The 65,547-nt window shown below is 43.7% G+C and overlaps 1 protein-coding gene across 1 annotated transcript; it reads left to right on the top strand.

Moving 5' to 3' along the window:
• The first annotated feature begins 9,501 nt into the window (after nt 1-9,501).
• On the top strand, nt 9,502-38,730 carry LOC140905105 (interleukin-5 receptor subunit alpha-like). The gene is made up of 13 exons (XM_073327766.1): nt 9,502-9,541; nt 9,626-9,779; nt 10,979-11,107; nt 17,456-17,604; nt 17,762-17,909; nt 18,914-19,022; nt 19,104-19,291; nt 20,630-20,766; nt 26,534-26,678; nt 32,869-32,968; nt 33,745-33,835; nt 36,787-36,856; nt 37,413-38,730. Exons 3-13 carry the CDS (start codon nt 11,035-11,037, stop codon nt 37,502-37,504), a joined length of 1,302 nt encoding a protein of 433 aa, XP_073183867.1. The 5' UTR covers nt 9,502-9,541; nt 9,626-9,779; nt 10,979-11,034; the 3' UTR covers nt 37,505-38,730.
• The last annotated feature ends 26,817 nt before the right edge of the window (nt 38,731-65,547 follow it).

The raw sequence follows: 65,547 nt of genomic DNA, 5'->3' as shown, positions 1-65,547 counted from the left end.
GTGGATTCAATTACATGGCACAGAGAAGACAGCATAAACAGCACCACTCCTTATATTGCCTGAGTCAGGAGAAAAATGTCCCCAGTGATGATCCATAGTCAGGTGATTGGCCAAAAAGATCTGTCTGCCCCCCAACCTTTGACGCCACCTGGGGAAGCTAATTCCCCACTCATGGACCCTCCATCAAAAGGGTTCTTCCCTCAGTCTCCAAGAGTTCAAGTCTAGGAGTAAGAGGCTGCCTCAGCCATCACAGTGATGCATGCAGGAAAAAACTCTCTCTTACCAGATGTCTGTCCTGCAGCCATGGAGTGTGATTGCATCTCATGCAGACATGCCCGAGAGAGATTAGTCTAGCTCAGTGGTTCCCAGAGATTTGTACTGGTGACCCCTTTCACACAGCAAGCCTCTGAGTGTATAAATTAAAAACACTTTTTAAATTAAATAAATTAATATAAATTAAAAACACACATCAATTAAAAACACTTTTTTATATATTTAACACTATTATAAATACTGAAGGCAAAGCAGGGTTTGGAGTGGAGGCTGACAATTCGTGACCCCCATGTAATCACCTCGTGACCCCCTGAGGGGTCCTGACCCCCAGTTTGAGAACCCCTGGTCTAGCTCACTCGGGTACCAAAACAGTGAAGCTGAAGCAGCAAGCGCTTCAGCATGGGTCTTACAATTACTGGGTAATAACTGAGGTGGCCAGCCTGCACTGAACTACCCGCTGTCATGGCGTCATTCCTTCGGTACTCAAGCCAGCTATGTCTGCATGCACTGCAATATAGACCTACCCTTCGGTAGTCAGGTCTGAGACAACGTAGATGAAGTCCAAGTTGATAGCTACTGGAAACGGAGAAGCCATGAAGTGCGCAGAGCACCAGTGAATAATACCTAGCTCTTAATTTTTCATCCATAGACCTTTAAGCACTTTGCAAAAGAGGTCAGAATCATTATTTCCTTTTTACAGATGGGGAAACTGACGCAAAGAGAGATTAAATGAGTTGCCTGAGGTCACCCAGCAGGCCAGTAGCGGAGCTGAGAATGGAACCCAGCTTTTCTGAGTCTCACCCCAGTGCCCTATTGACTAGGCTGGGGTGGACAAACTATGGCCCACAGGCCAGATCCGGCCCTTCAGGGCTTTGGATTTGGCCCATGGGATTGCCACCCCTGTGGCGCCATGGCCCCACATGACTCCCGGAAGTGGCCAGCACCACATCCCTGTGGCCCCTGTGGACGGGGGTGGGGGCAGCAGAGGGCTCCATGAGCTGCCCTCGCCTGCAGGCACCGCCCCCCGCAGCTCCCATTTCCCGGGAAGGGGGAACTGCAGCCAATGGGAACTTCTGGGGTGGTACCCACAGGTGAGGGCAGCGTGTGGCAGAGCTTCCTGCTTCACCCCACTCCCATGAGTCACTGCTGCACATGCTTGCCACTTCTGGGAGTGGCACGGGGCCAGGGAAGGCAGGGAGCCTGCCTTAGCCCTGCTGCGCACCGCTGCCATCCCAGCGCCGCTCGAGGTAAGTGGTGCCGAGTCGGAGCCCACACCCCAAACCCCTGCCTTGAGCCCCCTGCCACACCCCAACACCCTTCCCTGAGCCACTAACCCCCTACCCTGAGCCCCCTGCCACACCCTGCACCCCAACCCCCTGCCCTGAGCCCCCTCCTCCACCCCGCACCCCTCCTCTGCCCCAACCCCCTGCCCTGAGCCCCTTCCTGCACACCGCACCCCCTCCCACACCCTGTACTCCAACCCCCTGCCCCAGCCCTGCATGCAATTTCCCCACCCAGATGTGCCCTCGGGCCAAAAAGTTTGCCCACCCCTGGACTAGGCCACACTGTAATAGGCGCTCACCCACCCAATTCACTGGGAAGGTGGATTGCTGCTTTCCTCACTAGCAGCAGCTTCTGAGTTGTCTTTAAGGGTAGCCCCAACCTGAACATGTTGCAGCAGTCCAACCTAGAAGAGCTAGTATAGTATCTACCTAGCTGAATTCACACTAGGGATTTACTAAATGCTATCAATCTAATGGCTGCCAGGAACTCCCTGTCTATGGAAAGCTGTCAATGCAGCTTAGTAGTAAATGTGTTTATTTTTTAAAAAGTCAGAATTAATATTTCCCAAATAAGTTTTGAAAATTAAGTTGAGGATCCAAATTCAACACGTTGTTGAGATAGACACAGAGAGCATTTCTCCTAAAAGCAGATGCTGTGTCGGTTTCTGTAAAACACTTCAAATCTGGGGTGTAGTGGAAAGGTTAAGTTAGGCCGTAATTTAGATTCCATGCATACAGCAGTACAGCGAGCAATCAGTATCCACTTCCTCTCCTGCCTTTCCTGCACTGCTGTCTTTAGAACTCGACTAGCTGTGCCGCAGCAGTGAAACATTTCATTTTCAACCGTTTGGACCGTTGTAATTTCATTTTCACTCCAATAAAACTTTAAGGATGTGATTTTCCCATCTTACTCTGCTGATGTAAACAGAAGCGAAACAAAGAAAGACACCCCTTCTCCCACAAATTTACATTAGGACAAGAAACAGATCCAGGAGAAAATGGAATGTCAGAAACATCATACCCGGTTTCTCTTTCTCCTACTGGAAGTGATGTGAACTGGAACTTTGCAGTGCTTAGGGTTTGTCTGCACTGCAGCTACGTTACTGTAGTGTAGACGACTTGCTACAGTGACAGAAAGGGGTTTTCCATCGCTGTAATAAATCCACCCCTTTGAGAGGAGGTGTCTATACTTGACCTTCGGTTGCCTTAACTACGTCTCTTAAGGTGTGAATTTTTCACACCCCTGAGCAACATAGCTCAGTCAACCTAAATTTTAGGTTTAGAGCAGGCCTTAGTTTCCTACCGCTGTTCATTGAATTACAACTTATGAACTGCACAGTACCAGTAAGTGCCTCATTAGCTCACTGGGTATCATTAGTTATACAAGTCCTGAATCAGCAAGGTACTTATGTGTCAACCTGAAGCGCACGAGTAGTTCCACTGAAGTACCTTGCTGAACTGGATACGTATTTCTGTTCAAAATGATGGTATATTAAGGATGGAAGACAGAACAATTTCAAATTACTATGGCTCTTGTGTTGCTGGAAAAGTTGTCACTTTGTGAACTCCTGGTCAAATACATAAGTATCTCCAGTAAACATAAGTTTCATTTCCTTATTTTGAAAATATTTGAAGAAAAAGAAACTCCCTGAGAGAAAAATTGTTTGAAATGGCTGTCTGGGTGATCAGCAATGATAACACTGAGCGGTTGCAGAGAAGACAGAAAGGAAAGTAATACAAACATTCATACACAGCTTTTAATTCAATGTACAATTAATGTTTTGTGATGTATTGAAAAATATATAACAATCATAGGATGTCATTTTAAATTTCACACATTTTTCTTGGTCCAGCTTCCAGGCTAGGCACGGTCTGTGGTGATGCATGCGATGTGGACCTAGAAGCAGTCAGTCTGCACCCAGATAGCCTAGAGTAAAGTTAGTTGTGTCTTGCTGTTTTTAAGGAGAAGACTGTTTTCTCTCTCTCTAATTTTGTATTCTTGTGTGTTATCATTCTAAGAAATAGTGTTAAGTTGCAACCTTCCTGCAAGAGTATTTCATGTTTTTATCAACTTTCCATCTTTGTGCTGTGAACATAACATGTTTAAATCCTACAAAACGGTTCATTTTTCTAATAAATGAAAGAGACTTATAAGAAAATTTTGCCGTGTGTCTAACAGAGAAAACACTGAACCTATGCTTAAATTTACATTATTAGTACTTGATCTACGATTATGGGCCATATTCTCAGTTAAACACATGCAGCTCTATTGACCTAAATGGGGCTGCACAGCTGTAATCGAATTTACCCTTATGAGTCTGTTCCACTGAATATAACTGTTAAATGATGCACACTAGAAAGAAATTATTTTTGAGTGTCTGGATCCATGCATCCTGCCTAAGTCCATGGCCTGCACTGGAAACAAAATTCTTTAGTGAAGCAATTAGAATCACGGTGCCATGAGAAAAAGACCTCAATGTTAACCTCAGCCCCACACATTTAATTGTACTCTGTGCATGTGACCATAAATACATTTAGCTCAGGGTACTTTCTTTTTTGGAGACTATGGTAAAGTATTGAATCATATACATTACAATAGTGGGTGTTACTCAGCCATTGTAGCACCCATCAGCAGAAAAATCGAAATATGGTATTGTTCTTTTAAAAGTAAGTCTGAAATACAGACAAAGTAGCACTAGGTGCATAGAACAAAACTGCTTCTGATCCTACATTCTTGTTAAGGTTGCAAAGTCAAGCACTTGAAAGATAGGAAATGCCAGTATTAAGCTTAATTTTGACCTTTTGTGCATATACATTGTGTCACTATAATTTATTATGTGATCACATAATGTGTTTTTAACAAGCCTCTCTGCTTCATTCAGTGCACCATGTGGACAGCGTTCACTGAGCAGGTAGGATATGTTCTATCCTCATCATTCAATCTGTAGCCTCATGTACTATTTATTTGACATCATCCACACCATGCACTGAATACAAAATTACTAAATTCCTCACAAGATTTTCCATGGGTCTCTTATCGTCATCACTTATTTTTTTACATACATAAATGAATTTATTACACAACACCCCTGTCAGGGGAGGAGACATTATCCCCATTTTACAGGTGGGGAACTGAGGCACAGAGAGATTAAGATAAAAAAGTATACACTCATTTTGGGTGCCCAATTTGCGACACAGATCACGTGATTTTTCAGAGTACTTTGCATTCCGGAGCACTTTATATGTTCAAGCATGGCTCCCACTGACTTCAGTTACAGCTGCGAGTGCTCAGCACTTCTGCATATTAGACCCCCCACATTATTAAGCTGGGCACCCAGAAAAATGAGGAAGACACAGTTCGTGTCCACCATTGAAAAGTTGGTTTAAGTGACTTGCTCAGCATCACACAGGGACTGTGGCAAAGACAGGGAAAGAATCCAACTCTCCAGGGCAGCATTCAACTGCTTCAACCAGGCATCTTTTCTCTTCCTCCATGTCTCTGCTGCATTCACTACACAAATGTCTTCAGCAAATGAAGCAGGGGGTACTACAGACAACAGCATCCTTCTCTGCACAATCCAGATTCATCCTCAGGGGAGCTGCAGCATATGTACTGAATGAGGCAGGGGTCCTGTGGGAAAATACAATGTGATCATGTAATTAAAGACTGTGTCATAAGGAATGTGCACAAGGTGGTGAATCAAGAATACACAGGCAACCTTAATTCTGGCATTTCCTAACTTTTCAGTACTTGACTTCGCAACCTAACATTCTGTAATGTAGATTTTAAATATAGTTTCCTACATTTTCAAAAAGCTAAAAAGAAAAAAAACTCAAAAATTTCCTCATGTGGAACTGTACAGACCTCTGACATGGTTCCTCAGCAGGGTTGAGATCTTTAGCTCCATAGCACAGTCCTCTACCATTTCCGCTAATGAAGTAACTAGCTGCAAGAGAAGGCTGTATTTGTGTATGTGGCCCTGCCACTAGAGGGGAATGGAGACACATACTTTGCCAGTAGTTTTCACAGCTATTTACTAGACAACACAGGAATGTTGAGACCAGGTGAAAATGCCCTTCCCCTCCTTGCTCCTATCTTCCCCCAGTCCCTGGCTCCTGTCATCTTAAACTGCCCTTTGTTCCTATCCCCACGCCTGTATTTTTGGCACCCACCTACCCCTGCTCCTATGCCCACTCCCAGCTCCTGCTCCTAACCTCGCTCCCCCACATGCTTCTATTTCCTCTTCCCCACCCTGCGTCTCTTCATGCAATCCCCCCACCCCCATTACTTACCCCTCTACCTTTGAGTTGGACACCTTCCTCCTTTCCCTGCACCCTGGGCTCCGGCAGGGGGAGCATTGCAAACACAGGCAGGCAGGCTCCCTGCTCTCATTTGTGGCACTTGGCACCACAGTTGCTCCCTAGCAGCCAGGAGCTGCAATTGCAGAGAAAGCTGGCTTGGCCCTTGTAGCACTGTGAATCTTTGGCGAATTTAGCTGCCAAACTCGGACAAGTCTCCACTGAGCATGTGTAAACTGAGATTTTGCAGACGCTTATAATTTACCAAAATTGGGAAATTTTTCACAGAAGTGGCAAAAGGCACATTCCTGATATCAGGTCAACCCCCGTCTCCCCCAATCAAATTTTAAATCCCTACTCCAAAACATGGAGGTGTTAGAGATTCTCATGAAACAGATAAGGAGTACTTGCAGCACCTTAGAGAGTAACCAATTTATTTGAGCATAAGCTTTCGTGAGCTACAGCTCACTTCATTGGAGGCATACTGTGGAAAGTGTAGAAGATCTTTTTAGACACACAAAGCATGAAAAAATACCTCCCCCCACCCCACTCTCCTGCTGGTAATAGCTTATCTAAAGTGATCACTCTCCTTACAATGTGTATGATAATCAAGTTGGGCCATTTCCAGCACAAATCCAGGTTCCCCCCCCCACACACACACACAAACCCACTCTCCTGCTGGTAAATGGACACAAATCAGATGTCAAGAATTATAACATTCATAAACCAGTCAGAGAACACTTCAATCTCTCTGGTCATGTGATTACAGACATGAAAGTTGCGATATTACAACAAAAAAACTTCAAATCCAGACTCCAGCGAGAGACTGTTGAATTGGAATTCATTTGCAAATTGGATACAATTAACTTAGGCTTGAATAGAGACTGGGAGTGGCTAAGTCATTATGCAAGGTAACCTATTTCCCCTTGTTTTTTCCTACCCCTACCCCCCTCTTCAGACGTTCTTGTTAAACCCTGGATTTGTGCTGGAAATGGCCCACCTTGATTATCATACACATTGTAAGGAGAGGTTTCAGAGTAACAGCCGTGTTAGTCTGTATTCGCAAAAAGAAAAGGAGTACTTGTGGCACCTTAGAGACTAACCAATTTATTTGAGCATAAGCTTTCGTGAGCTACAGCTCACTTCATCGGATGCATCTGATCCCTCTGATCCCACTGAGAGTTACCAAAAGAAACTACAGAATTTCCTCAAGAAACTCCCTGAAAAAGCACAAGATCAAATCTGCACAGACACACCCCTGGAACCCTGACCTGGGATATTCTATCTACTACCCAAGATCCATAAACCTGGAAATCCTGGGCACCCCATCATCTCAGGCATTGGCACCCTGACAGCAGGACTGTCTGGCTATGTAGACTCCCTCCTCAGGCCCTACGCTACCAGCACTCCCAGCTACCTTCGAGACACCACTGAGTTCCTGAGGAAACTACAATCCATGGGTGATCTTCCTGATAACACCATCCTGGCCACTATGGATGTAGAAGCCCTCTACACCAACATTCCACACAAAGATGGACTACAAGCCATCAAGAACACTATCCCCGATAATGTCACGGCTAACCTGGTGGCTGAACTTTGTGACTTTGTCCTTACCCATAACTATTTTACATTTGGGGACAATGTATACCTTCAGATCAGCGGCACTGCTATGGGTACCTGCATGGCCCCACAGTATGCCAACATTTTTATGGCTGACTTAGAACAACGCTTCCTCAGCTCTCGTCCCCTAACGCCCCTACTGTACTTGCGCTATATTGATGACATCTTCATCATCTGGACCCATGGAAAAGAAGCCCTTGAGGAATTCCACCATGATTTCAACAATTTCCATCCCACCATCAACCTCAGCCTGGTCCAGTCCACACAAGAAATCCACTTCCTGGACACTACAGTGCTAATAAACAATGGTCACATAAACACCACCCTATACCGGAAACCTACTGACCGCTATTCCTACCTACATACCTCCAGCTTTCACCCTGACCACACCACACGATCCATTGTCTACAGCCAAGCTCTGCGATACAACCGCATTTGCTCCAACCCCTCAGACAGAGACAAACACCTACAAGATCTCTATCAAGCATTCTTACAACTACAATACCCACCTGCGGAAGTGAAGAAACAGATTGATAGAGCCAGAAGAGTTCCCAGAAGTCACCTACAGGACAGGCCTAACAAAGAAAATAACAGAATGCCACTAGCCGTCACCTTCAGCCCCCAACTAAAACCCCTCCAATGCATTATTAAGGATCTACAACCTATCCTGAAGGATGACCCAACATTCTCACAAATCTTGGGAGACAGGCCAGTCCTTGCCTACAGACAGCCCCCCAACCTGAAGCAAATACTCATCAGCAACCACATACCACACAACAGAACTACTAACTCAGGAACCTATCCTTGCAACAAAGCCCATTGCCAACTGTGCCCACATATCTATTCAGGGGACACCATCACAGGGCCTAATAGCACTATCAGAGGCTCGTTCACCTGCTCATCCACCAATGTGATATATGCCATCATGTGCCAGCAATGCCCCTCTGCCATGTACATTGGTCAAACTAGACAGTCTCTACATAAAAGAATAAATGGACACAAATCAGATGTCAAGAGTTATAACATTCATAAACCAGTCAGAGAACATGTCAATCTCTCTGGTCATGCGATTACAGACATGAAAGTTGCGATATTACAACAAAAAAACTTCAAATCCAGACTCCAGCAAGAGATTGTTGAACTGGAATCCATTTGCAAATTGGATACAATTAACTTAGGCTTGAATAGAGACTGGGAGTGGCTAAGTCATTATGCAAGGTAACCTATTTCCCCTTGTTTTTTCCTACCCCTCCTACCCCGCCCCCTGACCTTCTTGTTAAACCCTGGATTTGTGCTGGAAAAGGCCCAACTTGATTATCATACACATTGTAAGGAGAGTGATCACTTTAGATAAGCTATTACCAGCAGGAGAGTGGGGTGGGGGGAGGTATTTTTTCATGCTTTGTGTGTATAAAAAGATCTTCTACACTTTCCACAGTATACATCCGATGAAGTGAGCTGTAGCTCACGAAAGCTTATGCTCAAATAAATTGGTTAGTCTCTAAGGTGCCACAAGTACTCCTTTTCTTTTTGCGAATACAGACTAACACGACTGTTACTCTGAAACCTGTCATGAAACAGATGTAAGCACTTTTTAAATATGGGAAAAACAATCTATTTTCCCTTAATCTGATATTCAGACACATGCAAACCATTTTAGCTGAACCTTTTCCCCAATATACCAGACACTCAGGATGGAAAGTATCAGCTTGAACAGTTAAAGTTTGACAATATTATAAACCACTACCCACGCAGCCAGTAACCAGGCCTCTGGAGAGGAAGTCCTGAACAATCACTAATCAGAGGTCAGTATTCTCACACAATTTAATTACAATTTTAAAAATATTTTTAAAAATATAATTAACAGAATAAACAAGATGAAAGCTGGATAATTCCAGGAACTAAGTTAGGTAGATCTGATATCAAAAGTGAAATTGGTAGGAAAAGTCAAGTTCCTTTTGTCAAGATGAGGCGGGTCATTCTTTCCCCATCCGGTAGGGCTGGAGCTCTTTTGCTGATCTGTTTCCTTGTTATTTGTTGCATACAGCAAGACGCATGAGGCTGTAGTAAGTGCTGTACAATCTTTCCTAGGATTAGAGTTTTTATTTTTGAAACTACAGTTGGTGTTGATTAATTTAATTTCATTTAAGGCCTGGACGTTTCTTTAAAGACAAGAGCTGATAGCAAGATACAGAGTGGTTTGAAAACTTTCTCTTCCAATGAAGTCAAGGGAAGAGATGGTAACGACTGTGACTATTGGGGTCTCAAAGAAGATGAATCTCAAAGCAGTCTGATAAAGTTCTGGTATGTATCCACACTCCCAAGTCTTTAGGGATTGGTTTTGAATTTGATCCTATGCAAGTAGTGACAGGTTGTAATCATTGACATCTGCAGTTTTGTCTTGAGAAGAGGGGAGTCTCTTACATTAATTCCTCAGGCTGTCAATACATAGCCTCAAAACATGACCTCTCTAGGACTGCGGTATCTTATGGAGGTGCTTGGGCCAAATCCCAAGTGATGAGCAGGCTCCCAGGCTGGAAAATGTCCTGCCACAATGTCAAGTATAACTTTGAAAATACACGTGACTAAGAGTTGCTATTTTAAATCGTATGAGCCCACATCTTAAAACTGTAACGTTATCTATGTTGGTTATTTAATTGTTCCTAAATATTTCAGAACATTACATAGCATAATATGATATCACTGCAAGTAGTGTTAGAAAAACCTTTGTCCTCAACCTTAAATACAGTGCAAGTTCTAGTCATGTTCTAATTCTGCAGATGTTGGTAGTGACGCCGCAATTTAAATGGCTTTGAGCTTTGCCTTTAAAGAAGTAATAAAATCTCCATGTTTCACCTTTTAAGGATTGAATTTAGTTCCCAGATTTGGCACTTGACATGTCCAGGTTATTTCTGTAGTGAAATACTCACTTTTTCAGAGAAAACATTTAAAAATGCTGCTGTTTAAAATGTTATCCTCTTTTCCTAATTTCTGTGTGTCCTCCAGCAAAATAATCAGAGTTCCCACACAGAGTAAACTGTCTCTCTCACACACACATAGTTTAAGAGACTATCTTAATATTGTCTCTTGAATAACTGCTTTAAACCATATAGCTGTCAGAACTCCTGAGATCCGTTACTTTCATATTCCGACACAGAGTGCCTGCTTCCTTGTTTCACCAGATGTGCTCTGCACGAACCCAGAAAACCTCAGAGCTGCTCTAACTTGCGCTGGGCACTGGTTCAGCCCTTGGTAGCCCTGAGGATCAGCAGGTGTTGAACACGGGTGGCATACAATGGCTTGCCTCTCCCCACTACCACCACCACTTGCACTAAATAGAGCTCAAACAGACCTGAGAATTGGGAGTGTTATTTCTTTTACAACAAAGTTCAGAATGACATTTTGTATTAGTGGTTTATGTCTATTTAAGAAACCACTTAAAGTGTTAAAAGTCTTTTTTCCACAGCTTGAAAAGAACGGTCATGTCCTAACTGTCTTTTCAGCCTCAAACAGAACTGAAGCATTTCTAAGGGCACATGCTACAATTACTCCTTCAATCATGCTTCTGCTTAGCCTTACCTGGTATGAGATGATTTCTGTTAGCCTGGCAAATGGAGAACCAGCAATAACTGGTAAGTTTTGTGACATTTAAAATGATACAAAGAAGATGAAATTGAAAGCAGTCTGATAAAGTTCTGGTATGTATCCACACTCCCAAGTCTTTAGGGATTGGTTTTGAATTTGATCCCATGCAAGTAGTGACAGGTTGCAATCACTGACATCTGCAGTTTTGTTTTGAGAAGAGGGGAGTCTCTTACATTAATGTTTCACCTTTTAAGGATTGAATTTAGTTCCCAAATTTGGCACTTTACATGTCCAGGTTATTTCTGTAGTGAAATGCTCACTTTTTCAGAGAAAACATTTTAAAATGCTGTTGTCGGATAGGATGTGGTTGGATAGGAAAGGTGCACTGAAAGTGGCAGGGGTCCTATGGGAAAAATAATATGTGATCATATAATTAAAGGTTGTATCACAATGCATACACACAATGGGTCTTAATCTAGGTGTGATAAATGAAGGGGGCGGAGGGATCTCCTTTTTATGGACACCCAGCCAGCCAGTTAGCTATAAAATCCCTGTTAGTATTTGTTCTCTACTTGCTTTACCTGTAAAGGATTAAAAAAAAGTCCACAGGTAAAGGAAGGAAGTGGGCACCTGACCAAAAGAGCCAATGGGAAGGCTAGAACTTTTTAAAATTGGGGAAAAACTTTCCCTTTGTGTCTGTTGTTCTCTGGGGAAGAGGGGAACAGGGCAGCGGTTATGCTGTGAGAAGCTGAAGGCCAGGTATGAAAATCATCAGAATCATACCTAGAAATTGCATATTTGGAAACCCAGATATGTAAGTAGATCAGAAATGTCTAGAAAGATGCAATTAGGTTAATTTCTTTTATTTTGTAAAGCTTGTGGGTTCCTCTGTGCTAGCCCCAAATGCTTCTGTTTTGCTTGTAATCTTTAAGCTGGACCTCAAGAAGGTTATTTTTGATGTTTAATTTTTGTAAGTGGGATTTTTAAATATAGTAAAAGCCTAAGACCCAGATGTATTTTCTTTCTTTTTGTTTTTAATACAATTTAAATTTTTAAATTTTTAAAAAACAGGATTGGATTTTTGGTGTCCTAAAAGGTTTGTGCCCATGTTTTTTTAATTAGCTGGTGGCAACAGCTGGTTTCTTTCTCAGCTCTTCCCTGGGTTGGGGGTGTGTGTGAAAGGACTTGAGGGTACCCCAAACAAAGGAATTCTCAAGTGCGCCTTCCTGGATTCCAATGGGTTTTGCATTTAGGTGGTGGCAGCATCTACACAGCCAAGGTCAGAGAAAAACTGTAACCTTGGGAGTTTAATACAAGCCTGGAGTGGCAAATATTAGTTTTTAGAGTACTTGCAGGCCCCCACCTTCTGCACTTGAAATGCCAGAGTGGGGAATCAGCCTTGACAATAGGCAGCCTCAATTGTGCCATTTCCTAATTTCCCCTGTGGGTCCGGGGACAGAATAGGTCTTCTGCATGTCCTCCTGCATGTCCTGAAACTAAAAGGGGGCTGCCTGGAGAGGGATGGACTCTGCCAGGTTAGAAATTTGCCCAAGACACACCATATGATGAGCAAGTCAACCATGTCTATACCAGATTGATCACAGACCGGGTTAATAATGACCGCGCCATCCACCAGAGTGGACGCAACAAGTATACTACTGGTGTAACCCCAACAAAGAGAATCCCTGGAAGAGATAACATCACCATAGCCACATGAAATGTAAGGACATTGAGACAAATAGTGAAGTTGGAAGAACTTATGTATGAAATGGAATAATACACCTGGCACCTCCTAGGAATCTCTGAGGTCAGATGGAAGAACTTTGGAGAGGTACTAATGGAAGAAGGCCATGTACTCTATTAGAGTGGAGAGGACAAACATGTAAGCGGCATAGGATTTCTTGTGCATAAAGATATCAAGAATTCAGTATTAGGATTCTGTCCAGTGTCCAGCAGGTTTATTTCCATCCTTCTAAAGGCAGTACCATTTAATATCACAGTGGTACGAGTCTACAGCCCGACAACAGACTATGATGATGAGCAAATTGAAGATTTTTACGATCAGCTCCAAGCATCACTGATAAGGTAGACAAGAAAGATATCCTGATTGTATAGGGAGATTGGAATGGTAAAGTGGGTATCATAGGCGCCGACTCCCTGGCTGCTGCCGGGCTGGAGCACCCAAGGGAGAAAAATTAGTAGCCGCTCCGCACCCACTGGGAGCCAAGTTCCCCCTGCCCCCACCTCCTCCTCCCCCAAGCCCGCTGTGTGCCTGCTCCTCCCCCTCCCAGCACTTCCAGCCCGCTGCCTAACAGCTATTTGGCGGTGCTTAGGACTTTCCAGGAGGGAGGGGGAGGAGTGGGGACGTGGTGCTCTCCAGGGAGGAGGCGGTAAAGGGGAGGGGCAGGGGCAGGAACTTGGGGAAAGGGGGTGGAATTGGGGCAGGGTGAGGGGGGGAAGGGGCGGGGCCAGGGGTGGGGGAGTGTCAAGCACCCCCATGGCAGAGGGGAAGTTGGCGCCTATGGTGGGTTCTGACGCACAGGCAAATTAGCGAGATTATTGTGGCCCTTTCTGTAATGCAGTAACCAATGAGAGAGGATTGAGACTTTTGCAGTTTACCAGCTATAACAATCTGGTTCTTGCAAACACATTAGGAGCACATAAAGCAGCCAGACGATCAACGTGGTACACACCTAATGGTCTACATCACAGCCAGTTTGACTACATCATGGTGCAAAACCGATTTAGTTCTGGGATTAACAGTGCTAAAACAAGGAGTTTCCCCGGTACTGATATTGGAAGTGATCATGACCTTGTGATGCTAAATTTTTGGCTGCGGCTAAGGAAAATCGTCAGGCCAAAGTTCACCAGAACCAAGTTTGACTTAGCAAGACTCAGAGACCAGAACATTGCAGAGTCATTCCAAGCAATGGTCAGTGGAAAATTTGCCCCACTGCTTGCTTTAGAGGAAGACATAGAAACAATCACCAACAATTTCAATGCTGTAATGCAGTGATTCCCAAACTTGTTCCGCCGCTTGTGCAGGGAAAGCCCCTGGCAGGCCGGGCCAGTTTGTTTACCTGCCATGTTTGCAGGTTCGGCCGTTTGTGGCTCCCACTGGCCACGGTTCGCTGCTCCAGGCCAATGGGGGCTGCGGGAAGCGGCGGCTGGTACGTCCCTCAGCCCGCAGCCCCCATTGGCCTGCAGTGGCGAACCGCGGCCAGTGGGAGCCGCCATCAGCCGAACCTGCGGGCGCAGCAGGTAAACACACCGGCCCGGTCCGCCAGGGGCTTTCCCTGAGTAAGCGGCATCCCAAGTTTGGGAACCACTGCTCTAATGAATGAAGCAGCAATGGACATCCTTGGGAAACATTGTAAGACGACAAAACCATGGGTCACAAATGAAATATTATAAATGTGCAACATTAGAAGAGAACTTAAGAGAAACAAGAACAGCACTAAGGGAGCTGATAAATACAGAGCAATTGGCAGAAAGATCAAGAAAGGAATGAAGGTGGCCAAGGAGATATGGATTGAAAAAGAATGCTCTAAAATTGAAGAGCGTATCAATAATAAAAATAGCAAACGAGCCTTCCAGATTGTAAAAGATCTGATGAAGGAAAGAGGGACCAAAGCTAACGCAATTCAAGACAAAGAATGAAACAGTCTTACAGAAGAAAGGGACATCATCAATAGGTGGACAAAGTACCACTCTGATCTATGCAACTGCCAGACAAATGGAAATCCTATTGTCTTAGACAGCCCAGATTCTTACCATTAAACAACTGTAGGCCAAGGCCAGCAGTGCAGTTCTCGTCAACAGGAGAGTGATTTTGCACCACTGTTGGAGTCTAGGAAGGCTGCCTTTTTTTACCCACACTATTCAACATCTTCTTGGAGTGCATAATGACTGATGCCGTAGAAGATCACATATGCACATTCAGAATTGGGTGGTGGTCAATCTCAAATCTTCAGTTTGCTGATGACACTGACGGCCTGGCAGGCAGTAAGGATGAACTTACCAACCTTGTGAAACGATTGGATGAAACCTCTGCAAAATATGGCATGGAAATCAGTGCAGATGAAATCAAGCTGCTGACAAACAAACGTGACAGGATCAGCTCACATATCACTGTCAGTGGACAAGAGAGGGAGACAGTGAAACAGTTCAGGTATTTGGGAGCAATCATCATTGATGAAGGATCCAAGACAGAAATTCTGTCAAGAACTGTGCAAACAACAGCAGCAGTGGCAAAGCTAAAGCCAATTTGGAGGAATAAGAACATCTCCCTGGAATCCAAACTGAAACTGCTGCACACATTGGTCATCTCCATTTTTCTGTATGCGTGGGAGACATGGACCCTTATGTCAGAACTTGAACAGAAAATACAGGAAGTAGAGGTAAGACACGTCCGTAAAATCCTGGGCATCTCCTACTTCGACCATGTCACTAATGAAGAGGTCTGCAACATCATCACCCAATGCGCTGGGTCATATGAAGACCTCCTGACGACTGTGAAAAAGCACAAGCTGAAGTGGTATGGCCATGTAACAAGATCATCTGGCTTATCCAAGATCATCCTCCAAGGGACAGTACAGGGGAAGAGAAGAAGAGGTAGACAGAAGAAGAGATGGATTGACAGCATAGAAGAGTGGACAGGAATGGACTTTGCGGAGACTCAAGCACTGACACACTATCGTTAGGGGTGGAGACAATCGATTGATTGCTCATCAGTGATGGTGGCCCAACAACCAATGTGGTTATGGGAGTGATGATGATGATGTTGATGATGAATTTTGGAGTGCTTTTCCTTGCATCCTTAATAATGTTCTTTTAATGTAGGTTTTTGTCTGTTATTAATATTGGTGGGGTTTATAGCATTGCCTATGATTAAGTTTGCCGCCTGCACATCCACTTCCAATTTCCTCTCCCAACAGCTCCAAGAGTTAGTCTTCTAGCTCAGGAATCCCAGTCACCCCTCAACTCTAACTTCCAGTCCCAGTTTTCCTCTTCCCCACCACGAGCCTTTAGTCCAAGTCTGCTGCCCCCTTACAAGATCCTTGTCCAAATCTATTCTGCCGTGCTACCTCCCACCCAGAGGTTTGGCTCTCATCCAGGAGCATAGCCCTGGGTGGGCCTGAGTGGCTGCAGATCACACACTTAGCATCCAGGCCTTCCCAAATTGGGACCAGAGCCCCCCAAATCTACAGGCTGGGACTCCCGACCCTGGCTCAGTGTCTGTGAGCCTGGCCGCTTCTCCATCCTGCCGGCACTGCACACTGCTGCCCTGGTTTCTGGCCCCAGCGCTAGCCCCACGGGCGTTGTGCTTCATGGGGGCGGGTCTGGGCAGGGCTAGCATTGAGCACTGGGGCCGGAGACCAGGGCAGCTGTGCACGCACAGGCAGGAGGGGCACAAGGCTGGGCTGACAGATACTGAGCCGGGGTTGGGAGGGGTTGGCAGACTCAAGCCCCAGTGGGACCCTCCTCTACCCTATGGGCATGCTCTGCAGCCTGTCTGCCCTGGGTGCCTGCTGAGCAGTAAGCGGGGGTGGGGGGAAGCGGGCCTCCCATCCCTCCTTCCTTCCTTGCCCCATTCCCCAGGGCACCTGTGCCCCTGATCCTTCCTGACCCCCCCTACCAGGGCCCCCATCCCTCCTGTCCCTCTCCCCTCACCCCCCATCGTTGCTTGCCCACCCGAAAGCTGGGGCCCACCCAGTTTTCCTATCTTAGCTATACCACTGCTCTCATCCCATCTGAATTTGATTCAGACAGCTTTCTCCTCCAGGCTGCTTGGGCCCAGCAGATGGGGCACTGAGAGCACAGGAGAGACAAGCTCTCTTCTCTCAGTTCTAGTGTCCAGACCTTGCACAGCCTGCAGCAGTTTAGCGCCGAAATTGCACAGGGCTGGAGCTTGCTCAGTGTGGAAAGAATCTTTGGGTACTTTAGCAGCTAAAATCTAAGAACGCTCAACTGAACCTTTGCAAACTGCAGTTTTTCAAAAGGCTTATAAATTGTCTAGATTTGGATGGATTTTCATGAGGACAGCAAAAGGCAAATCTGTCACAAAGGCCACCCCGCCTGCCAAATGTCAGGTCCCTGTTCCAAAGCATTAGCACTCAATAGTATTTCAAATAAAAGTTCTCAAGACTGTTTAATGCAGATCATACAATGAATTCTTTGCTAGGCTTTTTCTCAGAAATGGCAGAACACTTCAGCTTTAGGCAAACACTGGACATGAAAAATTTCAACGTACACAGTTCAATTCTGGTAAAGTTAGAAGCAACTGAAAACAGGGTCTTAGAATAAGAAGTGTTGGGCAACCGCAAGAATGGGCTGTACCATCAGCCCCACCTATTATACAGTAATAATTATCATTCATCTTACTGTATTTACAGCTTCTATTATGGCACCCAGTGATCTGCACATTGTTAAACATGAGTTTGGAGTTATTCTCTCCTGGAACAGTAACATTACAGAAGAAATGGAGACATATTATGTGAAATATATTTTGATTTATAAGTTCAATACAGCTAAGGAAATAACAGTAAGTCACAACACACTTTACACATAGTTTTGGTAAAATAAGATAATGCCCCTTATTTATTGGCTGTCATTTGCAGACCTTTCCTCTAATACTACTACTAATTGGCTATTGCATAGAACTCTTCATTATAATGCAGTTCCATGTTTTCTTCTTCCAGGAAAGACTTCAAGAAAAGGAAAAGATGATAAGACTTGGGTTACACTCTGGTTTCCATGCTAAAGTTAAAACACAGCTTCTTTCAAAAGAAACAGAAGACATTATAAAGGAGAGTAACTGGACTGAATTTACTTACAACGCACCTCCAGGTCAGCCAGTTTTCTGCATAGTGTTAGGATATTAAAAATGTCTGATAAAAAAGTTAGAGATCCACCAGTTCTGAAGTCCTGGCTAATAGCTCTTTCTTGTGCTGGCTATTTTTTGGTATGCATTTCTAAGGAAGGATAATGACAGAGGTCTATAAAATCATGATTGGTGTAAATAGGGAAGTGTTATTCACCCCTTCACATAACATAAGAATCAGCAGTCACCCAATAAAATGAATAGGCAGCAGGTTTAAAACAAACAAAAGGAAGCACTTCTTCACACGATGCACAGTCAACCTGTGGAATTCGTGAAGGCCGAAAATATAACTGGGTTAATAAAAAAGTTAGAAAAGTTCATAGAATATCAGGGTTGGAAGGAACCTCAGGAGATCATCTAGTCCAACCCCCTGCTCAAAGCAGGACCAATCCCTAATTTTTGCCTCAGATCCCTAAATGGCCCCCTTAAGGATTGAACTCATAACCCTGGGTTTCGCTGGCCAATGCTCAAACTGCTGAGATATCCCTCCCCTCCATCAATAGCTCATAGCCAAGATAGTCAGGGATACAACCCCATGCTATAGGCATTATGGGAGAGATGGGTGGAAGCAAACTACAGTTACAAAATGACCACCTCTACTCTATTGACTCAGACATAGAAGCAGCCCTCGATCCTCTTGGACTTCCCTAGCAACTGAATGGATTATGGAAGTCCCATAGCACATGGTTGCTGGGGAATCCCAGGTGGGCTCCTTAAGCGACTGCAATAGGAATTTTTGAGTGTTTCTGCAAATGCCTCCAAAGGGACCTCTGGCAATAGGAATAGAAATGTTCCCAATGCCCTATAAGGCAAAGGCAGACACATCCTTTAACTCAGTTCTAAAAACGTGGATCCCTCTCTGTCTCTCTCCTGGATTTGTACTGGCACCAGTCATTTCAAGGATCAATGTAAAGTAAGCAACATGCTAATATCCTTCTCTTTTCTTTCTTGCTTTCTTTTTTGGTTGCAGTATATATCCAAAATTTCTCATGCATCATATATAACATTTCCCATTTAAATTGTACCTGGGACATTAAAACAGAAGCTCCTGAGGATGCTCAGTATTTTCTTTCCTACAGGTAAGGATCCTGTTAAAACAAGCACAAAATAATATTAAAAAATCACCCGAGCTTTACATTACTTCTGTTTGCTTCCTACAGGCACAGCAGAGAAGAGTTTCAATGCCAACTCTATTTAACAAACGCAAAGAACAAAAACATTGGATGTCACATGAAAGAAGTGTATTTTAATCAAGCTAATAAAATCAGATTTAATATCACGGTAAAGGAACTCGGCAACAGTTCAGAAAACCGTTCCTATTACAAAAAATTTACACCTCAAAGTCTAGGTAGGTGTTTTCATTATTGCCTAGCATTGTGAAATGTTCAATTGCTTGTGATTTCCTGCAGGGGAGAGGGGGAAAAAAGCACGACTCACTGCATTCAAAGGGGTATATTCTGTTTCTATAATGCATTGACATTTGTAGGAGTTTGACATAAAGCTCACAAACCAAAGAATCTCTTATACAAATCACTTTGTAATTCGGGCTGTTCGAAAAATGGTAATGATTGTTTTGTGAAAAAAAAAAATCAAATGTTTCAAAATCGTTTGTGTCCTGCACAATTTGAAAAGTAATGATTTTTAGTTTATTTAGAACATTTCATGAAGATTTTTATAGAACATTTGTGTTTTTGAAGTTTTCATTTCTCCTAATTTCTTCCCCTATCCCCGCTTTCCCCCCATTTTAATCCTTTTTATTTCTTTCCCCGCTTTTTTGCCACCACAAAAGGGGAAATAAAAACAAAAACTAAAAACCAAATCCTCAAAATTTTCATGTTGGTGTTTAGTTAAAAAAGGAAGATTTTAAACTATACTTATTGGCAATATTCATTTTTTAAAATGAATTTTCATTGAAACCTTTTATGCAAAATGTTTTAGTTGAAGAGTTTCAGTGAGTGCTATTTGTAACTCTGATGATAATTATGGCTGATCCGATAAATTTCTTATTCATTTACTTCTATGGATTAAACCTGGGGAGGAGGGGGGAAAGCTTCTCATAAAAAGTCTGGGTATTTTCCTGGTTGGTTCTAGTTCACATCTCAGTTACAATAAATACGTAGCCACCCTTTTACATTATGAACCTAAAGGGTTGTAGTCAAACCTCAGTTACACTGCCATAAATCTGGAATAACTCTAGATGATCTGATGGTCCCTCTAGAGGCCTTAAACTCTATGAATTTATGAACTCCATTGATATCCGAGCAACAGAAATATTGTCGCAGGCAGTCCAGATTTACACCACTATAACTTATTTCAGAAGATGGCCCACCATGTTTACTCTCATCTACACTCTGACTCAGATTCTGAATTCATTTACACTGATTTACATCACTGGGATTTACTGGCATCACCTCAGATTTACACGGTAACTGAGATCATTATGTGGACCTTCAAACGTATTTCTGGTGTGAACTCTTTGTTCAGACCCTAGGAAAACTTGTGCAGCACTACATTTTGGTTTAGCTTTAAGCTACACTAGACTATTGCGATTACCTAACCAAAATGTGGACAGCATACTTTGACTGAAACTGCCAAACAGAAGCTGCAGTCTGCCAGTATACTGTATTCCATTCACATGCCTGCTTGCTGAAAGAATGTGAAATAGTCTGTTTTTGTTTATTGTCAGAGAAACTGAACCCTCCAATCAATGTGTCTGTATCACTTGAAAACAGAAGCGTTAAAATTAACTGGAAACCACCACCTACTATTGGTTCAGCAAAAAAAAATTGCTTTACATACCAAGTGAAAATTACAGATCTAGAGGTAATATATGGTAATACTTCTTAACCAATATAACCTCAGCTCTATACCAACTAATTCCCCACTCAGGTTAAACAGAATCAAGTCTTGGTTGAACTGAGAAATTCCAAGCCCTGCAGCAAATGACCTAGCATTTACCATCCTTTCTTCTCAGTACAGCTGGTCAAAAAGTGAAAACCTATTTTCATGAAGATGTAGAAAGTTTTCTTCATTTTGAAAGGAATCAGGTTTTCATTTGTTTTGTTTTGTTTTTTACTGAAAACACTATAAAACGATTACTGACGTTTTTCATTTACTAAACAGCAGATTTTTTGGTAAAAGAAAAATGTCGATAACCATCTCAACATTTTCAATTTTAAAAATATTGGCATTCATTATTTTGTGAAAAATGAAAAAAATAATCAACAATACTGACAAATTTCCATGAGAAATGTCGATTGAAAAGACCAGTTTGACTCTGAATCTTTGTGTTGAAAAATTTTGAGCAGTTCTACTTCTGAGTCATTGCTGATCAAAACTTCCTTAGCAAATACTAGGGTGTTAGAGAGGTTGTTTCTGAGATGAAGGCTCACTTGTTATTTAAGAGCTTGTGATATGTTTTGCAAAAGGATGGGTATGTCCTGGTCAAATTAAAGATTTGCTATTTTATTGTACTCCTTTCCTAAATTTCATTTAGAGTTTCAGTATCTCTGAAACTGGTGAATAGAAGTAACAGATCTCCATAGGCATTGGCATAGGCATTTTGAGTACTTGTGTGTATGAGGGGTGTTATATGCATGCAAGTGTTGTCATAATTGCAGCATTTTGTCGAAATTGTGAAAGAGTACATATCCTAAACTCTAGGCCTTATGCTTATCTTCCCTTAAGAATGTCTGCTAAATGTGTTTTTTGTAGTTCTTGCTATAGTTTTAAATTCATATAGATATAGATATGTTTTGAAACAAAAGACACTGGAAGTTAAAAACAGAGAATGGCCTCCACAATTCATGCTTCCAAAGCTGAGTGTAGACAGAACTCCATGTGCACAAGAAGCAAGTTGTGGGAATTCTGAATTTTGTCTGTGCTCAGAATAGAGAGAGCACCCTGCACTGAGCTACTGGTGAGCTGGGTCCAATATAAGCTATAACCTAGGATTACAATAACATTGGAAAACTCTGGACAATGGACTGGAGTATTTATGGACACCAAGAAGGAAACATCCTTACTCAGAAAAGCACTTAAAGATGTGTTTAGGTGCTTTCTTGAATTGGGGCCTTAAAGCACAATGTTGCATTTTAATAGGAAATTAGTTGAATATAAAAATTTCAGCATGAATTTAATTAAGACTTGCCAACTTTCCATCAGACATTTTTCTCCCTTCAAAATAAAAATGTATTGGAAAAATAAAACCAGATATGTAGTTCACTCTCAAAATATGTATTTAGTCCCCAGTCCTGCAAGGATTTACTCATGCACTTAATGTTACACACATTGAACTCAATGGCAGTATTCACCTGCATAAAATACATATGTAGGTCTTCGCAGGACTGAGATTGTAACCTGTGTATTTCAAATGCCATAATTTGTACGTGATGGCAAAATTCCTACAATAAAACATCCAGTGTTGGTTTTTCATGAGTGCTATGAAGATTTGAAAAAGCTTCCCTATATAGCTCAAGCATCTAAATTAGTTGTACTAATGAATACAGTGTAATATTAATATTTTGTAATATTTATTTTAGAGATGGACCTCATCTGCCTTAGTTTTTTTTTAAAGCACCTGACACTATAAAATGTAAGCAGCTGAGCTGAAAAGTTATGGTCAATTTATCTGGACAGCTAAATTGTAGGGCTGTCAATTACTTTCAATTAACTCACAAAAATTAATTGCGATTATTAATCGCAGTTATAACAATAGAATATGAATTGAAATTCATTACATATTTTTGGATGTTTTTCTACATTTCAATATTGATTTCAATTACAACACAGAATACAAAGTGCACGGTGCTCACTTTATATTGTTTTTTTATTACAAATATTTGCACTGTAAAAATGATAAACAAAAGAAATAGTATTTTTCAGTTCACCTCATACAAGTACTGAAGTGCAATCTCTTTATTGTGAAAGTGTAACTTACAAATGAAGATTTTTTTGGTTACATAACTGCACTCAAAAACAAAACAGGGTAAAACTTTAAAGCCTACAAGTCCACTCAGTCCTACTTCTTATTCTGCCAGTTGCTAAGACAAACAAGTTTATTTACATTGACAGGAGATACTGCTGCCTGCTTCTTATTTACAATGTCACCTGAAAGTGAGAACAGGTGTTCACATGGCACTTTTGTAGGCGGTGTTGCAAGATATTTACCTGCCAGATAAGCTAAAGATTCATGTGCCCCTTCATGCTTCAGCCACCATTACAGAGGACATGCTTCCATGCTGATGATGCTTGTTAAAAAAATAATGCATCAATTAAATTTGTGACTGTACTCCTTGGGGGTAGAATTGTATGTCTCCTGCTCTGTTTTACCCGCATTCTGCCATATATTTCATGTTACAGCAGTCTCGGATGAGGACCCAGCACATGTTTGTTTTAAGGACACGTTCACAGTAGATTTGACAAAACGCAAAGAAGGTACCGATGTGAGATTTCTAAAAATAGCTACAACACCCGACCCAAGGTTTAAGAATCTCAAGTGCCTTCCAAAATCTGAGAGGGTCGAGGTGGGGAGCATGCTTTTAGAAGTCTTAAAAGAGCAACACTCTGATGCGGAAACTACAGAACCCAAACCACCAAAAAAGAAAATCAACCTTCTGCTGGCGGCATCTGACTCAGATGATGAAAATGAACATGTGACAGTCTGCACCACTTTGGATCGTTATCAGGCAGAATCCGTCATCAGCATGGAAGCATGTCCTCTGGAATGGTGGTTGAAGCTTGAAGGGACATATGAATTTTTAGCACATCTGGCATGTAAATATCTTGCAATGCCAGCTACAACAGTGCCATGCAAACACCTGTCTCACTTTCAGGTGACAAAAAGCAGGCAGAATTATCTGCTGCAAATTGTAACCAATCTTGTTTGTCTGAGCGATTGGCTGACGAAGAAGTAGGGCTGAGTGGACTTGTAGGCTCTAAAGTTTTACATTGTTTTATTTTTGAATGCAGTTTTTTTTGTACCTAATTCTACATTTGTAAGTTCAAATTTCATGATAAAGAGATTGCACTACAGTACTTGTATGAGGTGAACTGAAAAATATTTTTGTTTGTTTTTTACAGTGCAAATATTGGTAATAAAAATAAATATAAAGTGAGCAGTGTACATTTTGTATTCTGTGTTGTAATTGAAATCACTATATTTGAAAATGTCAAAAACTTCCAAAAATATTTAAATAAATAGTACTCTATTGTTAACAGCACGATTAATCATGATTAATTTTTTAATCGCTTGACAGCCCTACTAAATTGATATCTACCCATTCTTTGAAAATCACAATGTAAAGTGGAAGTGTGCTAGTTGCATATTGTTGCCTTTGTAACCCACATGCACTATTAGAACTGTACTTTTCCTCTTCAAAATAGACACGTGCATTGCTCAGCATTTTCAAATTCAATGCAAAAAGTTAGGTTTTAGCAAAGTCTGTATTTAGACACTTAAACACAAGGACGCTGTGTGAGGTGTTGAGCACCTGTAGCCTTTGCTGAAGTCAGCATGTGACTAGCTCTGTGCATAAGGAGGGCTCACACAAAGCACACTGTCAGGATCTAATCTAAGTATCATACAACAAAGGACAACAATGAATAAAGCCTGGAGATGGGGGCAGAGAAGGATGAAGGTCATATCAGTGAAAGGTTGTTACACAGGCTAAGTTTGGTATTTTAGAGGAACATTTGTCAAAGCCCAAAGGACAGTTAGGTGCTTAACTTCCATTCAAAGTCGGTGGGAGTTGGTCACCTAAGTGCCGTGTGTGCCTTTGAACATGCCCCGTCCCCCATCCCACCTGAGATGTTTTAGTTGCTTTTATAAAAAGTAGCATATTAACATTTTTGGCATTCCTGGACCGAAGGTTGAGATGGAGGTCAGAAAGGATTTACAGGAGGAGAGTAAAGTCACATGGTACACAGGTCACACCTATGCTGTGCACCAGCCCATGCTGAGAAGACAGCACGCTAAATCTTTTTAAAGGTGTAGTGTAGCCGGCACCTCACTTGCTTCCCCAACATAAGAGCATAAGAATGGCCATACTGGGTCAGACCAAAGGTCCATCCAGCCCAGTATCCTGTCTACCGACAGTGGCCAATGCCAGGTGCCCCAGAGGGAGTGAACCTAACAGGTAATGATCAAGTGATCTCTCTCCTGCCATCCATTTCCACCCTCTGACAAACAGGCTAGGGACACCATTCCTTACCCATCCTGGCTAATAGCCATTAATGGACTTAACCTCCATGAATTTATCCAGTTCTCTTTTAAACCCTGTTATAGTCCTAGCCTTCACAACCTCCTCAGGCAAGAAGTTCCACAGGTTGACTGTGCGCTGTGTGAAGAAGAACTTCCTTTTATCTGTTTTAAACCTGCTGCCCATTGATTTCATTTGGTGGCCCCTAGTTCTTATATTATGGGAACAAGTAAATAACTTTTCCTTATTCACTTTCTCCACACCACTCATGATTTTATAGACCTCTATCATAGCCCCCCTTAGTCTCCTTTTTTCCAAGCTGAAGAGTCCTAGCCTCTTTAATCTCTCCTCATATGGGACCTGTTCCAAACCCCTAATCATTTTAGTTGCCCTTTTCTGAAACTTTTCTAACGCCAGTATATCTTTTTTGAGATGAGGAGGCCACATCTGTACACAGTATTCAAGATGTGGGTGTACCATGGATTTATATAAGGGCAATAAGATATTCTTGGTCACCTAACTGCCGTGCCTTTGAACCCTCCCCTTCTCCTCTCCCCCTCCTCCCCGGAGATGTTTTAGTTGCTTTTATAAAAAGTAGCATATTAATGTTTGGAGTTAACACCACTGGAGTCATTTTGCCTTGCAAAATTATAATGATCCCAGACCTCATTGCTTAGGTTATCACAACTTCCCTGCACAGCTCTCTGCCTCTTAGTTTATTCCTTTGTATCTTTCTTCCACTACTGATTCTCCTTGTCAGTAACAGTCCCCTCCCCTCCTTTTTTTCTGCCTCTTGTAAACCATGTATTATTGCACATGTATGATAGTCGGCCTGAATTTTCATAAATGACTAATTATTTTAGGTGCCTCAATTTTTCAGTGTCCAACTTGAGAGACCTTAATGAGCCCTGACTTTCACAAATGCTGAACACCCACTCTGAAGTCCATTTTAAGGTTAGTTACCCCAAAATTGTGGCACCCAGAATTGCTAGTTATTTTTGAAAATGTAGGCTATTTCTTTAGGGAAACAAATACAATTCTGTGACAAAATCAAGCCAAAACAAACACTAAAAAAAACAAAAGAGCTTGGCCTTAATATGGTTTCCAGGCTCACTCTAATTGAAAATCAACAAGGAGTCATTGCTTTTTGTGTATTAAAATTCTCCTGTTCTGTAGCTTCTCATCTTATCAGCTCCCAGGCTTTGCCCTTTTGTTTTGGAATCTGACTTTTCATATACCCCAGCTAGCAATCAGACTGTGATTTACCATAATCACTGTCACTAAAAATATATCTATATTAGGTTTGAAAGAGAGACAATGACATTTGAGATCTCTAGTATTATATGTTTCTAAGTTGTATTGCTAAATCACTAAAACAAAACCTGTGCTAGCCTGTAGATGTGTCTGAAGAGGAATATGTGCATCCAGTTCATGATCCAGCAAAACAATATGTTGTTCAAGTCAGAGCAAAGAAAATAACATGTATAAGTAACAAGATTTGGAGTGAATGGAGTGAACCAGTTTTTATTAATGATGGTAAGTTACCAGACTTCTATGACTCATAATATATAAAAGGGAAGAACTTTAGCTGCCAAAAGGCAATGCCAGAACAAATAGGAATACGGGACCACGTCTTGGGGGTCAGCCAGACTACATGCAGTGCAGGTTGAGAGAAGGGGTGCAAAGATGGAGTGAAATGCCTAGGAGCCCTAGTCATGGACCAGGACCACTTTGTGCTAGGCACTGTACAAACACAGGACAGAAAGACAGTCCTTGCCCCCAAAGATCACACTCCCCTGATCCTGGGGCCACTGTGTGCAGGGCTGTTCTCTTGGCTGGCTGCTACTTGTTCCAAGAGGGAAAACTTCGACTGGGGGTTAGCACAGTATAGGACCATCCCAGACCTGACTCCTTTCCTCCAGTCAAATCCCTTACCCTAAAGCATGGAGCTATCTTAGTGGCCTCTTTATTGGCTGCGCATTACTGGAGAACTTCCTTCTGAACTGGAGTGATCTTTCTGAGAACAGAAGCACTAGCCCGATGAACAAAATCCATCAATGGCACAAATGCAAAGCAGCTATGTTGCCCTCAAAAGAGTTGGCCTAATATATTCAGCCCTGTTAATAGATCATGGGGACAATTTTTCATTCTGGCAGAGCTAGAAATTGGAAGAAGTAGGAAATTAGGTTTGTGCCACCTTTTCATCTCTCCACATTCCGGAGCTGTCCAATTTATACTTCCTTGCCCATGGCCCCCAGGGGACATTGCAACAGCCAAGCAGAACTGGAGCACACGGACACTTGCCTACACCCACTATGCCAGGGTTATGCCACCTCCTTGCCACCCAGGGAAACCCCTATGCTGGGGTATTCCTGATGAGAGAATCTGCTGCCTTTCTGGTATCTTGATGGTGTTAGACTGGTGTAAAGGGGCCACAGAGCAACAGAGCACTTAGCCCTATATGCATATATATGGAAATATATATATATTTGTGTGTATGTGTGTGCCTGCGCACAAAATCTTACACATATCTAATTATTTCTTCAGTGTGTCCTTCAGAGGATCCTCCTCATCTGCCCTCCAGCTTTCTGTGGGGCTTCTACAGGGCTCTGTCCTTGGTCCCCTTTTCTTCTCCATCTTTCCACCTTAGCTCTGCCCAATCTCATCCACAAACACAAATTCAACTACCATCCCTGTGCTGGTGACTCACAGATCTACCTGTGTGCCCCAGACCTGACTCCTGTCCAAATGAAAATCTTTGCCTGTCTTTCTGACATCTTCTCGTGAACATCTAGCCATCAGCTAAAGCTTACCATGGCTAATCTTTCCTCCCAAACCCTTCCTGCTGCCTCCTTCCTTGATCACTATGGACAACATCACCATCCTGCCAGTCACTCAGCCCTGTAACCCAGGCATCGTCTTCAGCTTGGACATGAATCAGGGATGGCTCAGGGGATGTAAAATATGTAAACAAGACTTGATCCTTTGAGAAGAGAAAATGGGTTTATTCACCCTCCACCCATAGCCACTAAGAAAAAAGAAACAAAAATTGAATAGCAGAGTTCCCTAATATGAGTAGTCGTTGGTTTCCTGCTCTTCAGATATGAACAAATCTAAAAGAAATTGCAAAGGTGACTATGTTAAAAGCAGACATGGTTTACCGTAAACTCATGCTACACCCCTGGGATGAGCACAGGATCTTAGAATTAACCATATCCAGTGACAGTATCCTTGGATATTTGGGGAATATGTTCCACTGCTTCCTCCCCCTCAAAAGCCAGTTCACCAGATCCCCCTTCCTGCACTCCACCCTGCATAGAATCATAGAATCATAGAATATCAGGGTTGGAAGGGACCCCAGAAGGTCATCTAGTCCAACCCCCTGCTCGAAGCAGGACCAATTCCCAGTTAAATCATCCCAGCCAGGGCTTTGTCAAGCCTGACCTTAAAAACCTCTAAGGAAGGAGATTCTACCACCTCCCTAGGTAACGCATTCCAGTGTTTCACCACCCTCTTAGTGAAAAAGTTTTTCCTAATATCCAACCTAAACCTCCCCCACTGCAACTTGAGACCATTACTCCTTGTTCTGTCATCTGCTACCATTGAGAACAGTCTAGAGCCATCCTCTTTGGAACCCCCTTTCAGGTAGTTGAAAGCAGCTATCAAATCCCCCCTCATTCTTCTCTTCTGCAGGCTAAACAATCCCAGTTCCCTCAGCCTCTCCTCATAAATCATGTGTTCTAGACCCCTAATCATTTTTGTTGCCCTTCGCTGGACTCTTTCCAATTTATCCACATCCTTCTTGTAGTGTGGGGCCCAAAACTGGACACAGTACTCCAGATGAGGCCTCACCAATGTCAAATAGAGGGGAACGATCACGTCCCTCGATCTGCTCGCTATGCCCCTACTTATACATCCCAAAATGCCATTGGCCTTCTTGGCAACCAGGGCACACTGCTGACTCATATCCAGCTTCTCGTCCACTGTCACCCCTAGGTCCTTTTCCGCAGAACTGCTGCCTAGCCATTCAGTCCCTAGTCTGTAGCGGTGCAAGTACTTCTGGTCCTCTTTTTCCCTTCCTTCCCTCAGGAGTTTGCAAGGTTTGTGTGCTAGGGTGGGGAGATTGCCAGGAGCACAGCCTTCCTTTACCCATCCCTAGATCTCTATTGAGCACAGTACTTAAACACGTGCCTCACCTGAAGCAGTCCCTGACTTCAGCCTGTCTGAGACCTTCCTGAACCAGGGCCCCGGAGGGCAGGGAAATGTCTGCTCTTAAAATCGATTTCCTTACTCCACCCCTGACAAGTGGATTAGCGCTTAAATCGTCCTTGCCGAGTCGAATTTGGGGTACTGTGGACACAATTCAACGGTATTGGCCTCCGGGAGCTATCCCAGAGTGCTCCATTGTGACTGCTCTGGACAGCACTCTCAACTCAGATGCACAATTGTTTGCCATTGCTCTGACGCAGGGAGGGGCAACTGACGACACAGCTTACAGGGTTGGCTTACAGGGAGCTAAAATCAACAAAGGGGGTGGCTTTACATCAAGGAGTATTTCAGGCAGGACTTCACGGAGGGTTCCAATAAGAAATGGTGCACCTAAGTTATTGTTCTTATTGAAACAAGGAGGTTAGTCTGGCCTCTGATTGATACATGGTTAGATTTATCTCGCTGCACCTTCTCTGTGAGTGACTGCAGTGTGACCTAGAGGAATGAGTCCCCTAGACGTGGGGCGGGTTTGCAAATGAGTACAAATCTGGTCTATTTCTTGTTTTGATACACTCCATCTATCTTTTACATCTTTGGCTGGCAGCAGACGGTGAAGAAGGACTGCATGCCATCTACATCTCATGGCTGCTCGGCAGAAGATGGTACAATAGGACTGCTAGCCATCCTCATCTCTTGCCTGCCCAGCAGAAGATGATGCAATAGAACCGCTAGCAATCCGTATCACCTGCCTGCTCACCATAAGATGGTTCAATAGGACTGACTGCAGGACTAAAGAGAATGACTTGATCAAGTCACTCCAAATTTAGTCCCTGCGCCCATGTCTGCCCAGGTGCTCCTGATCGACCTCACACAGGTGACCAGGAGCACCTCAGACATGACGATGACGGCTGCCAGTCCTACTGCATCGTCTGCTGCCACAAGGCAATGGGTTGCTGCTACTGTGTAGCAATGCAGTACCACATCTGCCAGCACCCCGGAGACATACGGTGACAGTGAGCTGAGCAGGCTCCATGCTTGCCGTGGTACGGCGTCTGCACAAGTAACTCAGGAAAAAAGGCGCGAAACGATTGTCTGCCCTTGCTTTCACGGAGAGAGGGAGGGAACGGGGGCCTGACGATATGTACCCAGAACGACCAACGACAATGTTTTAGCCCCATCAGGCATTGGGATCTCAACCCAGAATTCCAGTGGGCAGCGGAGACTGCGGGAACTGTGGGATAGTTACCCGCAGTGCAACACTCCGGAAGTCGACTCTAGCCTCAGTACTGTGGAAGCACTCCGCCGAGTCAATGCACTTAATGCACTTAGAGCATTTTCTGTGGGGACACACGCACTCGAATATATAAAACTGATTTCTAAAAAAATGACTTCTATAAATTCGACCTAATTTCGTAGTGTAGACATACCCTTAGTTTCTCCTGATTTCACAGTAAAACCATATGAAATAGATATAGATAAGTTCAAACTGGAAGCCCATATTCAAGCCCTTCATGCTCTGAAATTGATCTGGGTTGGATCTAAAACCAGTTACACATCTCGCCTGATGGTAGCACAAAATGATGAAAAACTTGATTGCTAACCTTATCTGGTTTCTGCCATTTTGAGTTACATTCTGTGAAGTGTGTTGTTCAAAGGAATCCGAACCTAAGCTTTGGTTCAGTTTTGAGCCTCAACCCTAATTTAAAACAAATCCACATTCAAATATGGCCTCCTCAGCCCACATCCATGAAATCAGCTAGGCTCCACTCAAAGATGGTTATTATTATTTGTATTGTGGCAGTGCTTAGTGCAATAGGTCTTGTATAAACACACATGAAAACAATTTCTGCCCTAAAGATTTTACAATCTAATCAGAAATGTAATGACACTTTTTGCTGAGTCTGGGACTCAGTTTTGAATGCACAAGGAACCTTGATTCAGGCACGTTTTGCATGGTTTCAGCTTTGAGTGCAAAGAATTGGAACAACTTTATAGTCACAAGGTTAAAATGTACCCAATATAAACCACACTGAATGAACTACATAATGTATGAACAAGTACTGTGCTATAAAACCTGAACCTGTAGAATATTTACCTCAAAAGCAGATGCCCCTACCATAATTCTATTGTGCATAGAATAGCAGCATAACAGTAATACTTCTGGAAACTATAATAATTAATAATAATAATAAATTAACAGCTACCTCATGTATAGCACATTTCATCTCAAAGATCTCAAAGTGCTTTACAAAACAGTTCAGTATCATTATCCCCATTTTGCAGATGGAAAAACTGAGGCACAGTGTGGCAAAGTGACTTGCCCAAGGTCACCCAGCCAGTCAGTGGCAGAACTAGGAATACACCCAAGGTTTCCCTCATTCCACTCCAATGCTCTATCCGCTACCTCTCATAAAATCTCAAAGAAGTGTTATCTTTGGACTTACAGCATTGCAGAAAGGACCATAATATCATTTGATTCAATAATTCATAGAAACGAGGCCATAGAGCAGGGATGGGCAAACTGTGTGCCAGCCATTTTAATCTGGCCCTTGAGCTCCCGCTAGGGAGAAAGGTCTGGGGCTTGCCCCGCTCTGTCGCTCCATCGAGGAGCAGGGTTGGGGGCTGCTCTGCATGGCTCTTAGAAGCAGCGGCATGTCCCCACTCCGGCTCTAACACATAGGGGCAGCCAGAAGACTCCACTCTGCACGCTGCCCCACCCCAAGCGCCACCCCCACAGCTCCCATTGGTCGGGAACTGTGGAGAATGGAAGTTGCAGGGGCAGTGCCTGTGGATAGGGCAATGTGCAGCACAGCCACCTGGCCGCACCTCTGCATAGGAGCCAGAGGGGGGACATGCCGCTGCTTCTGGGAGCCGCTTGAGGTAAGCGCCACCTGGAGCCTGCACTCCTGAGCCACCCCCCTGTGCCCCAACCCTCTGCCCCAGCTCTGATCCCCCTCCCGCCCTACGAACCCCTCAGTCCCAGCCCAGAGCACCCTCCTCCACCCCAAACCCCTCATCCCTAGCCCCACCCCAGAGCCCGCACCCCCAGCCAGAACCCTCATCCCTGTATGTCCCAAACCCCTGCCCCAGCCCTGAGGCCCCTTCTGCCCTCCGACCCCTTGGTCTCAGCCCAGAGCACCCTCCTATACCCCAAACCACTCATCCCCAGCTTCACCCCAGAGTCCGCACCCCCAGCTAGAGCCCTCATCTCCCCCGCACCCCACGCCCCGCTGCCCCAGCCCGGAGACCCCTCCCCCATGCTGAACTCCTCATTTCTGGCCCCACCCCAGAGCCCGCACCCCCAGCCAGAGCCCTCACCCCCTCCCACACCTCAACCCCAATTTAGTGAGCATACATGGCCTGTCATACAATTTCCATACCCGGATGTGTCCCTTGGGCCAAAAGGTTTGCCCACCCCTGCCCTAAAGTGTATAATGCAACCATTTATGGTTGTACCTTTTCAGGATTCTATATTCTCTTCACTTTACTAAAACTAACTTTCCCTCTTCTTTTTAAGAATATAAAGATAATAAAATGAACACCTGGAAGCTGCTCATACTAATTTTGTTTCCCTCCATGATCTTCACTGGAGGATTGCTGATATTTCTTTGTAGAAGGTAATTTACATTTTTTGGGAGGGGCAGATGGGGAAGGAAAGGGGGAGTTGTCTTTCTGAGGATACACAAACACTTTGATGAATCAGTGTTCTACCAAAAACAGATCTTCCTTTTCATAGGGGGGGTCATTATACTTAGAATAATCAGGTCATTGTGAATTAGGGGGCTATAATTCTGAAGACTAATCTGATGAGAGGCTGAGAGCCCATAACAGCTGCTGACTTCTCTGGGGATACTGGGAACATATGTGTACTGTTCCTTAAAAGCTGTAGCAAGAAGCCTGGCAGGAGGGGAACCTGGGAAAGTGCTAGGTAGAAGTTCTCTAGTGAAGTAGAGAGATGCAGGTAGACAAGCTTTTGGGACAATGTTGTTTTTCCTTTGCTAACAGTCACTTGATCAGTGCTAGAAGAAGTTGACCTTTTTCTGTGACCTTTATATCCTTGTTGGATAACAGACAGCATTCAGCATCTTTCAGCAGGCACAGCTGGTAGGATCAAGCCTCCAGTGACTTGCCCAAGGCCACACAGCAGGGCAAGCCACAGACAGAGCCAGGGTTAGAACTTATACATTCCTGATACCTTGTCCTATCCTCAGAGCAATAGACCTTGTTGCCTTTAGACTGATGCTTCCTCTCTGTATATACTGCTGGTTTACTTAACATGTTATTTTACACATGCTCACAAACAAGACAAAAATACCCTGGCATGAACAATCTGCTCCTGCAGACATTTAATAGCAATAACAACCCTGTGTTTTCATCTCTCTCTCTCTTATAGGTATAAATGCATTGATCCTATACGCACACCTATCCCACACCCTTCAAACAGAATCAGAATCTGGTTAGCTTCTGATGCTGCTCTGTGTCAGGTACAGTACATGCTGACCTTTTCCTCCAGTACAGTGCTATGTATGTTGCACATACAGGGTCAGGATGGTATGGCTGAAGAAATTTAGTCAGCTGGGCAAATAATAGCAAAGAAATATTCCGGAGCATTCTTGTGTCTCTAGCCCATGGAGTCGCTGGGATGGAATTTTCCACACCTTTAATTCAGTGTTTGTGTATGTTTGAGCTGGAGAAAAAATTGGGGCAGTCATTTGCATTGGTGCCAGTGCAGAACCCCTGTGCTCCAGAGGAACTCGGAGAGTGATTGTGCCTCCAGGACAATCATGACCATCTCCTAGCTGGGTGGCCGGGTGTATGTGGTATATAGGAGTGTGTACCCCTACCGTTCTCCTTTTGAGATGCTGTTGAAAGAAGATGTTAATATGTGGATTTCCTCCTCCCTATCCACTAATAACACCTGTCCTTGACAACTCCACGGGATCCTCGTTCTTCTATTGGATTCCATTCCATTCCAGATAGGTTCTTATACTACGCCCAGCACTGTAGTATCTGAACACCTTCCAGTAGTGCATTGAGCAAGATGACTAACATCTGTCACATGTTTGTTTTCCATTCCTCTCCCCAGAAGGAGCAGTGTGTGGAGTGGAGCGCTTCATTTGGGATTTTTTTATAAGGTCAAAGAAATGCACCTTGTGCTTACAGCATAAGGTGGTGAGATTTGTGACAGTTTTATACTGATAAAATAAAAACCAGCAGGATCTTATTAAAGGGGAAAAGGCAAAATGCCACATTTATTGTCAATAGAGAAAGAATCATAGTAAGCAGTTAGTTATAGCTATAACATTCCATTCAATTTCATATTTATTCACACATTCATTCATACACACACACACACACACAGGTTCTGCAAGGTTGTTATCATAGCTACCAGCCTTAGAGTTGCTCATGCCAAGCCACTGGCCAGGTGGCCTGGACATAAGGAGGGAGCAGGGCCTTGTCAGATGCTCATCTGATGCTCCTGGAAGTTGGTTTGCAGAATCAGACCCCAAAGTTCTCACTTTCTAGAGTCCATTTTTATAGGAATTTATTCCTTTGCCAGTCTATGGGAATTGCTTCATCATGCTGTTGCTGAATCAATCAGCAGATGGCACATTCCTGACGGCTCCGTGCTGCCAGATGTTATCTTGTTCTTTGGTTCTCCCATCCTTGAGGCTGTAGGGTGGATTCCAGTCTGCCCTCCGGGGGTCCTCAGGTTATTTCCACTTGACACCTTCTTCAGCCGATGGACATTGGATTCTTAGGCTGGCACCTCCCTGATCATTCACATTTATTTGAGCATAAGCTTTCGTGAGCTACAGCTCACTTCATCGGATGCATTCAGTGGAAAATATAGTGGGGAGATTTATATACATAGAGAACATGAAACAATGAGTGTTACCATACACACTGTAACCAGAGTGATCACTTAAGGTGAGCTATTACCAGCAGGAGAGCTGGGGAGGGGGGAACTCTTTGTAGTGATAATCAAGGTGGGCCATTTCCAGCACTTGACAAGAAGGTCTGAGGAACAGTAGTGGTGGTGGGTGGGTGGGTGGGGATAAACATGGGGAAATAGTTTTATTTTGTGTAATGACCCATCCACTCCCAGTCTCTAACTAAGTTAATTGTATCCACTGATTGCAAACTGGATACAATTAACTTAGGCTTGAATAGAGACTGGGAGTGGATGGGTCATTACACAAATAAAACTATTTCCCCATGTTTATCCTCCACCCCCACCGTTCCTCAGACGTTCTTGTCAACTGCTGGAAATGGGCCACCTTGATTATCACTACAAAAGGTTCTTTTCTCCCCGGCTCTCCTGCTGGTAATAGCTTACCTTAAGTGATCACTCTGGTTACAGTGTGTATGGTAACACCCATTGTTTCATGTTCTCTATGTATATAAATCTCCCCACTGTATTTTCCACTGAATGCATCCGATGAAGTGAGCTGTAGCTCATGAAAGCTTATGCTCAAATAAATTTGTTAGTCTCTAAGGTGCCACAAGTCCTTTTCTTTTTACGACTACAAACTAACATGGCTGCTACTCTGAAACCTGATCATTCAGTTATTATCCACACCAAGCACCCAGCCACATACATCCTCTATCTCTATTTTAATCACAATTTTTAACAAAGCGAGATGACGACAACAAAAGGGCGGGGAGTCTCTGGGTGCTATTTCTGTTGTTACAGAGTATTGCTTTGAGTCTCTCTCTGTGTGAGTAGTTGTTGTTACAAAGAATTGCTTTGAGAACAGACTCTGTCTTAGAATGTGCTAACACACTTAGCAGCTTGCAAGTTTCACACAGAGAGGGAGAGAAACAGTCCCAAAACCCAAAAGACCTCTTAATTAGTAATACCCTGGAATTTAAACTATGGGGAATCAAACTCATTTGTGATTTTAATACAGAACTTCTTTAATATGATCCAACAACAGTCCTTAGTTTCTGTGGGATTTTGATACATAGTCTTGGGCAGCCTCTCAGAAAGCTTTGTCCATTTCGTGCTCCTGAAGAGTAACTGCGAAAAAGGTCACACCACCATCTCTTTCAGGAGATGAAAAACCCAGCCAGAACTCAGGGGAAGATGAGCCTTCTCTCCTTAAGAAACAATATCGGTCTCCACTTCCTTCTGTGATTGGCCAAACTCGTTTGCCACCTTTTCTCAGCCAAAAAGGGCATTGCCTTATTGCTTTCCTCAATAAAACAGTGCAAATTAAACTGATATTTCTGTACAGCAGTTCACTGTGGCTTGCCAAACTGTAAGGACCAAGCCATGGTGGTCGTGTCTATGTTAAGCGTTCCCCTGGCATCTGTAAGAGGTTTTTTTCAGAGGCACAGAGCCTCTTTTTACTTCAGCAACCTTGTTTATTCATTATGTGAATGGAAGATCCAAACAAGCAGTTACTAATGTTGTATATTATTAACACAGCAGGAGTATGGCCTGGTTCCCCAAATTCCCGACATGCTGTTTATCAGTGATCTGAGCACACCTGTCACAGGTAGGTCCAAGGAAACACATGTGTCTACTGACCTGCTGGTGACAACAAATGGCAGGGGTGAATGTTGATAGTGCTGACAGAAGAGGGAGATTGGTATATGGAATAAAGAGTACTTGGCAGATCCTTTATATGAAATCATGGTTCTGTATAGAGATGAGAGTGGGACACAGAAAAATGACTATTAGTGTCAAGATGCCTAGAGAGACTTGCCCAGACCCAGCCTGTCTCATCCACAAATGAGCCTAACCCCTGAAATAAGATAATATTTATTATCTTGGGGCTAGAGTGTGACTGTGCCACAAGCCCATGTTGCATAGTTACACTGCCCCAGGAGCAGACCACAGACCATATTGGGATTCAGAGAGTGAGTTGGCTGGGGCAAGGAGTGGACTGAGAGTCTAACAATGTAGTCTCTGTTTCCCACTTTGTTCCAGTAATCTGTCCCAACCTGCACATGACGTGTGGTTTGCACAAATGTAACAGAATGCAGAATCTGATCACGTTTGCTACACCACTGAGTGAATGCATTTGTGTGTAATACAATTTTACTCAACAGAGCTATGTTTCAACACGAGTGAAGTGAACATGCACTCTGAGATCATATTGGTCCCTCTGGAAAAGAACCAACACAAGGGGATTAACTATTGAAGTTTCTTAAGCATCTGGAAAACAGCCTACATGTATTAGCATATGTATCCTGAAGGATGATAATCCTCATTGCTGTATCAGTGGGTTATCTTTTCTGTGCTGAATTATCTTGTGGAGATACTCTAGCTGAATCCAAATAGGTCTGAGCCAAGAACCAGTCTGAGCCCAGCAATTTGACAGATCTCAAAAAGGTTCTACTAGTGACATCATGAGATTCCTAAAATGTGTATTTGGGTCACAAGAACAGACACCAGAGACAGTTTGTAGTTTGTCTTTTACAACTACTCTTAACCACAACACTATTATAGCTACATAATAGAGGGTTAAAGCCAGTTCAGGTGAAATAACATGAGGTGGTTTTTGGATGCAAATTATGCTAGGATTTGGGATTAGAGTGGAAGGTCAAATCAGTGTTAGTGTTTGGGTTTTCATTTCATAGCACTGTTATCATATGAGATTGTGGCCAGAAGAGCAAGATCAGCTGTTCTTACAAGACCAATGGATAGTTGTTAAATACCTGATTGATTTATGGGCAAGCTAAATTGTGGTTGATGACTGTTTTTTATAACATTCCTGGAGGTAACAGCTCCTAAAGGCTGTATAGAACTTTGAGACATTTATAATCTGAAAACATTGTATCATATTGTTGATAAGCAGACATCAGCAGAGAAATAATAGCCTTGTATAAAGATGTAAGATCCTTTAATGCTAATGTAGAGATGCTTTTGGACATTGTAACTGGGCGGCCTGCCCTTTTAGGAGCCAAAGACCTGGAGCTGGCTAGTCCCAACTAGTTAGTTTATTGGCCACACATGAGAGAGAGAGAAAATGGAGTTCTACCAAGCCTATCTATAAAAGAGCAGCAGGAAGCCATGAGGTCAGAGAGACTCTGAACAAACAGAAAGATTGGACTTCAAAGCTCTCCAGGCAGGGAGAGACCCTGAGCAAGCAGGAGAAGGAGTGCAGGGTTCTCCAGGCAGGGGAGAAGCCCGAGGCCTTACAGAAGAATTTGTTGCTGGAATCCGGAAACTTTTGTGTGGGGGCTCTTACGTTTTGTCAGGGCTCAGAGGGTAGAGCCTTTAACTTGTTTCAACTGTTCCTTTCAGATTGCTTTATTAAATGGAGATATGCTGACATTAATTAGAGAGTTCGGCTTCTTTTTGATGGGGCTGTTAAAGTGACCTCAGTGTTACCTCATCAAAAGAGAAAACTGAGACAGGCTGCAGCAGAGACTTATGTAAGCAGGGTCTGAATGACCTCTCCACTGACAGCTAGCTGGGGACGGGAAAAGATTTCAGGACCAGACTGTATTTAAATGAACACATCCACTCCGCCTAGGTATCCAGTGGACAGGAGTTATGTAGCTTCAAGTGATCAACTTTGGCTGGTTTTGGGTTACAAATCACTTTAGTACTTAATTCAGGGGTAGTGAAATGTTGTTATCAATGTTATTCTCTTTACTGTATAAGTAAAGGGCAGCAGACCTGTGCTAAGCCTGTCCTGACTGAGGGGTCACCCTCAACTGAAATGAACTTACTAAGTCAGAGGCTCAAATGCTGGACCAGTGTGAAAGTAGGAGGGGGTGGGGATAGGTGTCCTTGCCAGAAGTTGTGGACTGTATTTCAAAGCCCCAGGCAAGTGTAATCTGCCCTTCGCCTATGTTCAAGGATAGAGCTAAGTAAGGCTCCATTAGGAGTCTTTTGTTTTGTTAAGTGATCACTAGAGTTTAAATCACTCCCTGTGGGACAGCATTTCTGCCCAGCTTGCTTCAGCAGCCCCATTAAGAGATGACAATCACTGAGGCGAACCTCAAGAGACTGACCTGCAGAGAACACAACAGAGAGGTAGGTGGCAGCAGAAGGTGACTGTGTCTAGCGCAGCAGCTGGCAAGGCGGCCAGTGGAGTAGAACTGTGTGCAAAACATCTAAGAACTGCAGCTTGCAAGAAGGTGGCCGGCAGAGCAGCGATGGTGGAGCCGAATGGCAGCTGGTGGGGTGGCTGGTGGAGTGACAGCCGGCCCACGAAGTGGTGTCTGGTGGAGTAGCCAGCATAACAGAGAGCGGCTGGCGGGGCAGTCAGCAGAGCAGTGGTTGGCCAGCAGGGCGGGGAAACCAGAGCAACTGTTCAGACGGTGGAGCAAGCAAGATGCCCTTCAGCCCCCACTCCCGGTGGGAGGTGACCTCACACAGATGCATCTCTGAACTCTGGGTCCACACTGACCAAGGACAACCACTGTGAGTGAGGTGTGGTGAGGGAGCAGAGAGGGGCATGGAAAGGGAACTTTTGGTTGTAGAACTTAAGAACCTGAGACAGAAGATACTGCCCCACGCACTCTGGGGTGGATGTTTTGCTCACAGATTTATGTTTATGAATCCTGCTTGTGGCATTTTCCCTAATTAATATTGGGTGACTTCTCTCCTTTCATTAAAAGTTTGTTTTCTACACTCAGACTCTGTGCTTGCGTGTGGGGAAGTATTGCCTCTCAAAGGCACCCAGGGGTGGTGTGTAATTGTCCCAGGTCACTGGGTGGAGGCTCGAGCCGGTTCTATGTTGTATTGTTGAAAAGGAACCCCTAGATATTGAACCCGCCCCTAGTTGCTGCTGGATCCACCTGGCAGAAGGTTACACATCAAAGCTGCGCAGATTTTGGAGCAAAGAGTTCCTAGTTATAGAATTTTCTGAGGGCATTGCCAGACAAAGTGCTAGCAAAGGGAGACAGCTTTAGGGAGTAAGAGGAGAAAGGAGGATATTTTCTGCTATCATGTAGGTTATTTTTCAATATTTTTATAACTGAGTGGCAGTTCTGTGCTGTCCAGCTAGGGCTGTTTATTTTTTCCTATCTTTTTAAGAGATTTTTCTCTCCATTTCCATACAATTGCCAGCAGTAAGAGTTTATTCTGAGGAAGACATAGTGAATTGGCTCTCTGAACTGCTAACTGAGGCAGTCACTGGCTGATCCTGGAGAGGGAACAAAGTACCCTGGACTTGCAAAGTCAGGTAATAGCTTGTGTGAACAGTCATCAAGAAGGCTGCAGTCTTTCCCCACAGAGAATACTAAAAATGGGTGCTGACAACCATAAAGCCCAATCCAGTGCCCAATGAAGTCAATAAAAGGCATCCATTGACCTCAGTAAGCACTGGAACAGGCCAGTAGTGACCAAAGGGAGAGCCAAATGATCTACAGCAGTGGTTCTCAAACTAGGGCTGCCGCTTGTTCAGGGAAAGCCCCTGGCAGGCCGGGATGGTTTGTTTACCTGCGGCGTCCGCAGGTTTGGCCGATCGTGGTTCCCACTGGCCGCGGTTCACCGCTGCAGGCCAATGGGGGCTGCAGCAAGGGCGGTCAGCACATCTCTCGGCCTGCTTCCTGCAGCCCCGATTGGCCGGGGGTGGCGAACTGTGTCCAGTGGAAGCCGCGATCGGCCGAACCTGTGGATGCAGCAGGTAAACAAACCGGCCCGGCCCGCCAGGGGCTTTTCCTGAACAAGCAGCGGCCCTAGTTTGAGAACCACTGATCTACAGCACCCTGGCTATTGTTACTTGTCTTTGTGGCCTGGAGTTTTTATGTCAGGTAAGCATGCCAGTGCACCCCCACCTGCAGCTATGATCCTGCACCGTATCACACTATCAAGGGGGAAAATGCTCATTAGTTACTACACATCAAATCCTGTTTCAAACTGTCATTGCAACTCCTTTTGTTTCTTAATTGTGTAACTTTAGCGCCCTCGTGGCCAAGATGGAGTCTGCTCTGCAGGCAGCTCTGGCCAAGAGACGGCGCGCGCAGGAATGCAGCAGGAAAAATTCTTTTCACCTCAGGGGCACCTGTTCCAAACCCCCCAGAGTGAACACCCCCACCCACAGGAAAAGTACAGTGGATATAATAAAGGGAGATATTTATTTACAGAGGGATGAGAGGAGAAAAACAAGAAGGGTAAGTATAGGGGGAGCAGTAGAACAGGGTTGCATCCAAACCAAGGCCCCACAGGCCCAGTGGTAGCACCGTCTGAAAAGGCAGCCACTGAGGAATGTGTCTGCACACACAGTTCAGGAGTTCTGAGCAAGTTTCAGTTCAATGGTGAGTTTTGGGTGCTCCTGCTCATCTTCGGCACCAGTGAACTTTCCCTAACAAACCCCCTCAGTGCCGTTTTTTGCCGCTCTCTGCAAAGCCACACAGAGCAACCACCTCCCCACTTAACTAGCCAGCAGCCTCCCTCCTTATTCCCAGTGCAGAGTTACAAGCCCCAGTACTCACAGCCCCATGCAGGTGATGGGCATGATACTGGGTCCAGCTGCATGATACTGGGTCCAGCTCTGGCCTGTCCTTCTCGGGCAATTCCTCCCTGGCACAGTGCTCCTCCTGGCTCCTGTCCGGGGGTGTCCCCGACTGGCTGCTCTGTCCCTCCCAGGCTTCAGGCAGGTTCTTTCTGCTTCCTTTGTCCAGGGCCTCCAGGCTGCAGCCCTTCTCTCCTGGGGAGCTCCAGAGCCACACCCCCAAGTTTTCCCTCCTTTCTCTCACTGCTCCCCCGCCCCACTAGGAAAAAGATTTAAAGGGGCCATGCTCTCTCAACCCCAAGGAGTTACACTTGTAAACAAAAGGTACGATTACCAACACACTTATCTTTCACTCAGGAGATCAGACACCCAAAGTACTCTATTGGCTGCAGTTCTAGCGATAGCTCGGGAATGTGGCTAACTCTGTGGATCGACATGGCAGCCATTCTACCCTCGCAGTGCTACATGGCATGAGGTGAAGGTATCACTTCTCCAACTCAAACCACCAGAGGAGGCATTTTTGAAAGAAGAGGCCTTAATTCACAGCCTTTGAAGAGGCCTTAATTTACAGCAGTTGAAGATACAGTTCATAAGGTGGAAGTATTAAAGTAGCAGGAGTGCAGCTGACGTAAACAAATAGTGCACAATAACGAAGGACTTCTGGAGTCCAGACTTCAAATGGTGAATCAGGCAACAGTGAGCATGGAATAATATTTTTTGGCCTGAAGGACTCTTAGCCCACAACTGGTGCCGGGATTTAAAGCGACACATGGTGCCTACACAAGTGAAAAGAATGTGTCGTCATTAACGGACAATAAACTGAGCGACCAGTTTGTAAAATAAAAGTTACTCTGACTTTAATCATCTCATTTTAGGCCTCTTTTGTTCACTTCACACAGTCACACACAGTTCAGCCCCAGTGGCAGTTTCCGTTCGAAAGAAGCCTGGGACTGTACTATCAGGTATACTGCAGATGAAGATTAAGGTGCAAAAAGTTGTGTGAGGGAAACATGTAGAGCATCAGCTTGCACTCTGTGAGACATTTACTTAACAAAAACATAGTCACATCAGCACTCTCTGTGGCATTCTCAACCCAATAGGCTAGTCCAGGGCTGAGGGACATTGACAGGACCGTGTGAGGGCTATTTTCCTGCTGCTGTTTCTCTATTCATTGTACCTGTAATTCAGAGAGAGAATTTCAGTTTCTAGCTAGCACATTTAACACACCGTTAAATAACTTTTTCTTAGACGGTTATAAAACAGTATAATTTATTTTGCAAACTAGAAGGCCAATTTATGCATGTATAGTTTAAAAATGTCCATTATATACTCAATAAATCTTTAGTATCTGAAAGTAGTGATTCTGCTATCCATTAAATAGGTATTAATTAGAGATAAGTGAATAATAGATTTTTTTCAGTTTGTTGACCATTTCAAAAAGTAAACAAACATTTTGGGTTAGATCAAAAACATCAAAACACATAATTTTAATTTATTTATGTATTTATTTATAGTAAATAATAATTAATTAATCTATTATTTTATTTTAATTTAATTATTTTTTTTCAAAATGAACAATTCTGCAAAATTTACCTGAGTTTGCAAACTGTTTTGGTGTCACCAAAACTCCATTTTTTGGCCAAAGTATGTATCGACCAAATAATCGCATCCAGTTCTAGTATTAATACTCTCTGCACCTAGAAAAATTTCTTCTGAGCTATTGTTATGTTTCAGGGATGTATTTAGCTTTCCATATTATTATAACATATAATTTACTTACAGCATGTGCAACCTTTACTCACATTAGCGAGCACTTAGGTACTTGTTTAGTCTCGGTCAAGTCAGTGAGGATGTTCCTGTGACTGAAGTGATTCATGAGTAAGGATTCCAAAATCTAGAGCTCAAGTGACAGGGACTTCTTAAGAGCTTTTGTAGTGCACACAGCATATGAGGATTTATGTTTCCCTCCATTTATGCAGAGACATCAATCCCATTACTGATACTGGGCAGTGGATGCAAAAATTATCTTTAACATTATAAAGCCCTATGAAATATTAGGAATTGTCATGTTCACTTTTTCATCTCTGGGGCCCTGATTCAGGAAAAGACTTAAATATGTGTCTAACTTGGCCCTGGTCTACACTAGGACTTTAGGTCGAATTTCGCAGCGTTAAATCAATGTAAACCTGCACCTGTCCACACCATGAAGCCCTTTATTTCGACTTAAAGGGCTCTTAAAATCGATTTCCTTACTCCACCCCGACAAGCGGATTAGCGCTTAAATCGGCCTTGCCGGGTCGAATTTGGGGTACTGTGCTACGAGCTATCCCAGAGCTATCCCAGAGTGCTCCATTGTGACCACTCTGGACAGCACTCTCAACTCAGATGCACTGGCCAGGTAGACAGGAAAAGAACTGCGAACTTTTGAATCTCATTTCCTGTTTGGCCAGCGTGGCAAGCTGCAGGTGACCATGCAGAGCTCATCAGCAGAGGTGACCATGATGGAGTCCCAGAATCGCAAAAGAGCTCCAGCATGGACTGAACAGGAGGTACGGGATCTGATCGCTGTATGGGGATAGGAATCCGTGCTATCAGAACTCCGTTCCAGTTTTCGAAATGCCAAAACCTTTCTCAAAATCTCCCAGGGCATGAAGGACAGAGGCCATAACAGGGATCCGAAGCAATGCCCCGTGAAACTTAAGGAGCTGAGGCAAGCCTACCAGAAAACCAGAGAGGCGAACGGCCGCTCCAGGTCAGAGCCCCAAACATGCCGCTTCTATGATGAGCTGCATGCCATTTTAGGGGGTTCAGCCACCACTACCCCAGCCGTGTTGTTTGACTCCTTCAATGGAGATGGAGGCAACACGGAAGCAGGTTTTGGGGACGAAGAAGATGATGATGAGGAGGTTGTAGATAGCTCACAGCAAGCAAGCGGAGAAACCGGTTTTCCCGACAGCCAGGAACTGTTTCTCACCCTGGACCTGGAGCCAGTACCCCCTGAACCCACCCAAGGCTGCCTCCTGGACCCAGCAGGCAGAGAAGGGAACTCCGGTGAGTGTACCTTTTAAAATACTATACATGGTTTAAAAGCAAGCATGTGAAAGGATTAATTTGCCCTGGCACTCGCGGCTCTCCTGGATGTACTCCCAAAGCCTTTGCAAAAGGTTTCTGGGGAGGGCAGCCTTATTGTGTCCTCCATGGTAGGACACTTTACCACTCCAGGCCAGTAACACGTACTCGGGAATCATTGAACAACAAAGCATTGCAGTGTATGTTTGCTGGCGTTCAAACAACATCTGTTCTTTATCTCTGTGTTATCCTCAGGAGAGTGAGATATCATTCATGGTCACCTGGTTGAAATAGGGTGCTTTTCTTCAGGGGACACCCAGAGGTGCCCGTTCCTGCTGGGCTGTTTGTATGTGGCTGAACAGAAATGTTCCCCACTGTTAGCCACGGGGAGGGGGAGGGTTGAGGGGGTAGCCACGCGGTGGGGGGAGGCAAAATGCGACCTTGTAACGAAAGCACATGTGCTATGTATGTAATGTTAACAGCAAGGTTTACCCTGAAAGAGTGTAGTGACTGTTTTATAAAATGTGTCTTTTTAAATACCGCTGTCCCTTTTTTTTTTCTCCACCAGCTGCATGTGTTTCAATGATCACAGGATCTTCTCCTTCCCAGAGGCTAGTGAAGATTAGAAAGAAAGAAAAAATACACTCGTGATGAAATGTTCTCTGAGCTCATGCTGTCCTCCCACACTGACAGAGCACAGACAAATGCATGGAGACAAATGTCAGAGTGCAGGAAAGCACAAAATGACCGGGAGGAGAGGTGGCAGGCTGAAGAGAGTAAGTGGCGGGCTGAAGACAGGGCTGAAGCTCAAATGTGGCGGCAGTATGATGAGAGGAGGCAGGATTCAATGCTGAGGCTGCTGGAGGACCAAACCAGTATGCTCCAGTGTATGGTTGAGCTGCAGCAAAGGCAGCTGGAGCACAGACTGCCACTACAGCCCCTGTGTAACCAACTGCCCTTCTCCCCAAGTTCCATAGCCTCCACAACCAGACGCCCAAGAACGCGGTGGGGGGCCTCCCGCCAACCAACCACTCCACCACAGAGGATTGCCCAAAAAACAGAAGGCTGGCATTCAATAAATTTTAAAGTTGTAAACTTTTAAAGTGCTGTGTGGCATTTTCCTTCCCTCCTCCACCACCCCTACTGGGCTACCTTGGTAGTCATCCCCCTATTTGTGTGATGAATGAATAAAGAATGCATGAATGTGAAGCAACAATGACTTTATTGTCTCTGCAAGCGGTGATCGAAGGGAGGAGGGGAGGGTGGTTAGCTTACAGGGAAGTAGAGTGAACCAAGGGGCGGGGGGTTTCATCAAGGAGAAACAAACAGAACTTTCACACCGTAGCCTGGCCAGTCATGAAACTGGTTTTCAAAGCTTCTCTGATGTGTACCGCGCCCTCCTGTGCTCTTCTAACCGCCCTGGTGTCTGGCTGCGCGTAACCAACAGCCAGGCGATTTGCCTCAACCTCCCACCCCGCCATAAACATCTCCCCCTTACTCTCACAGATATTGTGGAGCGCACAGCAAGCAGTAATAACAGTGGGAATATTGGTTTCGCTGAGGTCTAAGTGAGCCAGTAAACTGCGCCAGCGCGCCTTTAAACGTCCAAATGCACATTCTACCACCATTCTGCACTTGCTCAGCCAATAGTTGAACAGCTCCTGACTACTGTCGAGGCTGCCTGTGTACGGCTTCATGAGCCATGGCATTAAGGGGTAGACTGGGTCCCCAAGGATAACTGTAGGCATTTCAACGTCCCCAACAGTTATTTTCTGGTCTGGGAATAAAGTCCCTTCCTGCAGCTTTTGAAACAGACCAGAGTTCCTGAAGATGCGAGCGTCATGTACCTTTCCCGGCCATCCCACGTTGATGTTGGTGAAACGTCCCTTGTGATCCACCAGAGCTTGCAGCACTATTGAAAAGTACCCCTTGCGGTTTATGTACTTGGCGGCTTGGTGCTCCGGTGCCAAGATAGGGATATGGGTTCCGTCTATGGCCCCACCACAGTTAGGGAATCCCATTGCAGCAAAGCCATCCACTATGACCTGCACATTTCCCAGGGTCACTACCCTTGATATCAGCAGATCTTTGATTGCGTGGGCTACTTGCATCACAGCAGCTCCAACAGTAGATTTGCCCACTCCAAATTGATTCCTAACTGACCGGTAGCTGTCTGGCATTGCAAGCTTCCACAGGGCTATCGCCACTCGCTTCTCAACTGTGAGGGTCGCTCTCATTTTGGTATTCATGCGCTTCAGGGCAGGGGAAAGCAAGTCACAAAGTTCCATGAAAGAGCCCTTACGCATGCGAAAGTTTCGCAGCTACTGGGAATTGTCCCAGACCTGCAACACTATGCGGTCCCACCAGTCTGTGCTTGTTTCCCAAGCCCAGAATCGGCGTTCCACAGCATGAACCTGCCCCATTAGCACCATGATGCATGCATTGGCAGGGCCCGTGCTTTCAGAGAAATCTGTGTCCATGTCCTGATCACTCACGTGACTGCGCTGACGTCGCCTCCTTGCCCGGTATCGCTCTGCCAGGTTCTGGTGCTGCATATACTGCTGGATAATGCGTGTGGTGTTTAATGTGCTCCTAATTGCCAAAGTGAGCTGAGTGGCCTCCATGCTTGCCTTGGTATGGCGTCCGCACAGAAAAAAGGCGCGGAACGATTGTCTGCCATTGCTCTGACGGAGGGAGGGGCGACTGACGACACAGCTTACAGGGTTGGCTTACAGAGAATTAAAATCAACAAAGAGGGTGGCTTTACATCAAGGAGTATTTCAGGCAGGACTTCACGGAGGGTTCCAATACGAAATGGTGCACCTAAGTAATTGTTCTTATTGGAACAAGCACGTTGGTCTAGCCTCTGATTGATACATGGCTAGATTTACCTCGCTGCACCTTCTCTGTGAGTGACTGCAGTGTGATCTAGAGGAATGAGTCCCCTAGGCGGGGGAGAGGGGGAAGAAAATGAGTACAAAACAAATCTGGTCTATTTCTTGTTTTGATCCACTACATCTATCTTTTACATCTTTGGCTGACAGCAGACGGTGCAGAAGGACTGCAAGCCATACACATCTCATGGCTGCTTGGCAGAAGATGGTGCAGTAGGACTGCTAGCCATCCTCATCTCTTGCCTGCCCGGCAGAAGATGGTACAATAGGACTGCTAGCAATCTGTATCGCCTGCCTGCTCACCATAAGATGGTTCAATAGGACTGACTGCAGGACTAAAGAGAATGACCTGGTCAAGTCACTTCTAATGTAGTCCCTGCACCCATGTCTGCCCAGGCGCTCCTGGCCGATGTGGCCAGGAGCACCTCGAACATGACGATGATGGCTACCAGTCCTACTGCACCATCTGCTGCCACAAGGCAAGGGGTTGCTGCTGCTGTGTAGCAATGCAGTACCACGTCTGCCAGCACCTAGGAGACATATGGTGATGATTACCTGAGCGGGCTCCATGCTTGCCATGGTATGGTGTCTGCACAGGTAACTCAAGAAAAAAGGCGCGAAACGATTGCTGCTGCTTTCACGGAGGGAGGGAGGGAACGGGGGCCTGACCATATGTACCCAGAACCACCCGCGACAATGTTTTAGCCCCATCAGGCATTGGGATCCAACCCAGAATTCCAATGGGCAGTGGAGACTGCGGAAACTGTGGGAGCTCCGGAAGTCGACTCTAGCCTCGGTACTGTGGAAGCACTCCGCCGAGTCAATGCACTTAATGCACTTAGAGCATTTTCTGTGGGGACACACACACTCGAATATATAAAACCGATTTCTAAAAAACCAACTTCCATAAATTTGACCTAATTTCATAGTGTAGACATACCCTTAGAGTTAATACCTAGCTTATGTGCTGTGCTGAATGGGGGCTGTAGTAATATACACCCATCCAGAAAAGCATGGTGCTTGGGGGTACCATGCAGCAAGGTGAAGCTTTACGAGGCACAACAGTTATATCCTTGTGCTCTGATGACTACATAATTGCCTGAAAGTAAGACCGTCTTAGGCACATTCAGTAAAGCAATCCCCAAACCTGAGCGTGTACAGAGCTGAACTAGATGGCTTGCAGACTACACTAGTGAGTCACTGCTGCCACCTACTGGACACATGATGTATTCTAACTGATTCCGCTATTTTTAAAGCTTTCATGTTGGCTTAATCAAGGGTCTATCTACACACAAAAGTTATATAGTATTGCAATATACCAGTATAGTTAAAGTGGTACAGCCCCCATCCCCATGTGGATGCATGATATACTTGTATAAATGTGCCTTATACTGGAATAGCTTATTCTCCTTTCTGAAAAGGAATAAACAATTCCAGTATAAGGAACCTTAATGTCAGTATAACTGTCCACACTAGAGGTAGTACAAGTATGACTGTGTCAGTACAGAATAACATAGTTATCCCAATATAAAAACAGTGTGTAAGCCAGGACTAAATTTACTTATAAAACTAAATTAATTTTCAGAGTACTTAATCAAGTTCTGTTAATTTTTACATTTGTAATGGTTGATAGGCTGGCTGTTCAAAAATTGTAGGATAGCGTATTTAGTTGCAGCTAACAATATTGTGATCACCATTGCTCAAGATACTCTCCTTGAGCGGAGATGGGCTTGAATCGCAATATTTGGGTCCAAAGTTTGACTCTTCCACCAGCTAAGTATACTGGTATTTAGATTCAAGATTCTGGTTCAGGCCCATCTTGACTTCATTTCCTGTGTTAATTTAGTCATTCCAACAAGCAGAGATTTTCAACAAACTGAAGTACAGTTTGATATAATGTGACTTCATAATTTCAAATGCATGAAAATACATATTCAGTGATAGCTAAATAAAAAAGAGATGTGTGTGCATGGAATGGTGGTGGGGAAAACACTATTGAAGTCAAAGGTAAAACCCCATAAGACCAGGTTTAAATGCTATACCCTTAGCACAGAGTCCTTTTTCTCTCCATTACTATCATGTGTGATTCCACTCATACCTTTAATTACCCAGTGCTAAGCTGAATCTTGTGTTTAGTAAAACTAGATCTGCTTGCTAGTGAAAGATAAAAAGGAACAGGCTGCCTGTCATAAAAATGCATAATATTGCAAGAAAATATGAAGTCACAAAAAAGCTTTGCGAGGAAAACTTGTACAGCACCAGCTGAACTATGCTAGACACGCTTTTTGGCAACCTTAGCAGAAAGGCCAAGGCCAGGACTTTCAAGGCAAAGCTTTCCTAAAGCCTGCAGCCTTAGTTTTAGTTCTTACAACACCCGACAGTTTGCTGGTCACTAGGTCCCAGTGTTGTGCAAACCGAATTATGCTCTTGTGTCACAAGTATGAGAGCCTGTGATTTCAGTTAAGTTTTACTTTTAACTAGGGGGTTCACTTAGAGCAAAATTAAATAAAACCAGAAAAATGGTAAATACCAGTGAATCAAAGCTATCTATGTTTACAAAGCTCTACAATTATATCCACCATATAAACTTAAAATAGCTTCCATGTCCCACTCTGTCTACCATTTTTACCTAGGGCACAGCACATCCAAAATACACAATCTTAACAAAAATCATTTGTAAAATAACTACCTTAGAGAAAAGAGAACGTTTGCTATGAAAAACTAGAATCTATAAAGATTCATAGATTTTAAATCCGGCAGGGACTATTCTGGTCATCTAGTCCAAAGCAAACAACTTCACCCAAAATTTCACCCAACCCATTTTCCAATAATTTCTGCATCAAGCCCATAACACCCATCTGAGCTAATGCGTATCTTTCAGCGAATCATTCAGCATTGATTTAAAGACTGCAAGCGATGGAGAATCCAGGTAAGACTGGACCATCCTGGCAATGGAATTAGTGTTAGCATACAAGAATGAAAAAAATATTACAAGATGCTAAACATGTGTCTGAGGCTGAAGAAAAATATATGCGATTATATTGTATTATTCAAGAAATAGCATATGATTAAAACTATTGTGCGCACAAGCGAAATAGTGTTAAATCTTACATTCCCCTTGTCTCATATCCTGGGACCAACATGGCTACCACACTACAAATAGCAAAGCAACTGTAATTGTTTCAATAAAGTAGGAGGGTTTCTTGCTGTTGTTCTTTCATTCATTTGTTTTTTTCAATTACAATTTATTAGCCTGTGGTTCCTTGGAGTGTAGAGATGCTCCTCTGTCTAGTTACTCCTTCAGTGAGTGTGTATTGGGCAGTTTCTGCTGTACCACATTCCTTGTGCACAGACCATTGGGACACATACAATGCTTTTAGGAGCTCCCCAGTGCACGGGGAGCACGCCCACTGCACCATGACTTAGGAGGTACTTGGTCCTAGTGCTTCTGGGGTTGCTGACCGGTCTAAAAGGGGCAGGGAGGAATGGGACGGTGGCAGGACAAATCCTCTGTATGCCACTGTCCACCTCAACTCTGTCCAGCAGGGTTAACCAGCCCCAGAGGGAAGCCTGGTGCACTCCTGAGGCACACTCGTTTTTGAGGTTTCCCTGCGGCATCTCCACACTTCCCTTAGGGCCGCGATAGGCTTTACTGGGGCAATGAGGACTTTCTTCATCTACTCCACAGTTCAAGAAGACCTTTCTGACTGTTTTTAGAAAGCATTTTTATCCAGGTGAATGGATTTCAAACACTAGGTGTCAGTCAGCCCCCTCACAAGTACCACTGATTCTCACGGCTCAGACTATTTCTCCGTATTAGTTAACCCTGTTTTATGAGGCACCGGAGACATAGTCAACAACATACAAATTCATGCCAACTAGTTGAGCTAAGTTATGTCATTAGTAAATGCACTTATCCCAAACCTGGGCCCAGCAGCTTCCGCAGTGCAGACCCCGTGGGAGATTGCAGGCTTCCGGAGTTCTGCAGTCATAGGGGACATGCTAGGTTCTGAAGGAAGGGACATGGGGGACTCTTTTCCTATGGGAACCTTGTATAGGCTATTTGGCTTCCCAACTCCTTTTCAGGGACCGAGTCTGACTCGATTAGCCAGATACAGCAGCCAGGCTCAGGGTAATGACATCAGGGTGCATTGGCTATGAGCAGTACACCCCCCAGTGCCCCAGAAAGGGAATAAATTCTTCCCTGGATGACTCTCAGTCACCCAGACAAGACACTTTAAGGGATGGTACATTCTAAAGGCATCCCTTATGGACAATTCATGCCTGGAACAGAGATGGTGGGATACCGTCTTACCCCTGCAATTAGCTCCATAACGTGTGAATGTTATGTATGTACAGCAGCCTCAAAAGGATAGGAACCTACCCCAAACACATCCATCCCTCTCTAGAAATGTTAGGAGGGCTATTGGAACTCCTTCTACATATACTTCCCTATGAGGGTGACTAGAGTGGGACAATCTCAGTAATGCTAGTCAGATGTACGTGAGTGAAGAATCCTGGTTTGGTGAAGTTTTACACCCATTGTGCACAGATGTAAATGACTACACATAATGTTTAAACCAAACCTTTTCCCAGGACCTTATATGTACATTTTTGCTCATTCTCTTCAGCTACATTTTGATTCAGAAATCTCAATAAACCTTCAAGAATCTCAGATATATACTCCTGGCATATGTTTGGACTCCATGTTTTCCTAGAAGCATACATATACATTTCAGTTTCACTGCATATGCTTCTAACGTGATGTGACCATTATATCCAATATTACTTTAGGTGACTCAAATGTGTGAACACAATTTATAATTAAACTATGCACTCTTTTCTCACATGTGTATTTCGTATCACTATCCATGTTCTGTGATTTATGCAGTGAAACACCCTATGACAATGCATACCCACCCGTAGGAACAATCACACTACATTTTCTGGGCCCAGTCTTTAGGTCTGGACAAGCTGTGCTGATCACCTGGTGATTCCCTGATTCCCAGGGGTACCATGAGATGGTCTGGCTCCTGGTGTAAATTAGAGCAGCCTGAGATGTCATTGCAGTAATTGGGGATTTCCAAAATACAGAGTGCTGCAGCCACACCTTTCCAGCTGACACTGCCCAAATGGCTTTTGCACGAGCGGCTGACAGTGGAGGTAGCATAGGCCTGGCTATATCAGCCCTATATTACTTGAGGATTTTCCTGCAATAGGGAAATCCTCAGCTGTTTGTATAATCTGGCCCTAGAGGTGTGTCTACACTGCATTAGGCATCCGTGGCTGGCTTGTGTTAGTTGACTTGGGCTGGCAGGGCTGGTGCTGTGGGACTGTTTTATTGCAGTGTAGACTTCTGGGCTTGGCCTGTAGTCTGAGTTCTGAGACCCTTCCACCTCGCAGGGTCCTAGATTTTGGGTTACATCCCAGTCTATCCCAGAAGTTTACACTGCAATTAAATGGCCTTGCCAGCCCAAATCAGCTGGTACAGGTCAGCCATGGGGGTCTAATTGCAGTGTAGACATACCCTAAGTCTGTTCTGTGGCATCAGAGTTGCACAAAGCAATCTAGGATTGGATTTTCCAGTGCCCTGAAACTTGTGGAGTCTCTTATACTAATGCAAAGTGGGTGTTAAATGCTAAAAAATCAGAATGAGTGCACTTTTCACCCACTAACCTCCATGCACTTTGTCTAGGTGTAAATGAGTACACAAAGTATAGAGCTATGGGAATGAGTCTTCTAGTTGGGCTATGGTTTGGCCCCCTGACATTTGTGAAATTACACTCTCAAATGTATTGCTGCATGAGCATTATTTTTGTATTATTTTGCTTCCTCTCATTGCTGAATTTTAATACTTTTACCCTTCTGTTGGGAGGAAATAGTATTGAATCAGTTTCCTGTCCCTGCACACGTCTCTCTAAAGCTATCCTTCCTTTCCTCCACCCTATTATTCAAAATTCTTACTCCTCTGGTTATGTCCCACTGTGTTTGCACTGAAACCCCTTTAGATTAATCAAAACTCTGCCTTATGATTGTTTGTATTGTGGCAGTATCTACAGGCCCTAACACAAAATCAAGGCTCCTTTGTGCTAGGGACTGTACAAACACATGGTGAGAGACACCTCCTACTCCAAAGATCTTACAATCTAACAGAAAAGACAAACAAAGGGCATGAAGTAAAACAGACACACAGAGAGGTGAAGTTACTTGCTCAATGTCACAGAGCAATAAATAGAACTCATGTCTCTTGAGTCACAGTCCAGGCCACTCTGACTGGACTCTACTGCCTCTCAGCCTTCTGTAGTATCTTTCTATTTTACATGTATATCTCACACTCATTTGCTTGAAAGCGGCCTTGAACAAACATTAGCAAGATGCTGCTGGCTGCTATTGAAAACTGTCCATTACTGGCATAAAACAATTGCCATTTATGACTTCAGCTAAGCTGAATACAGAAAAGAAGGCATTTTGCATCAAAAGAATTCACAATAGCTGAAAATCTGCTTTTTACAAATGAAAGCATCTTCAATTTAAACCTATCCTGAAACAACATTCTCTGTACAGTGTGACAGGTGTGGCAATCTCCTTGACAAGCCTTACTGAATTAAGGTAACCCTTATTGAATTAAGTATCTTAGGAGCTCGCTGTTTTGAAAATGCAAATGTTTATGTGCTATTGTGTGATTGTATGTAACTTTTCTATGAGACATGACTAATGTGAAGCTTGAGTAATATTATGAGCTTCAAAGTACTCTTTTAAACAATGGACTAAAACAAGAATGGACTGTTTGTTGAGTAAGTTTCCTAGGAAATATTTAGGAGGAGGGGAATGCAAAGGCACTCCTCTTGACCTGATCTTTTAAAGCTTTGCCATGGAGCAGGGACCTTCGTCTACGAATGATCTGTTCCTAGTATCAACAGGCCCAAGTGGCATAAAGGAGTAAAGTGATGCTGGCAGACCAAGTGCCAGCTCATGCCAAAGCCCCAGATAAATTCACTTGCATATTAGTATAGGTCAAAGTGATTGTTAAATGTATAAGAGTGTATTTGGTGTTTAAACTTCATTTTCACTTATCTGTATTGTTAGGGGGCTTATTCCTTTACCCACTCACTTCCCTGGTCCTTCTTGCATGAACAAAGAACAACAATACCCGAAGTTCAAAGGTGCAAACAATTCGATGTTTATTGGGGTGAACTTCCAGCAAGCATGATTCCAGTTTCCTTCCTTAGTATCCTCCTTTCCAGCTCTGACACCACAGAGCCTTACACCTGTGTTCCTGTTCCCATTCCTGCCCTTAGCCAAACATGATTCCAATTTCCCCAGCCCCATTCCCTGTTCCCATTTTCCCCTTTAGCAAAACATGATTGCAATTTCCTTACCCCTATTCCCTGTTCCCATTTCCCCTCTTTAGCAAAACATGATTCCAATTTCCGCACCCCCATTCCCTGTTCCTATTCCCCCACCCACACACCCATCCCCTCCCACCCACGCCCACTCACTTCCTCATTGACTGCAGACTATATAGTAAAACTTGAGTTCTGCTTAGCTATACCTTAACCAATCATTTTCCTGAAATTTAACTAACCAATCCTAACATATTGTAACATGATTATGTAACCAATTATATCCCACCACCTTAATTAGTTTACACTCAGCAAAATTAATTATACAGCAGACAGGAACAATCACAGAACCAGACAGATATTATACAGACAAACAATAGCAAAGTGGCAACTATAATGACAAAACAATACAGAAGTGAGAATTTCACATCCCAGTTATTGATAAGTGAGTTCTTGCCAGACAGGATGTTATCAAACTAAGTTTCCGTTTACATTTTCTAGGCACTTCCCTTTCTCTGGAGGTGATAGGAATACAATCCTGTCCTGATAGTGCCTAACAGCCCAATAGCACCTTATTTCAATGTGATTAGTTTGAAATGTGAGAATGTGACTGTTCGCTTCCTAGCTTATGGCTGCCTCTGCTGCTTAACCAAAGACCTTAGCCTAAGAACAGGGCCTCAGACTGTCACAGTAAGAAAAGGCCCTTACACCAGCAAACAGTGATTTTGATTCTTTCTTTTGTACCTCTATAACTAGCCAAGTGATAAGAATACACCTAAATTCTTAAAGTACAGGCCTTTGCAGACAGGCCAGAATATCTATATCCTAACATGTATCCGGTTATAATGTAATAGCAAACATTTACTTGTGAATACCCCTGTAACTAAATAACCCATCAAGAAGAAAGAAGCTGTGTGGCATGCAAATGAAGATCTTTACCAGAAAAGTGCTAATTTCAAAGCAAGTAGTCATTGTGCATGATGATCGGAGCTCAAAGACTCTAAATGCATTCCTCACTCCCTGTCATCAAAGGAAAAGCCCTCTTAGGTAGTGATACTGTCAGCTTGTTTTCTGTGAGACAAAGCTATAAAAATGGATTCAGGAAAGATCCTTCATCTCTGGACTGTTTGGATTCTAACAGAGCAGAACAACTGAACGAGAAGACGGCGATCCCCAGAGTTATTCTGGATAGCCCTGAGAGATACTTTTTGGAAACTGGCAGATTACTACATCTCTGCTATCATTTGGAATTATAGACTGTGGCTCACCTGTACATATATTTTACCTGCTTTAATCTCTCAATAACTCTCACTGCCTTTTCTTAGCTAATAAACCTTTAATTAGTTTACTATAGAATTAGCTACCAATGCTGTCTTTGATGTAAGATGCAGAGTACCAATTGATCTGGGGTAAGTGATTTTTGGTTTGAGTGACCTTTTATCACGAAGTCCAGTTGTCAGTATGGCAAAGTAGACTGGAGAATCTAAGGGGACTGTCTGTGACTCCATGCTAAGACTGGTATAGTGATCCATTTGTTACTGAGTTGGTGAAATCTAATTATAGGACATATGTCAAGGTTCCTTCCCCACTCTGAACACTAGGGTACAGATGTGGGGACCTGCATGAAAAACCTCCTAAGCTTCCCTTTACCAGCTTAGGTCAAAACTTCCCCAAGGTACAAAATATTCCACCCTTTGTCCTTGGATTGGCCGCTACCACCACCAAACAAATACTGGTTACTGGGGAAGAGCTGTTTGGACACGTCTTTCCCCCCAAAATACTTCCCAAAACCTTGCACCCCACTTTCTGGACAAGGTTTGGTAAAAAGCCTCACCAATTTGCCTAGGTGACTACAGACCCAGACCCTTGGATCTTAAGAACAATGAACAATCCTCCCAACACTTGCACCCCCCGTTTCCAGGGAAATGTTGGATAAAAAGCCTCACCAATTTGCATAGGTGACCACAGACCCAAACCCTTGGATCTGAGAACAATGAAAAAGCATTCAGTTTTCTTACAAGAAGACTTTTAATAGAAATAGAAGTAAATAGAAATAAAGAAATCCCCCCTGTAAAATCAGGATGGTAGATACCTTACAGGGTAATTAGATTCAAAAACATAGAGAACCCCTCTAGGCAAAACCTTAAGTTACAAAAAAGATACACAGACAGAAATAGTTATTCTATTCAGCACAATTCTTTTCTCAGCCATTTAAAGAAATCATAATCTAACACATACCTAGCTAGATTACTTACTAAAAGTTCTAAGACTCCATTCCTGGTCTATCCCTGGCAGAAACCAGCATATAGACAGACCGAGACCCTTTGTTTCTCTCCCTCCTCCCAGCTTTTGAAAGTATCTTGACTCCTCATTGGTCATTTTGGTCAGGTGCCAGCGAGGTTACCTTTAGCTTCTTAACCCTTTACAGGTGAGAGGAGCTTTCCCCTGGCCAGGAGGGATTTCAAAGGGGTTTACCCTTCCCTTTATATTTATGACAACATACGAGCAGTTTGAGATGTCTGCCCTGTTTCTGACAGCCTGCCCTGAGGTAGTCATTCACAGTTGTGAGCCACTGCAGACATCCTGACAAGTAACTCAGTGATTCATGGGGTGTTTGTTTTGAGCTAAGACGGTTATGAACATGTAACCACAGGAAAACCCCTTGGTGGGTCTTGAAGGAAACTGCAGCCTGGAAATACTGTGGTCAAGAGGGAGAGAGATACAGGTCTCTGCCCAAGAGAAGATGACTAAGGAGGCAGAAGCCAAGAGTAGATGGGCTTAATCTGCAGCATGAGAGTTTGAGGTTAGATATTAAGAAAAACTTTCTAACTCTAAGGACAGTTAAGTACTAGAACAGGTTTCCAAGGGAGGTTGTAGAATCCCTGTTTGGAGGTTTTTCAAAACAGGTTAGACAAATACCTCTCAGGGATGGCCTTAGCGCAGGGAGATGGACTAAATAACCTTGAAGGCCCTTCCAACCCTACATTTCTATGATTCAATTCTCGGAATCATCTGGCAGATACAAGTAAAGGCAAAAGATTTATCCTTCAAAATGAGCTTGGAGGACCTGTTGTATGAAACTGAGGATTTAAAGCTGAATTGGCATCTCACCACCAAAGAAAAACAAATCTCCAGAAGATGCAGTATGTGGGTTGAATTCGAGCTGCGATTTCTCAGTCTTGCTCTGACTATATAAATATGTGCACTGCTGGGATAGGCCAGTTTAACATAATCAGTGGAAATCTTTCTTTCCTTAAGATATTCACACAAACTTTAGAAGGAGAACATTTCAGTGACTGAACTGATTAGTAGGGTTCCTACTTAGAAGCCATGTGGAAAGTCATGCTGATATCTGAGTCACTAACATGATGACTAAAAGACCTCAGTGACTTACAAACCAGCTCTTAAACCCCCATGAAAAAGGAAATTATACTTTTCTTCATGTGGTATTAAGGGCTATATAAATGAGAGACTATTTTACAGGGAAAGTAAAGATGTGAAATGACTTATCTAAGAAGAAACCCAAGTGAGAAAAACACAAACAGTTTGTAACCAATATGTGATTATTGCACATGATTTCAAAAGCATTCTGTTAGCATGCAGATCATTCTTGTGGTTACCCAGATGCTAAAGGATGTGTGCAGTTCTCCCCGTCATTGAAAAATGATATTGAACTTGTCCTAATACATTCAATACAAAATACAGTGTTAACATTGCAATGTAAGGGCCCATGCAGTCTTGCTCCCATTGAAGTCAATAGCAAAGCTCTGACTCACTACCCTGAATCTTTCCCCTCACTGGGACATGGGAAATTAATTATCTCCTGGCAACATTACCCAAAGTCTGGTTACTATACATAGCTGGGCAGAGACAGGTTTCAGCCATGGGTGGGAGGAGTAGTTTGGCAACCACATTACCTTTACCGGGCCACCTCAGGATCCAGACTGTATGACTGTAAAGCACAGGCAGGCTACAAGCTCTTATGAGCACCTATTAACTTCCATGTGAGGAGGATCTGGCTTTAACACTATACTATAGCTGAAGCTTTTTTTTAAATGTTGATTTTGTCTTGTAAACATCACTCAGAAACAATATTTAAAAAATAAAGATTTATTTTTCACCAGAGATAGATGGTGCCTGGTGTAAATAGCTCAAATAATTAGCTGGATTCTATTAGGAATCATCATGACAGAACAGGCGAATGGTCCATCTAGCTTCTCAGTCACTTAGAATACTGTTGACTAAATAATTTAGAGGAAGGCTGGTATCTGTGGGGCTTGGGGTTAGACTCCCTGCTTTCTCTGCATGTGAGGAGATGGGTGTTAGGAATCTAATTGGAGGAATATAAAACAATTCTGCAAGTTGAACACTGGCATTTTCTTCCTTCTTTACCCCATTTGTGGAGAAGTATGAGCTAACTCTTAGAATATCAGCGCCTGCTCTTGCATGTTTGATAAAAGCAGTGAAAGTGAAGGCTGTGAAATGAATACAACTAGCTCATGACTATTCATTCCACTGTCCATGAAGGAGATCTAGTGTCTGTTTACAACAAATCTATGTAGAGTCCCTTAGACTGTGAACCAAACCAGATATACATTTTCTGGCAAATTTATCACCATTGTAAGACTCCTCCATGACCAGATGACTGCCTCCATCCTGTGCAGTGGCTCCACGTCTGAGCCCTTTGTCATCTGAACTGGATGTGTACTGGCACTCAGCCTTTTTTCCCATTTTCTTAGCAGCTATGAAAGCATTAACCCAAGACCGTCTAACACAGGGCATTGGCATTCAATATCAGACTGACGGCAACCTCTTCAACCTTTCTTGTCTCCGTGCCAGAACTAAAGTAATATCGGCAACAATAACTGAACTCCAGTGTGCAGATGATTGTGCTGTAGTTGCACACTCAAAGAAGAGTCTATGAGCAGCCCTTAATTGCTTCTCTGAAGCTTACAAAAGCCTAGGGCTAACTCTGAACATTGGCAAAACAAAAATTCTTCACTAGCCAGTCCCTGCAATCATCAGACCCCGCAAGGAAGATCTACATCGACAAAGAAGAACTGGAAAAGGTAGAATACTTTGTCTATCCTGGCAGCCATCTCTCTCAGAGGGCAGACATAGATGTCAAGATTCAGCATAGAATCCGCTACGCCAGTCTTGCCTTTGGCAAACTGTCTCACCAGGTGTTCAATAATCACAACATCAGAACACACACTAGACTTTTATCAGAGTAGCAACTGTATTTGCAAAAAGAAAAGGAGGACTTGTGGCACCTTAGAGACCAATAAATTTATTTGAGCATAAGCTTTCGTGAGCTACAGCTCACTGCATCCGATGAAGTGAGCTGTAGCTCACGAAAGCTGATACTCAAATAAATTTGTTGGTCTCTAAGGTGCCACAAGTCCTCCTTTTCTTTTTACGAGACTTTTAGTTTATAAAGCGGTGGTAATACCAGCTCTCCTCTACGGCTGTGAGACTTGGGTGACCTAAAGAAAACACCTGAAAAACCTGGAACACCAGCCCCAGCACTTTCTTCGGAAGATCCTCAACATAAAGTGGGAGGATCATCGCACTAATGCCGGTGTCCTCACACAGGCCAACATCTTCAGTGTTGTGGTCCTGATTGTCCAGCACCAGCTGAAGTGGAGCAGGCACTGTGCGCGCATGCCTGATGTGCGCTTACCAAAACAACTGCTGTACGCCCAACTCACCAAAGGAGAAAGGAAAGGGGGAGACCAAAAGAAACGCTTTAAAGACACCCTCAAGATAAACATCAAGAGATGTGGCATCGACACCACACACTGGGAGACAGCAGCCCAGGATAGGGATAACTGGTGAAGACTTGTCAGAGAGGAAACGTCCACATTTGGGGAAAATCTCCTTGCCCTGGTCACAGAAAAATGTCAGAAAAGAAAGGAAATTCAACTGCCACGCAGCAATCGTGGCCCAACCCTGTCTTCTAACACCACCTGCAATGTCTGCCAACAAGCCTGTGGCTCAAGGATCGGACTCCTCAGTTACCAAAGGACCCATGAAAAATAAAACCGGTTAAAGAGATCATCCTTGACCACAAGGGATCGCCGATGACATATATGGGCACAGTAATGGTGTCTTATTCCACAGACTTTCATGATTCAGGGCAAAGTAGGTAAAAATATTTGCCTAAAAGGTCCTTTCAGAATAGTGCGGTGAGGTTGAAATAATCTATTTAAGCAGTAAGCCTAGATAATACATCTGAGTATAAGTTCATGTTCTTATCTGCACCGTACCCACTTGATGGAAGAGATTAAGGGCCAAGAAATAGGGGAATAGAGAAAAATACATCTCGTTCTGTCATTTTTCTTTCTATAAATGCACTGTGTCAGGTGACACTGAACTGTGTATTCTGTGGCACCCTACTAAATTAACTCCATCAGAAGCAACTAGCACCATTTGTCAGTTGCTGCTGGGCACTTGGCTTCTGGATGGACTGACACCACCAAACTGAGTGCATGCAGAATTAACTTCCCTACTGCTTCTTATACCCCATCTAGGAGCAGTGGTAGGGTGCAAGAGTAATAGGCAATGGCATGGCAGCCCTAGCTGTGCTACTAGAGAAGAGAGGGATGCAAGGTGAGGATGGAGAAGGGTCTGCTCTTTGTGCGACTAGTCCATCACTGGCACGATGTTCATGCTACACCCCTTTCTCCAGTGTAAGGGTAATTCTTTCCTTTGAGGGGAGAATGAGAAGAGAGGGAGAACTTGCCCATCATGGTTATAGGGCCCCACACTTGTGGGTAGGCAGAAAGTAACGGAGAAGAGACAAACAGAGCTTGATTTTCCTCTGCCTTGAACCTTATGCCATCATTTACACCCATGCAAAATGGATGTAAAGTGAGGACATTCCGATCTGGTAGCATTTTACACCCACTTTTCACAGATATAATTAACTGTATGAGGTGCAAGGCAGTGGAGAATCAGACCCATTATTTCCATATTTGCTAATGCAGCATCTGCTGGCCCATGTAGATTCTATCCCGAAACCAGTGAGCCAAGTGAGGTTCTATGCTGAAAGCTACTCTGTAAATAGGGCATCATGGGGGCTTCCATGCTTATTGTCTCTCCATTATTTTAAGTTCACATGTGCTCACTTTACACGTAAAAAATGATTTTTCTATCTACCAGCCCTGAAGACACTACCTAGGATCTGACGTGCCAAATCTATTTTTGTCACCAGAGGAAGAGGCTTTGACTCTCACTCTTTGATTCACATCGGGCTAGTTATCCTGGCTAAGGAATCTCCCAGTATAAGGGAGCACAAGGGGTTGGGCATTATGGCCAGAGTTCTGCTTCACTTCGGTGATCCAGGTTTTCTGGAGTTCTCGTTGATGCCATGGTATCTGGGTTCAAGTTACAGCAGCCCTGAGCCGTAAGCAGTCACAGAATAGGGAAGGTGTAACCGCAGTATCAAAAACCTTCAGCCTATATCCATGGGTGCTGAAGCACAGCCAGACCAGAACATCTAGCTCAGGAAGCAGATCTGCTGAGAGAGCAGGTGCCATTTTTCAGGCTCACTTTTCAGATCAGAACTACAGTGAGCTGTAAGGTGAGGTGTAGAGAAATGGATACATCTTGAAAAGATGTTCCTTTAACAAAAAGGAAAGAAAAAACAGCCCCCTCCTGCCCCCAAGTGATGTGATCTTTCCATCACCCCTGCCCCAATCCCTCCCAGTCTCTACTCTCCTTTCTAGGTTATTTGCTGCAAAAACAGCAGGAACAAAACCCTAAAAATCCTTTCTTCCCCGTTAGCTCTAATTTGATAAAAGCCACCATCTTCTGTTCCCCATATGCCTCCTAGTCATGGTCATCACAAATTTAATACTGTTACCAGAAATTGACTAAGTTTAATTCAAAACATGTGTCTGAATGTACTGTTGTATATTAGCGAATATTGTGTATATTTCCCCTGTTCAAGATTTCTATGGTTTGTTGAAAAACAACATTTGAAATTCAGTTAACTTAACTGCAGTTTTGAGGTGGGCCCTGTTTCCTTTTTCAATCAACTTGCAAAAGATGACATGCCATAGATACCAAAGCTGTAACATAATGAGGATTGTCAAGCAAATGACAAGGCTGGTGCTGGCATAAGCTGATGTCTGTAGGTATTTTTTTCCTCCGTTCAGTAGAGTTTCCCCTTTAAGTACTGTATTATCTAATGTTGCACATTACCTCGCCTCCAATCAGTCTTGCATGGGTGCAAGCCTTTCCACCCTTTTCAGAAGATGTGTCCTTATAATGTACAACTTGGCAATGCACCACAAATGTTGGGCCCAATTCATCTTTGCTCTGGAGTCATTTTGGGTCACCTCATTCAGGAAATATCCATTGTGCAGGAGACTGCAATGAGGAACCACCCCTTACAGCAGCTCCAGGTTCAGGGGGTGTTAAAGGCCAGATTGGGGGCAGAGTGGAGGAAGGGGATGGGCAGGCAAGAGGAAGGAGAGGGTGGATCAAGGGTAGTTAGGAAGAGGCATGGCCAAGGGAGGACTTGCCTCAGAAATCAGCCCCACAGAGGTCATTGAAACAGGAGAACAGTGTAGGGCAGCTCTCAGAGCTGCTCCAGCATGTACCAAGGGTTGCACTGGCCCCTAGCTGTGACCTGAATAAGGGAGGTCTAAACTATCTCCACTCCAGTGGCTGTGCAAGCACTTGAGCTAGTGCAGGGATGAATCTGCCCCACAGTCTCTGTGGGATTCTCTTCACTGCAGAGTTAATCACTCAAATGTCACACCAATCCAAGTCCCCTCCATACACAAAAACCTCTTGCTGCAATAGTGGTGATGGGGTTTTAGTGGCTGGCCTGTCAGTGGGTAGAGGCAATGACCATCTGCTACTAACACTCCAGCTTCTACCACAGGTACTCTGAAGGCTGAAGGCCAACCTATGTGTCTCGAATGCTACTAGCCCTCCAATGCCTTCCCACAATTCCTCTTGGCCATAATTTCTTGCCATCTACATATTCCTCTTCTTACAGTAATACATGAGCTCCATTTTATGATCTGAAGTGTGGAATTTCATTCCTTTAGTTGCAGGTAGACTGTGTAGTGGTGAGGAAGAGGGAATCAAGGAGCAGAGGATATGAACTGAAGCTGTAACAGACAGAGCTCAGATCATGGTGACTTTTGCGTGAAAAATCTGAAAGAAGTGTAGAGGTAAAAGACACATGAACAACACTTAAACTCACACTGGTATAATATACTGTGCAGTCTTAGTTACTGAAACTTCTTGGGAAATGTAGAATAATTTCACATAATTGTGGTTTTAGATAATCAAGGGAATTTTGAGTATAATTAATAGCCATCTCAGGACATGAGACAATTTGGTTAGTAAAGATTCAGATAATCAAAGCTGAACTATTTACACTGGTTATTTGTGGGTAATCCTAAATCCTCAGGACTCGAGTTACCACCACAGATGTGTGGTCTTGATTATAGGAATAATCTCTTTTTGCCAGTGCCTGTCTGTATAGAAATAGACAAATAAGCCTTCCCCCAACCCACTTCTCGCCCTCACCAAGTTTATATTCAACCAACCTTTCAGCCTTGTACAGCCTCTTTTTATAGCCTCTCCTCTATTAGGACCCAAAGGGCAGAACACAGACTGAGCATTTTTTCTCAGGCTACCTCTACTCAGACCCAAGAAAAGGCAGAGCAGACATCCTGTCTCCAGAAATCTCAATCCCTATCTGCACTGCTATTGTGTCATGACAGATTGTTAATGAAGGAAGCCTAGGTTAGTTTTATTTTCCATTGTTCTTGGTCTCCACTCATCTCACAAACAACAAAATAACTATATTGTCAACTTTGTTGTTTGTAAAATTATTTGCCTGAAATATTGTCAGCATGTGAGGGGGGATGAGGGAGCAGAAATTTGTTGAGTTAGTTGCAGTGAGGGCAGTCATTGGTCAGCATCATCAGGACATAATGGCAAATATCTAAAATGTCCTGGTCCTTCTCCAGCCGCTGAAGGCCCCAAAGGAGGGACAGCACGGTGCCCAGAGTGTATAAAATTATTCACATGTGTTTGCAGGGTTGGAGCTTAAGTTTAAAAACAGTGAGAATTTAGCATTATGTCATTACGATTTTATGTCAAGCCTAGAAGTTCTTATTCTGCAAAAAGAGCTGGTCGAAATTTGGAATCTCTGTTCGCTGGGAAATTCTGATATTTAAATTTCAAATTGGAACAAAACTAAAAACATTCAAAGTTTCCCATGACAGTTTGTTGTTTCAGGACAGTTCAGATGTTACATTTTGATAAAACTGAAGCATTTCATTCCAATTTGACTTTTAAACCTTTTTATATTATAATAAATTTCAAAATAAAAATTAATTTTGAAGTGAAAAATCACAATGTTCCATTTCAACCTTATCAAAATTATTTTTTCAAGTTTTTTCAAAATGAAATTTCACTGAAGGTGACACATTCCCTT

Source organism: Lepidochelys kempii, chromosome 1 (assembly GCF_965140265.1).
Source record: "Lepidochelys kempii isolate rLepKem1 chromosome 1, rLepKem1.hap2, whole genome shotgun sequence".
Taxonomy (NCBI): Eukaryota; Metazoa; Chordata; order Testudines; family Cheloniidae; genus Lepidochelys; species Lepidochelys kempii.
Note: the sequence above shows the minus strand (reverse complement) of the source record. Positions and strands in the feature narration are given on the sequence as shown.

Coding starts and splice junctions, on each gene's coding strand:
- LOC140905105 (XM_073327766.1), top strand. CDS start 11,035: ATGCTTCTGCTTAGCCTTACCTGGTATGAGATGATTTCTGTTAGCCTG. Junction 11,108..17,455: donor TGGAGAACCAGCAATAACTG/GTAAGTTTTGTG, acceptor CTGTATTTACAG/CTTCTATTATGGCACCCAGT. Junction 17,605..17,761: donor ATACAGCTAAGGAAATAACA/GTAAGTCACAAC, acceptor TTCTTCTTCCAG/GAAAGACTTCAAGAAAAGGA.